General features: G+C 31.9%; 6 protein-coding genes and 1 pseudogene across 11 annotated transcripts in view; 3 read left to right on the top strand and 4 right to left on the bottom strand.

Moving 5' to 3' along the window:
- Positions 1 to 17,228: 17,228 nt before the first annotated feature.
- Positions 17,229 to 20,344, top strand: LOC145955613 (uncharacterized). 3 transcript variants are annotated; one of them, XM_083070581.1, is made up of 4 exons: positions 17,229 to 17,629; positions 18,217 to 18,320; positions 18,446 to 18,588; positions 18,736 to 20,344. In XM_083070581.1, the coding sequence occupies exons 2-4, from the start codon at positions 18,296 to 18,298 to the stop codon at positions 18,880 to 18,882; spliced, it is 315 nt and encodes a 104-aa protein (XP_082926707.1). In that variant the 5' UTR covers positions 17,229 to 17,629; positions 18,217 to 18,295; the 3' UTR covers positions 18,883 to 20,344. The 3 variants fall into 3 exon arrangements, 1 of the variants encoding a protein (XP_082926707.1); XR_014432280.1 differs by having other exon boundaries at positions 17,232 to 17,629; XR_014432279.1 differs by having other exon boundaries at positions 17,232 to 17,629; positions 18,446 to 20,344.
- Positions 20,345 to 21,692: 1,348 nt separating this feature from the next.
- LOC145955616 (multiple organellar RNA editing factor 8, chloroplastic/mitochondrial-like) lies at positions 21,693 to 24,586 on the top strand. Its single transcript, XM_083070583.1, has 3 exons — positions 21,693 to 22,277; positions 22,603 to 22,700; positions 22,789 to 24,586. The coding sequence occupies exons 1-3, from the start codon at positions 22,198 to 22,200 to the stop codon at positions 22,905 to 22,907; spliced, it is 297 nt and encodes a 98-aa protein (XP_082926709.1). The 5' UTR covers positions 21,693 to 22,197; the 3' UTR covers positions 22,908 to 24,586.
- Positions 24,584 to 25,686, top strand: LOC145955614 (protein RNA-directed DNA methylation 3). The gene is made up of 5 exons (XM_083070582.1): positions 24,584 to 24,593; positions 24,920 to 24,971; positions 25,070 to 25,225; positions 25,329 to 25,462; positions 25,555 to 25,686. The coding sequence occupies exons 2-5, from the start codon at positions 24,948 to 24,950 to the stop codon at positions 25,574 to 25,576; spliced, it is 336 nt and encodes a 111-aa protein (XP_082926708.1). The 5' UTR covers positions 24,584 to 24,593; positions 24,920 to 24,947; the 3' UTR covers positions 25,577 to 25,686.
- A 7,837-nt stretch (positions 25,687 to 33,523) lies between these two features.
- On the bottom strand, positions 33,524 to 38,351 carry LOC145955618 (uncharacterized). Its single transcript, XM_083070584.1, has 5 exons — positions 37,994 to 38,351; positions 37,798 to 37,879; positions 37,608 to 37,675; positions 36,616 to 36,757; positions 33,524 to 36,488 (listed from the first exon to the last, which is right to left on the bottom strand). The coding sequence occupies exons 1-4, from the start codon at positions 38,105 to 38,107 to the stop codon at positions 36,620 to 36,622; spliced, it is 402 nt and encodes a 133-aa protein (XP_082926710.1). The 5' UTR covers positions 38,108 to 38,351; the 3' UTR covers positions 33,524 to 36,488; positions 36,616 to 36,619.
- On the bottom strand, positions 38,348 to 43,293 carry LOC145955617 (uncharacterized; annotated as a pseudogene). Its single transcript, XR_014432281.1, has 6 exons — positions 40,604 to 43,293; positions 40,043 to 40,381; positions 39,830 to 39,943; positions 39,472 to 39,608; positions 38,957 to 39,148; positions 38,348 to 38,861 (listed from the first exon to the last, which is right to left on the bottom strand). The product of XR_014432281.1 is annotated as an uncharacterized LOC145955617 (transcript).
- Positions 43,294 to 65,180: 21,887 nt separating this feature from the next.
- LOC109791439 (uncharacterized) lies at positions 65,181 to 69,848 on the bottom strand. 3 transcript variants are annotated; one of them, XR_014432282.1, is made up of 7 exons: positions 69,363 to 69,845; positions 68,690 to 68,827; positions 68,494 to 68,575; positions 68,304 to 68,371; positions 67,312 to 67,453; positions 66,839 to 66,984; positions 65,181 to 66,755 (listed from the first exon to the last, which is right to left on the bottom strand). XR_014432282.1 is itself a non-coding variant. In XM_083070588.1 (6 exons), exons 1-5 carry the CDS (start codon positions 69,600 to 69,602, stop codon positions 67,316 to 67,318), a joined length of 666 nt encoding a protein of 221 aa, XP_082926714.1. In that variant the 5' UTR covers positions 69,603 to 69,847; the 3' UTR covers positions 67,001 to 67,184; positions 67,312 to 67,315. The 3 variants fall into 3 exon arrangements, 2 of the variants coding, with proteins under 2 accessions (XP_082926714.1, XP_082926713.1); XM_083070588.1 differs by lacking the exons at positions 65,181 to 66,755; positions 66,839 to 66,984 and adding an exon at positions 67,001 to 67,184 and having other exon boundaries at positions 69,363 to 69,847; XM_083070587.1 differs by lacking the exons at positions 65,181 to 66,755; positions 66,839 to 66,984 and having other exon boundaries at positions 67,001 to 67,453; positions 69,363 to 69,848.
- A 19-nt stretch (positions 69,849 to 69,867) lies between these two features.
- The window catches only part of LOC145955619 (uncharacterized), a 4,666-nt gene continuing 2,444 nt past the window's right edge, over positions 69,868 to 72,089 (bottom strand). The window contains exons 1-4 of the mRNA XM_083070586.1: positions 71,039 to 72,089; positions 70,480 to 70,816; positions 70,267 to 70,380; positions 69,868 to 70,045 (exon numbers count right to left, since the gene is read on the bottom strand). The exon at positions 71,039 to 72,089 is cut by the window's right edge and continues 2,444 nt beyond it. Of these exons, the coding sequence (XP_082926712.1) occupies positions 69,953 to 70,045; positions 70,267 to 70,380; positions 70,480 to 70,816; positions 71,039 to 71,214 (720 nt within the window). The 5' untranslated portion in view covers positions 71,215 to 72,089 and the 3' untranslated portion in view covers positions 69,868 to 69,952. The remainder of the gene's footprint in view (positions 70,046 to 70,266; positions 70,381 to 70,479; positions 70,817 to 71,038) is intronic.

Genomic DNA, 72,089 nt, shown 5'->3' on the forward strand with positions numbered 1-72,089 from the left:
TAATTAAAAATATGAAGATATAAGATAAAATATATAAGTGAAATAAGGGGAAAAAAATATGAGAAATTTCAAATTGTTACATTTTTGGGAGAATTTGAAATTTTACTACTTCAAAGAATTTCACAAATGCTCTGGTAATCGATTACAACACTTGGTAATCGATTACAACGGTTTATTTTCAAAATGATTGGAACGTTGTAAAGTTTAAATTCAAATTTTGAAATTTTCATCTTCTGGTAATCGATTACATGGAATGGTAATCGATTACCAGTCTCTTGAAAACAATAATTGCCTTATTAAAACTTAAAATATTGAAAACCTTATTAATATAAATCATATTTGGGTTTTCTTTGAAATTCTTTATTTTAAATGGCCAAGAACTTTATGCAATATTTCTCCCCCTTTTTGATGATGACAACATACTGTAGATGGAAAGAAACATAAAACAGTGTATATCGATCACTCCCCCTTAGTCTCCCCCTTAATAAATCATTGTTTGATGTTAATTTTTATATTGTAAAAATTTGACTTTAAATAGACAGTTGTAATGATCAGATTAAATTGTTCAATTCAAAATATCTAATATTTGATCAGGACCCTTCTTTCCTTTTCTCTCCCCCTTTGGCAACATCAAAAGGAATGAGACAATATATAAAAAAAATTGAATAAGATAAACAAACACCATTCAGAAACAAAAGTACAATATGTCCTATGAGCAAAATAGTCAAAGTCAAGCGAGCAGAATTAATCTAAAACATACTAATCAAAGATCCAGAAATTGACTAAAAAATAGTCCAAAACATAAGATAAACTAAAATAGCAAATAACAGAATCAGAGTCAACTAGCTACTCGGAAGGGCGTCTAAGAGATTTTACTTCCTCCTCAAGACGAGTCATGCGAGTGTCAAGAGAATCAAAACGTTCACCAACATAGAACCGGAGATCTCTAATTTCATTGAGAACATCCGAGAGAAGTGCTGATGAAGGATCTTGAGGAGGTGGTGACGGAGTTCGATCATCAGTGTCTACTGCTTGAAAATCCCGCTTCCTGACCCAGGTGTTGTCCAGTGTTTTCTTGTACCCAAAGGAAGCAATTGCATTTGCTCCAATCTCAAAGACCCTCTTAACTGGAACCCAGGTTTCATCTTCCAAAGGAACTTTAAAATGTTCCAAAATAGTAGTTACAAAATGTGGGTATGGAAGAGAAGCATTAACCCGCAAGGCCTTCTTCATTCGACTCCTAATCAGATGAGCCCAGCTAAATTCCCGGCCAGTGCTTAGAGCCCATATCAAAATTAAGTCCTCTTCTGAAGCCTGTGCAAGGTTAGTCGTGCGTGGAAGCAGTACCCGAACAATTATGTAATGCATGATTCTATAATCAAATTTCATTAAGCCAGCCAATAATCTTCCAGCCATGTCAACATTATCCACACAAATCATACTTCGGGCATTGGGATGGGAATATTCTGGTTTCCATGTATCCGGAATCGTTCCCTCAAACAGAGTACCTTGATCTTTTAATTTTGATAAATCCCGGAACAGAGACTGATTTATCACTATTGGAATCTTTTTAACCTCATTGTAAAGAACTTCATTCCTAATTTCCAAATTGCTGTAAAAGACCCTAACTAATTCTGGATAAACAGGGTTTTTCATAGCCATAAAATCTACTAACCCAGAATTCTTAAAAATCGTATAACACTCAAAAGATTCATCCTCAAAAAAATTAATACTGATATATTTGGGATCAACAATATTTCTCTCAGAAAATAACTGGTAGTACTTATCTCGTTGTTCGTCTGTGGAGAACAGAGCGAGAGCACGTCCAGCGTACGGAATGGGATTCGTAGGAGTAGGGGCATCGTCGGAGGGAGGCTCTTGGCGGCGCCTGGCGGTGGTTGAACGAGACGAAGAACCCTTATGACGTTTGGATGATTCTGCCATTTGAATGTTTGTTTTGAAAAATGCAATCGGTAGAGTTGAAGAGACTTGAAAACGATGAAGAATGGAACAAACGGGGCTCAATTTGGTTAAGATTTGAGGAAGATATGGGGATTTGAAGATCTAAGGGCGCGGAGGGTTTTGGGTTTTCTTTCGTGAGGAAGAAGACGAACTGCACTTTTTTAAGTGCAGAGGAGTCGTGTAATCGATTACATGACTATGGTAATCGATTACACCTTTTTGAGATTCTTTGCATTTTTGGAACTGGTAATCGATTACATTACATGGTAATCGATTACACTATACCCAGATAAGTGAATTAGCACTGGTAATCGATTACAATACTCTGTAATCGATTACATATAGCAGAACAAGCAAACATGCACTGGTAATCGATTACATGACCAATAGCTGATACTTTAAAACATTCTATAAAAGTCATTAAAATAACTATAAGAAGATAATGTCCACAAATATAAAATAAATAATAATTAACTAATTTAGTTATTTATTGAAAAATATCTTTCTAATTTTATATACCTGAACAAGAGCTGTCAAAACGGGCCAGCCCGACCCGTTTGGCCCTGCCCACCTCAACCCACTTTTTAAGTGGGCCAACCCGGCCCGGCCCACCAAGTTTATTATCTAAAATTTTCTAGCCCGGCCCGGTCCACGACAGGTTGGTGGGCTAAACGGGCAGCCCACGAAACCACCTTATTTATTTAAAAAAAATTATAATTTAAAATAAATTTCAATATAAAATAATATTTAATCTAAAGTAAAAATTTTTAAACTAAGTATCATGGGTACAACATTAAAATTAAATTAATAAGTGTGCAACTTTAAAAAATTAAAAAAAGAAAAAATAAAAAATCTTTCATGAGAGTGATTATTCATCAATATTAAATTTTATTAGAGGTTTGGATAGATAAATTTATAGTAATGTCATATTATTTAACATTGATTTTATCTTTATCTATAAAAAAAATGATATCTTATTAAAATAATGCATATATAATAATAAATAGTTAAGTGAGTTGTTAGTGGGTTTAGGGGATGGGTTGGTAAGTGGGTCAGGTGGGCCACCCCGCCCACCACGGGTTCAACCCGGGTGGGCCGGGTCGAAAGTGGGTCGGGTCACATTTTTTCAACGGTAGAATGAAACACAATCAAATTAGCCTCAAACAACTCTAACCTCTCGTTTGTACTCTCAAGTGATAATTTACAAAGCATGCACACTCATTATAAAGTATACAAATTTTTAGACTTATAAATTTCACTTTATTATATAAATGAACAAGTTTAATATTTAAAAAGATAAATAAAAGTATATATAATTTCAATATATTATTGTAAATTTAATATAATAATAATAATAATTATTATTATTATTATTATTATTCATTTTTATTGAAATAGATCAATCTTTTAATATATTATAGTATATATAATTTTAATATATTATATATAGTCATTAAATTTAATATAATAATAATAATAACTAATATTATTATTCATTTTTATTCAGGTAGATCAATCTTTTAAGTGTAATATAAGTTTTTTTTTTAAATAACTTGTAGCCTATGCTTTTAAACTAAATACATATTATAGTAAAACTTTAGTTTGACCTATTTAATTTTAAATATATTTGATTACTTTGTACGTTTATTAATTTTTGTATGTGAGCAGAGTAAATTACATTATTTTTAAAAAATATTGTGTTTTTTGTTATATATTTATGTTAAGATAATTCTATAAAATATAGTTTAGATATACTAGTTTATCCTCTCCTAATTTCTAGTTTAGTTTCCTTAGTACTTGAATCTGAATGATTTTCATGTTATTGAATTGATGGATACAATAAAATAAATAGGCATAAAATATAATCAATCCCTAAAGTTTAGGAATTTAGATAAAACTGACTAAGGAAACTAAACAATAAATTAAGAGAGTATAAACTAGTATATCTAAACTATATCTTATAGAATTATCTTAACAATTTATATTTTTTATAATATAAATATATTTAAACAAAGAATTTAATTGTTTCGGTAATAAAAAATTCATACGTAAAAATTAAATTCAATATATAATTTAAATAAAATTAGGTATATACATACTAAATCAATTATTCATCTTTCGATATAATACTTGATTTCTTTTGGTTATGATATTTTAATATATTTTATTTAAAATATCAATTAACATATTTTATTATTATTATTATTTAATTTATTGTAAAATAATTAAAATATTTAATTTAACATCATTAAAAAAATAACCATTATAAAATTTATTTTTTTTAGTTTAATTATTTATTATAATACTTTTTAGTTACCGTATTAACCAAAAAATTATTTTTAATTAAAATATATTTTTGAATTTTAGTTATTCATTATCATTCACTCACTTTATTAAAAAGTGATAAAATTTAATTAATTTAATAAAATAAAAACTTTAAAATAAATATCTAAAATCTTTAACAATTTCTTAAATACAAATATTTAATTAATTAATTTTAATATATACTAAATTTAATATTAGAAAATTTATAAATATTTTAGTTATAATTTTTATTATCTTTTGAATTAATATTGGATTTCTTTTGATTATGAAAGATAGTAAATAAAATTTAAAATCTGAATGAGTTTGTTTGATAAAAATATTTAATTAATTTTAATATAATAAATTTAATATCAAAATATTTACCTAGATTTGAGTTATGATTTTTATAATCTTTTGATTTAATATTGGATTTTATTTATTATAAAACATAATAAATAAAATCTAAAATCTGTTAAACGAATCCACACTCCCTCTTGCCCTAGCAGACCTCTTTCTCTTCTCTGTTAAACGAATCCACACTCCCTCGCCGGCCACCACAGCTCCTTCTCCGTTTAACCATTCTAATAGTCCCTCACCCGGCCACCACACCTCTTTTTGTGTTAAACCGTTCCAACAGTCTCTCACGGCCACCACACCTCCAGCTGTGTTAAATCATTTAGGGAGAATATTAATATGACAGGTATTACTCGATCTTGTGTTTTTGTTAGAAGATTTTATGTAGTTATTTGGAGAGAATATAATTTTTTTATATCCAAAGAAAAAGTGTTGCACATAATAAAACTTTAAAATTTTGTTAAAATTTCAAAATTGAACTATTATTATTGTTATTATAAATATATTATTATTTTAAATTTGAAATACTACTATTTTGCATTTAAATTAAATTATATTAATCATTATTTTCAAGTTTAAATTCAAAATATTATTTATATATTAATTTAATTAATAAAAATATAAGGTAGTAATTTTAAAAATAATTGTATTTTAAAGATATTTATTTCATATTATTTATAGGAGTTAAAATGGTAGTTTTTTTTTTCAAAATAAAAAATATATTTTTAAAACGCATAGAGAGGAGAGGAACGGGTTTAAACCCTAAAGAGAGGCACCACTCTTTCCTGAAATTGTTTTAATCATTTTCCCTCTTTTACTTTTCCCGCACATTTTTTCTTTTCACTCTGTACTAAACCCTTTGCATTTCCATTATCCAACGATGGCGACTCAGATCCTCTCTCGCGTCTTCCCCAAAACCGTAACCCTAACCCCCTTCCTCCACTACTAGAAAAATTAATATTTGTGACGAATTTTGTGACGGAAAAAATAGCATCGCTAATAGTGACGCATTTTGTGAGGGAATTTTAAGTTTTGTGACTGTGACACCCTCTACCCCATTATTAATATACAACAAATGTAACAATAAGATATTACTTTTCTTCTTTTTGGGTAAATAAAATCTTTCATAGTTGACAAATATTTCAAATATAACAAGGTAGAAGATTCACATTCGTAACTCATAAATCATAACTCCAGTGTAAAAATTATAAAAGAAAAGAAGTTAAGATTTTCAATACAATTTAGTATAAAACAAGAAATCATATATATACAAATAATAATAAAGGAAATATAAATTAACTCCAGTAAAGGTGGTAGTGCCTCCTGGTTAGGAATTAATTTATACTCCCAAATCATATAATAAAATATAACAAAAATGTACATCTTGGTCTTTTATCAAGAATGTTCAAATTACAATTCTTAACATATATTTTCCTTGAATTATACATGTTATCTACGTTATCTCTTCGTTAGAAATTACCAAAGAGAAACTAAAGTTATAAAAGCGATAACATATTAAACTAAAATAACTATGCCCCGATGTCACATCCTATCAGAGCATGCCCAAATTGAAGCCTTTAAGCCTCATCACCAACATCCTCATGATACTGATCATCTACAACACAATTTAAAACATATACAAAAACAACAAGGGAGTTTCAGGTGCAGAAATAAAGGTTAAATAGCCCAGACACACACAACAAATATAAGTCACATGTAAATAACATACATAAATAATCAAATATCACATATATATTCATTTATCATGCTATGATGTCATGGACTCAACTCATAAATGCATGCATGTGGCGCCATACGGAAGATTCACAATTCATCGTTGGTGATCCTAAGGTACACCTGGTTACATCACTGGTGACCCTAAGGTACACCTTGTTAGCATGTTACATCGTGGGTGACCCTAAGGTACACCTTGTTAGTCGTGGGTGACCCTAATTAAGGTACACCTTGTTAGTCGTGGGTGACCATAAGGTACACCTTGTTAGTCGTGGGTGTGCGGCCTCAGCGGCACACCTGGAGTAATATATGCATATGATGCATGTCATACATTCATAATCTCATGGACTCAACATTTAACTTATTACATAATTTCATTTAATACATCATGTCCTCATTTTTCATAGTCTCATAATCATAGTTTGTCTCAATAGTCCATTCTTAAGTCTCATGTCATTTGTCCATATTTCACTAGGTCATGTCATAAATACTCCTCATAAGGTCCGCACAGGAATTCACAGAGATCCAGAGAGCATTCTTGTTCATATTAAACCTCATTTATTATTAACATTAATTTCATATTCATTTATTACTTTCAACAAAGAACAAAGTAGAATAAATAGAAAATCGGACAGAACAACGGCACCTTTAACAAAAACAAAGTAGAGTAAATAGAAAATCAAACAGAACAACGGCACCTTCAACAAAGAACAAAGTAAAGTAAATAGAAAATCAAACAGAACAACGACATCTTCAACAAAGAACAAAATAGAGTAAATAGAAAATCAGACAGAACAACGGTAAGGGATTGGGGGTCAATCCGACAAATAACTATCCAACAATTATCCCCACACCCCTGAGCGAGGTTCTCACTCCCCCCCTTACCTGGATAGGCGGAGTTGGAACTTAGGCAGAGCCTCCTCCTCTGGATTCCCTCTTCCTTTCTCTCTCTCTTTCTTTCTCTCTCTCTCTCTCTCTCTCTCTCTCTCTCTAAAATTTCACTTTCTTCCTCTGTATAAAAATTTTCACCCCCTGCCCCTATTTATAGGCAAACTGGTGTACCCGAAACGACCCGTATTGAATTCGGAACGGCCCGTTCCGGATCCTTCAAACGTGGGCAAATTTCTCAATTGGAACGGCCCGTTCCGAGACTCAGCAGAACGGTCCGTTCTGTTTCTAGAACGGCCCGTTCTCCATACCAGAACGGCCCGTTCTCCATCCAGAACGGCCCGTTCCAGGCCCGTTCTGGAACTTGAAAAAAATAGCATATTCGCTCTTTTGGAACGGCCCGTTCTGCATTTGGAACGGCCCGTTCCGAAACCCAAAAATACCCTTGTCCCTTTATTAAAATTACGAAAATGTCATCAATAATTACGAAAATGCCATTACTAATAAAAATATCCTTTTAAGGAAATTGGGGTGTTACAGTGACGGACAAGAATTTATTGACTTTTGTGACGGATTTTGTGACGGAATATATTCCGTCTCTAAAAATCCGTCACAAATTTCGTCACTGAATCAAAAAAAAAATATTTGTGACGGAAAAATTTTCGTCTCTAAAAATCCGTCACAAATTTCATCACTAAATAAAAAAAAAATGTTTGTGACGGATTTTGTGACGTAATGAACTTCGTCTCTAAAAAATCCGTCACAAATTTCGTCACTAAAATGAAAAAATTTAGTGACGGATTTTTCCCTCTCAAAATTCCGTCACAAATAGGTTAAAATATTTTGTGACAAATTGTTCCCTCTCAAAATATTAAATTTTATTTATGAAACTTTTATATTTAAGAATTATGCATAATTAAAGAAAATATGTTAATTTTTTTTATAAAAAAAATTAAAAATATTTTATTTCATTAAAGGACTGAAAAAATTATGAAATTTATTTAATTAAATAAAAAATTGTCAATTTTGAACATAAGAAACTAAGACATTCATTAAAAATATTTAAAAAAAAAACTTGTGAAAATAAAAAAAAATATTAATTTAATTTTGGCTTAAGTACATTTTTGATCCCTCAAGTATTGTAATTTGCAATTTTGATCCCTAAGATTTTAATTGGATAATTTTAGTCCCTAAAGAATTGTAATTGTGCAATTTTAGTTCTTTAATTTTTAATTGAACAATTTTAGTCCCTCAAATATCATAATTTTACAATTTGAATGTCTCCCATTAAAAATTTAATAATTTTAAAATTTTAATATATATATATATATATATATATAAAATAATTTAATATTATATAATTATTTGCTTATTTAAGTTAGCATATACTATAATTTTTATTAATGTAACAAATGATATATATTTAATATTACTAAATAAATAAAATGTATATATTATTAATAATTTAATATTGCTAATAAATTAATATCAATAATATTTTTAGTATATTTATAGATAAACTCATAATTTGATAAATATAACTTAGTATATGTTAATATAATTTTACAAAAATATAAATATGATTATATATTTAAATTTTTAAAAATGAATTTAGAAATTATTGAAACGATAATTTATATTTATGTTATTTTATATAAAAAAAATGAATTTGATAAATAGAAATATCTTAAATTTAGATTTTTAATAAGTTGAATATGTAATAACTCAAAAGTGAAACGGGCCGTTCCGGAATAAGAAAAATGCCCAAAACTGGAGAAGCAGAACGGCCCGTTCTCATAACCAGCAGAATGGCCCGTTCTGCTTCTCCAATATAGGGCATTTTTGTTATTCCAGAACGGCCCGTTTCACTTTTGAAACGGCCCGTTCCGTCTACTGTTACGGAATAAATTTAAATTCAGTATAAAAATAATAATAAAATGATTATAAAAAGTAAAATTAAATAACTTAGTTAAAAAATGACTATAATTAATAATTTAATGTAAAATTTGTTTAAAATTTTTTGAAAATAAATAATAAAATAAATCCTCCCTTTCGTCTTCTTCACTTTTTAGAAATGTGTTGACAAGATAATGGATAATATATTTATTTTTAGATAAAACTTAAATGCAATATTAAATGCTAGAGGGAACCGGCCAAGTTAACTATATATAGAGTATCATACAAAGAAGGAGAGTGACACTTAAGTATTCTTAATTAAGATTTATATTAAAGTTTATATTAATATTTTATTGTTGAATTTATTGTATTACCCTTTATCAAAATTTTCTGGTATTAAGTGCATTTATATATTTAGAGTTTTATAAATGTTACACTCAAAATGTGAGGAAATGTATTAAAAATTTTATATTGAATAATGATATAACTAAAATAAAGTATATATAAATAATAAAAATTCGTACATTACAAATCACTTATATATATATATATATATATATATATATATATGATTAAGAAATAACTTATTTAAGATATATTATATAATAAGTTTTTATATAATAAGATCTTAATTATAATTAACATTAAACATTCAATGAATTCGAATAATAATATGTTTTAAGAAATAACTTCTTTAAGATCTTATATAATAATTTTTAGTTAACTTATTCATTATCATTCACTCACTTGATTAAAAAGTGATAAAATATAATTAATTTTTAATTAATTTAATAAAATAAAAACTTTAAAATATATATCTAAAATCTGTAACAATTTTTTAAATACAAATATTTAATTAATAATTATATATTATTAATAATTTATATATTATTTATATATTATTAATACAAATAATATATTATACAAATATTTATATATTATTAATAATTTAATATTGCTAATAAATTAATATCAATAATATTTTTAGTATATTTATAGATAAATTGATAATTTGATAAATATAACTTAGTATATATTAATATACTTTTACAAAAATATAAATATAGTAGATAAGATATGTATATTTATATTTTTGTGAAAGTATATTAATATATAATAAGTTATATTTATCAAATTATTAGTTTATGTATAAATATACTAATAATATTATTGATATTAATTTATGAATAATATTATAAAAATATAATATATTTATATATATATATATATTATGTATTTATTAATAATAAAAATATATCATTTGTGTGACACCCTCTACCCCACATACCATAACACAAATAACAAAAATTGAATAACATAATCTTTTTCATATTTGAAATACCAAAAATGTTTAATTCAAATCAAAACTCATGTATTTGTGGAGATATTCATACATCTCACGCAATAAGGAATACAACAGAACAATCAAAAAGCAAAATATAAACTTGCATAGTTTATTTGTTTCTTTCAGGGTTCTCTTAAGAACTCACAGAGTACTCTAATCCATACAATAAACATCTTACTCATATAATTGTCTCTTACAATTGCATTCCCTTATGGTGTGTTTGGATGAGTAATTTTACAAATTCAAGGAATTTGAAATTCTTGGTATTTGAATTACTTTGATTTCAATTTCTATCATTGTTAAAATATTTCGTTTGGCTAAGTCAATTCAATTTTTTTTAAATTTTAAATTGTTAATATGGATATGATAATTTGATTCTATCATGATAAAATTGCTTTTAAAAATATATTTATATGTTGAGATTTTTAAATAAAATTTTATAAAAAAAATGTTAACCAAATTTTAAATATTTAATAATTTTAAAAATTAATTCAGATAATATTTAATAATTTTTAAAGTATTTTTAAATATAATAATTTAATTATAATATAATAAATTTTAAAAAAACTTATAAATTAAAGTAAAGAAATCAGAAGTGTCAATTTATTTTTCTAAGTTATTGATTTGTTATTTTTTAGTTTAGTTGTTTATTGAAAAATGTCTTTCTAATGTCATAATTTTTTTTAATTAAAATATATTTTAAAATTTTAGTTAATTCATTATCATTCACTTATTTTATTAAAAAGTGATCAAATATAATTTATTTTCAATTAATTTAATAAAATAAAAACTTTAAAATATATATTTAAAATCTGTAACAATTTCTTAAATACTAATATTTAATTAATTTTAATATAGACTAAATTTAATATTAGAAAATTTATTGTGATTTTAGTTATAACAAAACCCTTTGGTTCAATTCAGTAATCGATGAATCTGACATGATTTGATCACCTGCATTTTAATTGGATCAATTAAGTATTAAACGCTATTTTACTTGGGTTGGTTTCGTTCGTGATGAATCAGAGTTCAGTCTCAAACTATATATTTAATAATTTTCATTCATATTTATGACACTAAAAGTCATAATGGATTAAAATAATAATTTTCATTCATATTTGGTGATAGGGTTTGAGTGCGCGATTGTGTCACTTTCGTCAAAATAAGTTTTGGTGCCAAAACTCTCCGCACACTAAAAATCCATTTTAGTTTTTTCCCTCTCATTTCAAACCCTTTCTCTCTCTCTCTCTCTTTAAACGCTTTTCACCTTCCCTCCGCTTCTTCCTTCTTTCAAAACCCTAACTCCCACACCAATTTATTTTCCCTAATTTAAAACCCCAACGCTTTCTGATACAGGTGGAAGGCCCAAACGAAACAAAACAAGCCCTCTCAAATTTAAAGATTACATGATTTAAGGAATTGGGCCTTAAAAAGGCCAATAGTTCAAATGGGAGTCCAACAAATTGTTCCAGTTGTTGTTTCTGTTTTCTTAACCTAGAATCAAGGTCCTACACGTGTAGGAACCAGAGTCTTTGAAATTTCCTTTTTATTGGATTGTAAGGACTTTTGAAAGCAAGGAATGAGTATCTTCTTAGCATTAACCTAGTGTAGAATTGTTCTCTAGCAATCCTCTATTATTTGGTGCTTTCATTTCCCTCATGCCTCCTCGTTCTTCGAAAGAAGATGACCCCATTACCCATCTCTCCACCAAATTCCAAGACCTCCAATCCCAGTTTGACTCCCAAGTGGCTTCCTTTGAGTCTCAATACTCTACCATGCAGGCAGCCATTGCCCAAAACCAAGAATCTTTGTCCACTATCATGGATACCCTACGAACCCATTTTAATAACCCCAACTCATCATCCGGACCTTCTGTTACCGTTTCTTCTTTCCCCACTAACGGCACCACTTTTGGATCACACAATTTTCCCCCTCCTTTTCCCAATATGGCCCTCCCACTTTTTCCACCTGGTGAACCTTCCTTCCCTCGACCACCCCCCATATTCACCGCGGCCCCACACTCCTTTGGTTATGGTCCCTCCAGTTTTCCCATTTCTACCACAGTACCTCCGTCATTACCTTTTTTGTCATCTTCTGTCATACCCCCCGTTTCTTCATCCTTGGCCCCACCAATCCCACCTTTGAATGCCATCCCACACTCCCAAATCCGACCCCCTAAACTCAATTTGCTCCCTTTTGATGGATCGGACCCTTTAGATTGGCTTTTTCAGGTAGACCAATACTTTATGTTTTATCAGGTACCATGGGATCAAAGGGTTCCTATTGTGGCTTTTTATATGCAAGGTGCTGCCTTGAGCTGGTTTAAATGGATGTTTCACAACAACCAATTAGGGGATTGGACTTCTTTTGCTCGAGCCTTAGAAATTCGTTTTGGCCCTTCATCTTATGAAAATCATTAGGGGGAATTACTGAAGTTACGTCAAACAGGTTCAGTTACTGATTTTCAGGTTAATTTTGAGAAATTGAGCAATCGAGTTTTTGGTATACCTCCTGAAGTGCTTAAGAACTGTTTTATTTCGGGGTTACTTCCAGAAATTCAAAATGAAATTGCCTTATTTCAACCCCAAACCATATCTCAGGCCATTGGGCTGGCTAAACTAATTGAGGCCAAACTAAAGGATGCCAAACCTAAATTCAACCGCTCCTCTTCCTCCTTTCAGTACCCCCCATCCCCACCCCCTAAATCGGCCAACCCTATTCCTAAACCCACCACTACAAAAGAACCCCAATACTTACCCGTTAAAAGGATGACATCCCAACAGTTACAAGAACGTCGGGCCGCGGGCCTCTGTTATAATTGTGATGAAAAGTTCCACCCGGGCCATAAGTGTTCCACCCCCAAATTCTTGTTGTTACTTTCTCAGGATGATTCGGAGTTGGAGTTACCAGCCACAAATGCGGTATTGGATGCACCTAATTTAGCAGATTTCGAGCCCAACCCAGCTGTTCACTTTCAACTCTCAGCTCAAGCACTCACTGGTGTTCCCTCACCCAAAACCCTGCGATTTAACGGCTATATTAATGGGTGCTCGATAACGATCCTCGTTGATTCGGGTAGCACTCACAATATCATCCAACCCCGTCTAGCTCGTCATTTACGGTTGGTTACGACTCCCACTTCTCCGTTCAAAGTTCTAGTGGGCAATGGTGACTCTATTACTTGTGATCAAGTATGCTCTTATGTGCCTATTACTCTTCCAAAAGCTACCTTATGTGTTCCGCTTTATGTCATTCCCATTGAAGGTGCTGATGTGGTTCTAGGGGTTGCTTGGCTTCGCACATTAGGTCCGATTCAAGCAGACTTTTCGGTGCCTACACTTACCTTTCAACATCACGATACTTTAGTCACTCTTACGGGTGACTCGGCCTCCCCTATTTTTTCCTCTTTTCACCAATTGTGCCACTATGTGCACCAAGATTCCGTGGCTTCTCTTCACCTACTCCAAGTCTCACATCCCGAACCTCCCTCATATTTAACCTTTTCTGATTCCATACCTGTTTCATACCCCATTGAGATTCGCAACCTCCTAACCACATTCCAACAAGTTTTTCAAAAACCTAAAGGTCTTCCTCCACATCGTCCCCAAGATCACCATATTCCCCTCATGCCAAATTTCCCCCCAGTTAATATTAAGCCGTACCGTTACCCTCATTCCCAAAAGACTCTCATGACCACCCTCATTACAGAAATGTTAACTGATGAAATTATTAAGCCTAGTACTAGTCCATTTTCATCACCAGTTTTACTAGTTAAAAAGAAAGATGGCACTTGGCGTTTTTGTGTGGATTACCGGGCCCTGAATGTCATAACCATTCGCGACCGTTTCCCTATGCCAACAATTGAGGAATTGCTAGACGAACTCGGTTCTGCTCAGGTTTTTTCTAAGATTGATCTGCGTTCCGGTTATCATCAAATTAGAGTAAATTCTTCCGATACTTATAAAACTGCTTTTCGCACGTTTGATGGTCATTATGAATTTTTAGTGATGCCATTCGGTTTATCTAATGCTCCTTCTACGTTTCAAGCGACCATGAATGACTTACTAAGACCATTTTTGCGAAAATGTGTGCTTGTGTTTTTTGATGATATATTGGTCTATAGTAATTCATTTCAAGATCACTTGTCCCACTTGACTTCTGTTCTACAACTCCTATTGTCTAACCAGTTTTATGCCAAATTCTCCAAGTGTGTATTTGCAATGCAATCAGTGGCCTATTTGGGCCACATCATTTCAGGCAAGGGCATTCTGCCTGACCCAGAGAAGATTCAGGCTATTGTGGCCTGGCCCCCTCCGCGCTCATTCACGGCTCTACGCGGGTTCTTAGGCCTAACGGGGTTTTACCGCAAATTCGTGCGTAATTACGCGACTCTTGCCACTCCCCTCACCGATTTGTTACGTTCTCCCTCATTTCAATGGAATTCTCAGGCACAACAAGCATTCACAAAATTAAAAAATACGATTACAACAGTCCCTGTTTTGGCTCTTCCCGACTTCACCGTCCCATTCGTCATTGACACCGATGCTTCAGGCACTGCAATTGGGGCCGTTTTATCTCAGCATGGTCACCCCATAGCATTCTTCAGCAAGCGCCTATGCCCAAAACTTCAAGCTGCGTCCGTCTATGTGCGCGAGATGTTTGCTATCACAGAAGCCATAAAGAAATGGCGTCAATATTTAATTGGTCACTATTTCCAAATCATTACAGATCAAAAGAGTTTGAAGAATCTACTTACCCAAGTCGTGCACACACCAGAGCAACAGAAATGGGCCATTAAGTTCTTGGGCTACCACTTTGATATCCTATACCGGCCAGGCAAACAGAATATTGTGGCTGATTCGTTGTCACGTCCGGAACCAGCCCCACCCATTTTATTTCACATTTCCTCACCCGTTCCAACATTTATTCAACCTTGGCAAGAATATTTCAAGTCGGAGGGTCAGATGTTAGTTACGAAATTGCTCCAACAAAATCCGGAACAAGAAGTGTTTACCTTTCACAATGGGCTGTTATATTTTAAATCACGCCTCTTTGTTCCTGACATTCAAGACTTTCGCCTCCAGTTACTCAAGGAATTTCATTGCACCCCGGTGGCCGGTCATTCTGGATTGAAACCCACAGTCTGTCGTCTTGCTGCCGCTTTTTATTGGCCTGGCCTTTACTCTGATGCTCGTAAGTTCATCCGTGCGTGCCCGGAATGTCAACACAATAAGTACCTGCCCACAAAAAAATTTGGATTATTGCAACCACTCAAGCAAGCCAACAGAGTCTGGGAAGACATTTCAATGGACTTTATCACTCACTTACCTCAATCTTTTGGGCATTCTACCATCTGGGTTATCTGTGATCGATTAACCAAGTTCGCTCATTTTCTTGCACTGCCGGCCAAGTTCACCGCTCCTCAACTAGCTCGCCGCTTTATGGTGGAAATTTTCAAAATTCATGGCTGCCCGAAATCCATTGTCTCGGATCGGGATCCCCTGTTTGTCAGTTCTTTTTGGCGCGAATTATTTCGAGCTCAAGGCACCACTCTAGCCTTTAGTTCGGCGTATCATCCCCAATCGGATGGTCAATCAGAGGTCTTGAATCGTTGCTTGGAGGCTTATCTCCGTTGTTTTGTGAGTGATCATCCCCGTGCCTGGTATCAGTACCTTCATCTCGCCGAATACTGGCACAACACATCGTTCCACACCAGCATTGGAACCACCCCTTTTCACGCCTTGTATGGTCGTTCCCCGCCTACCCCGGTGGATGTTCTCCACAGCCCGTCTTCCACAACTGTTCAACTTCTCCTACAAGAACATAGAGAAATTTTACAGGAGGTCAAACTACACCTCTCTCGAGCACGGCAGCGCATGAAAATTTTCACAGATCAGCACCGTCAGGATATTACCTTCCAACCGGGGGATTGGGTCTTGCTCAAGCTTCAACCATACCGTCAAACGTCGTTGTTGCGCCGAACGTCGCAGAAACTCGCCAAGCGATACTATGGGCCTTTCTGCGTTCACCGTCGCATCGGTTTGGTGGCTTATGAGTTGCTGTTGCCAGAAACTGCCCGCATTCACCCGGTGTTTCATGTCTCCCTACTCCGCCCATACAAGGGTGCTGACCCTGTTAGTAATTTCCGCCCACTCCCACCGACTCCGGATCCGCTTCGTCCAGCTACACCTTTGACGCTCTCATCCTCTCACCACAACGCGGAAGAAGTCCCACCTCTTACACATACCAAGGCTGTTGCGTGTTTTGATGAAGCAGACACCACTTCGTTTGCCCCAACACGTGCCCATGTCATTAAGGAGTCAATTAACGCCAACGTTCCACTTTCCACCGCTTCATCTCAGCCATCCACACAAAACACAAATGCATCCCAGGTGTCCACCTCAGCCTCGATCCGTGACTTCATCCCCATGGCCAATGACATTGAGGACAATGTCAAAGGTGATCGGGCCGGTATTGATACAGGTGGAAGGCCCAAACGAAACAAAACAAGCCCTCTCAAATTTAAAGATTACATGATTTAAGGAATTGGGCCTTAAAAAGGCCAATAGTTCAAATGGGAGTCCAACAAATTGTTCCAGTTGTTGTTTCTGTTTTCTTAACCTAGAATCAAGGTCCTACACGTGTAGGAACCAGAGTCTTTGAAATTTCCTTTTTATTGGATTGTAAGGACTTTTGAAAGCAAGGAATGAGTATCTTCTTAGCATTAACCTAGTGTAGAATTGTTCTCTAGCAATCCTCTATTACTTTCTCATTCTCCCAATTCAACGCGCTTTCCTCACCAAAATCGTGCCTAATCGTTGTGTTCTGAGCGAGAGGGAGAGGGAGCCATGAGAGGCCTTGTGTGGAGCACGAAAGCGTTTGCTCGGAAGTTGCTGTTCCATGGAATTGGAAGGAACGCTCGTTCATACAGTCTTGTCCCAATGGTGATCGAACACTCTTCCCGAGGAGAGAGGGCTTACGACATCTTCTCGCGCCTTATGAAGGAGCGCATTATCTGCATCAACGGACCCATCTCCGACGACACCGCTCACGTCGTTGTTGCGCACCTCCTCTTCCTCGAATCCGAAAACCCTTCCAAACCCATCCACATGTACCTCAACTCCCCCAGTGGCGCCGTCACCGCAGGTACCCCATTTCACACCCTTCTTCAAAATTCCATTTTTAGGGGATCCCATTTTGCAAAACCCTAATTGTCTAAAAAAATGAGAAGGGACACTTCTGTGATGTGTAAAAACTGTGCCTTTTCTTTTTCTAATATGTAATTGATGTTAATTGTTCAATGGGTAAAAGCTACATTTTTCTAATATATAATTGTTTTAAATTAATTGCTCACATTCTCTTTATTTTATAAAACAATAAAAAATGCAGACACTCAGGTAAATTGGTCTCTGATTCTGTCTATTTGCTAGTATGAACATGTTTGGGTGAAAGAATCATTTATAGCGTGAAAAACAAGAGAAAAAAAAATGAAATAAGTTAGTCCATAAATTAAGCTTTTTGTGTTAACTTATCTAAAATGTTATTTTTAACTTGTGAATAAGTTAATTTTTAGTTTATGGAGAAACTTATTTTGATTTTCTTTTCTATATATATTTGATTGTTAATTTGTGTGTGAAAAGTAAAATCTTGATATCATTTGAGTATCAATGTATGTGAAAAGTAATTATTACACACACATTTTGTGTCATTGACTTGCTGTGTAATAATTCCAGAGCTTATGATAGGGCTGCTATCAAGTGCAATGGAAGGGAAGTAGTTACAAACTTCGAGCCCAGCTTGTATGAAGGGGATATGATTTCTCAGTCTGATAATGAAGGTACCACTTGTTTATCCTTGATAATCTTCTTTTTTATTAATTTATTTGTTTTAGTTGCCTCCTAATCTGCTTAATGATTGAAATATGAAGTCTTGCACTGACATGTTGATTCTGACACTATTCAGATAGCAAGCAAAATCTTGATCTTAACTTGGGCATAGCTCCCCCTTCTTACACTGACGGTCAAATCAAGAACACACCCAACAATGGGAGTGGTTTGAAGGTTTCGCACGGCTGGGACCAAATACCTGTCGATAAGAGAGTTATGGTAAGGTGGAGAGTGTTATATGGCCATATATGGTTTGATTTAATTCTTGAGTCTCGAATTTCCCTAGCCCCTCTGTTTTTTCACGTGTTTCTGAATTTGTAGTTTGTATTCTCAGCTTTCATTGTATATTTTCACTTTGCTTAATAGCTTGAGCACTCTGGATCAAGATCACTGCCTGTTCAGCCACCTCTTGGCTTCTCCATGGCATCCGAGCGTCATTCTTCCGTCTGGAGTGGTAGCAATTTCTTTCCCATCTGTGAGGTGATTTTCACATATTCTGGCAAACATGATTAATTTTGCCTTACTTTGTTCTGCGTTACATACTAATTATGGTTTTATATTCACAGGAAACAACAATAGAGAAGAGGATGGAAGCTGGTCCCATGCCAAATTGGGCATGGCAAGTCCAAGGTCCTTACGGCGGGGCAACTCTTACTCCACCGTTCTCTACTGCAGCATCATCAGGATTCCCTTCAACAATAATACCATCAGCTGCGGATAGTCAAATTCATTTTCCAAACATGACATTCCTCCACCCACATTTTCCACCATCAATCACTAACTCCAGCACCGTATCCACTTTCTACTGCGGTACCTAAAAGTATTACCAGGTAGAGCAATGTTACAATTGCAAATCTTCTTCACTTCAGCGTATGGTTGATAAACTAGTAGGACTATAAGTAGCAATAAAATTAGATATTTCTGCAGAGCTTAAGAAATGGAAGATTAGAAATAGGAGCCCCAAGACGTGCAATTAGATATTTTATAATAAAATGAAAAGATAGGCACATTGCACATTCGCACTCTGTACCAGGTCAGTTTCAAAAACATACATGAAAACAAGTGAATAATATGCTAGTATTCAAGGTATTAGCTTTCAGTTGCTTTGATATTAGAGAAAGGAAAATATGGCAACTAATAGGCACTACTGTCTTGGCCTTCGTGTTCTGATTGTACTAATGGTTACCGGTGTTAGACAACCTTTTACTTGTAGAGATGTGAGTTTTCTTTGTTTTCATTTTCAAAATATCACATTTTATAAAATAAAAAATATATGGTACAATAACTTGATTAAACAATAGTTAAATCTTTAGTTGCCTGATTGTTTTCTTAGATTCTGTGGAAGTATAATTTTAGAGTAGCTTGGTTGTGGTGGAGTGTCATTTTTGAAAATCATTGAGGGGATTATTGTCATCAACTCACATTCGGGTCTTTTTAAATAAGATATATTGGCATATGTAAATTTGATAATCAATTGATGCAGGCATGTTCAAGGCATGTTAATTTTTTTGGTGTGTTGATAGTTTTAATGACTATTTTACTATAAGGCTTAATTGTATGTGCATGTTCGTAACTTTTTTGGTGTCTTGATATGTTCAATGATGATGTCAAGTTCAATTTTTTTAACATCTAGCAATTGAATTGGTACTTTTGTTGTGTTGGAAGCTCACCTATTAACTCTAATTTGAACTCCAAGTTATTCTCTGGTTTGCTTTCAAGTACTATTGTCATTTCAAATGATTATTTATGCAAGAATTTAGAATGTTATAGCACTGCTAGCAGTTATTTAACAAGATGGTGGCAGGATCAAGCAAATTCCTCGTCTCTTGGGACCTGGTCTCAACAAGGCAGGCACGTTTTATTGTTTTGGGTTTACGATTTTGATCCTCTTGGATGTTCTAGAGTGTACTTGGTGATTTGCTTGTTCTGATCAGTTCACATAATACATTGCTGTGTTCTTGTTAATTTCTGGTCACATTGCGCTATATTGTATTTACTTGGATGTTTTTAAACACTAACTACATAATTTTTTTAAGTGGCTTTGGTTATCCTTTTGAATTGGCTCTACTATCCCTTGCTTTTAATTTGATTCCCTGCTTTTTAGAATTGTTATATTTTGGGTTTTCTGATTTCAATATTGCTTTAGCTGAACCTTATTTTGATATTTTGCACCACTTTGCAGGGAAGTTCCCAACACTTGTGACTCACCAAGAAACTCTCGAGTCAAAGGTTAATGAGAGTAAGGCTATTCCAGCTTAAGAAGGTGCTCTGCATGGGAGTAGCTGTGGGGAATGTTCGCATGGAGGAAAAAAAAATCTTCCAAAATGTACAACTGAGTGTTGACTTCCTTGTCTCATTGAGTAAAAAACTCTATCTTAGATTAGCATACAGTTTTTTTAATGTGATAATGTACATAAATTTAAAAATTAGTTTATTATAATTTTGTATTATGTATTACTAAAAACTTTATTCTGCACTGTATTCGAATGAAAAAAAAAATATTTTAGTCAACAATTGTTCATGAATAGTCTTAGAATAAAATATAATATGTTGGACAATAGTAATGAGTTATTATATACAGTTGATTAATTGTACAAATTAAATACGCAAGTTCTTGAATCAATAATTGTTCCATTAACATACTATAAACGCATTTTTCAATGATTGTTTGCATCTGATAGGATTATATAGCACACTTAGTTACTTGTTATTAAATTTCAGAAGACAAATGTTATTGTTTAGTCCAGAATAATAGGCTCTGGTAATCGATTACAAGACTTGGTAATCGATTACATCGGTTTAGTTTCAAGTTGTAAAGTTTAAATTCAAATTTGGAATTTTCATCTTCTGGTAATCGATTACAAGAAATGGGTAATCGATTACCAGAGAACCTTTTAATAAGTAAATTTCGAACATATGATTTTCATTGTCTGGTAATCGATTACATGTATAGGTAATCGATTACCAAACTCTTAAAAACAATGGTTTCCTCAGATTTAGTCATCAACAGTTAGTGAGGGATTCATCCCAGTTAGTGACGGATAAAATCCGTCGCAAATTTTGACGGATTCTACTTAATTAAAGTCATCACAGTTTGTGACGGATTTAATCCCTCACAAATTGCGAGGGATTTAAACCCTCGCAAATTGTGACGGATTCTACTTAATTAAAGTCATCACAGTTTGTGACGGATTTAATCCCTCACAAATTGCGAGGGATTTAAACCCTCGCAAATTGTGACGGATTCTACTTAATTAAAGTCATCACAGTTTGTGACGGATTTAATCCCTCACAAATTCTGAGGGATTTAATCCCTCACAAATTGCGACGGATTTTTATTAATTTCTAAACATTTATTATTAGAAATTAGTGACGGAAGTTATACTGTTTGTGATGCCTTAATTCCCTCACTAATTGTGACGGAGAAAATAATCCGTCACTAAATATTTTGTGACGCCAAATTTTGTGACGGAATCATTTCCGTCACAAATTCCGTCACTAATTGATTTGTGACGGATTTTATCAAATTTAGTGACGGATTTGTTCCCTCTCGAATTTTAATTTTTCTAGTAGTGCTCTCCCGCTCCCTCTCCCTCTCCGCCACTGCTCCTCCCTCCCTCTCCGCCCTCTCCTTCCTCCGCCGCATCTCCCTTGCGGCCTCCCCCTCCCTCCGCTGCCTCCTCCTCCCCGCCACCCCCCTCCCTCCGCGCCCTCTCCACACGCGCCACCACCTCCTCCCTCAACGACCCCAACCCCAACTGGTCCAACCGCCCCCCCAAGGAAACCATCCTCCTCGACGGCTACGACTTCGAACACTGGCTCGTCGTCATGGAGAAGCCCGAAGGTGACCCCACCCGCGACGAAATCATCGATTCCTACATCAAAACTTTGGCCAAGGTTATCGGAAGGTAACAAAATAACATTAAAAAAACCCTTTTTTTTATCCATCATACCTAGCCTCTTCAGGACAATAAATTAACAAGTAAAAATGAAATAATTTGCCTTGTGTATAAGCTAATTCTCCTATTAGTTTTTTCAAGAATTTTATTTTTAACATAAATTAGTTTTAGTTCTTTATTTTTATTTGCTCTAGTGGCTTAATTAAAATTAAGCTCTTATTGTATGATAAGGTGAACCTAAATGGGCTATGTAGAAGCTATTGGAGGTGCATCCCTTAGGTGGTTGTGGGTTTTGGATTTTGATTATTTAGTGTGGTTGGTTTGGTTTTTGCAGTGAAGAGGAAGCCCGGATGAAGATATATTCTGTTTGGACTAGGCACTACTTTGCGTTTGGTGCGCTTGTGTCTGAAGAGATTTCTTACAAGATTAAAGGTATATGTTGTTTTTGAGCTTTAAGTGTTTTGCATGTGTTTTGTGCTAGTGAGGGTTTATTCGGTTTGTGGTTTTTTTGGAAATGCAGAATTGCCGGGAGTTCGGTGGGTGCTTCCTGATTCTTATTTGAATGTCAAGGAGAAGGATTATGGAGGTAAAATTTCTTGTTATGTCACCGTGCTTTATTGTAGTTACCTTAGGGCCTAGTGGTGCCTCATATTTTGAAATTGACTTGTCTAAGATATTGAACCGCCAAGCTTATGATACTGCAGTAAACTATACATCTATGTATGAGAGACATCAATGATATTTTTTTGTGTGTGATTGACAGGAACAGGTATTGGCCATTAAATCTTTATCATGAGTGATTAAGTTTAAATTATAAAAATCATGTACTTTTTGGGATGATCATGTGACCTATTAATTTCAATCATCCATTTGTAGTTGTATGGTTAAAATTGGTTTCCCTCACTAGTCAAAATAACTTTTTCATTAGATACATCCTCACACAGTTTTCCTTTTTTCTATAGCTTCGAGTTGAGTATCATTGTAGTTTATTCTACAACTAGCAGTTGCATTATGTGCTTGTTTGTGATAGCATAAATTTAGAAAATTGCTTATTTTTCAAAGGTAACTTTAGGTACTTGGATGATTAATTCTTGGCCTTTATGCATATCAATTATCTAACGATCGAGTAACTATATTTGCAACATCTCTAAAAGTGAAACGTACACATAGTTAACTGTCAAGTTCAATTTTTTAACATCTAGCAATTGGATTGGTACTTTTGTTGTGTTGGAAGCTCACCTATTAACTCTAATTTGAACTCCAAGTTATTCTCTGGTTTGCTTTCAAGTACTATTGTCATTTCAAATGATTATTTATGCAAGAATTTAGAATGTTATAGCACTGCTAGCAGCTGTTTAACAAGATGGTGGCAGGATCAAGCAAATTCCTCGTCTCTTGGGACCTGGTCTCAACAAGGCAGGCACGTTTTATTGTTTTGGGTTTAGGATTTTGATCCTCTTGGATGTTCTAGAGTGTACTTGGTGATTTGCTTGTTCTGATCAGTTCACATAATACATTGCTGTGTTCTTGTTAATTTCTGGTCACATTGCGCTATATTGTATTTACTTGGATGTTTTTAAACACTAACTACATAATTTTTTTAAGTGGCTTTGGTTATCCTTTTGAATTGGCTCTACTATCCCTTGCTTTTAATTTGATTCCCTGCTTTTTAGAATTGTTATATTTTGGGTTTCTGATTTCAATATTGCTTTAGCTGAACCTTATTTTGATATTTTGCACCACTTTGCAGGGAAGTTCCCAACACTTGTATTAAGACTTATGCCCACATGATTTTTTCTTATATATATTTTTTAATTTGTCAGTTCATATATTTGCTTTGATGATGCTGGTTTTCCTTTAGTTTCCATTTGGTATCTGCTTGTACTATATTTGTTTTGCCATGGAATGTTGTTAAAAATTAAAGTTGCAATCTAGTGATCTTACGATCCTGCTGCCGTGTGATAGAGAATAGTGCTTTGGATTTAATTTATTAGTCTCCCATTCTTTGGAGAGGAACCACTTTATTAGTCTCCCATTCTTTGGGTTTAATTTGCAACAGTTTGTTTCAACATTTCATTTATTCAACAGTATGACGATTGTCATCTTTTTTCCAGTTGTTCTGGAACTGTGATTCAATTTTAACGTTGCAATATGATATATTGTGAAATCGTGAAGTCAATGTAAACTTATGGTTGTAAGTCACCATGAAGTGAAAATGGACTTGTGTAACTGGTTGTGATTGTCTGTTGTCTCTATTCTGGAGTGAAGCATAAAAAGTACTCATACACTGTTTGTTTGAGTGAATGTAAATTTAGTATGTTTTGGGTAAGTCCATGTTTTACGTAGCTAGAATTAATGGTAACATGAATTATTTCTCTCATGCATGCGTGCACACCCACACCCACACAAGCATGCACAAAAATGGATACACATGATTCATCTACTGCACGCACATCTACGTCCATGCACATATGTACTTGCTGAAATCTTTACCATTGCAGTACACTCATGGTATTGTGTATATTATTTCTCTTGTGTGCGCATGCACCTGTACACGCTCAAACACGGGCAAACATACAGATGCATTCACATGTGTGGGCCTGTATGTTCCTACACTTTTTTTCCTTCCTGACAAATCTTTGTCATTGCAGTAAGAAGGATTTCGGTGTAATAGTAGGCATGGATAAAGATGATATTTACAAGGTACAGGATTCAGCTTATACAATGTCATTTGTTCCAAGCTTTTTGATTGAGTACCTATTGTTTAATGGAAGTTCTGTTCTAATTTCCCTGTCTAATAGATTCTTAAAGATAGTTCAGATGGACCTGTTGCTGTAACTATTGAACGCCAAGAAATAAAGAGTGGGCTATTTGATTTGAAACTTACTGCCCTAGATCAACACTGTAAGACTATATTGGTTAATGATACTGTCAAGGTTCTGGAGGGTCCATCTAAGGTCTGTTATCTCTGAATGAGTAGGTTTTTCTTTGTGGTATATTTGGAATCTTCATGCTTCACATGATATCTTATCTATTATGTCATTTTGCATGGTAAACAAGGAATTGTCAAGCACATTTATAGAGGGATTGTCTTTTTATATGATGGAAATGAGGAAGAACATGGAGGTTATTTCACTTGTAAATCTAATGTGTGTGAGAAGGTCAAGCTTGCTGTTGGTGATTGTAGTGGAAAGGTTTGAAATCCTTTATAATATCCTGCTCTGTTATAAACTGTTTGATGACTTCAGTTGATTTTTTGATGTTTTTCATTCTGCTCCATGGCCAGGATAGTGAACCGGGTCCTTTAATCTTCGAAGACCAACCATCATCACCAAGATCTCCCCTGTCACCCAAAAAACCATGGCAAGCAAGAGAAAATAATCGTGAATGTCTGTAAACATACACGATTCCTATATTAGAGAGTAAGGTTTTATTATTTATATATGAAGGAGCATTATTTGTGAATTGTGATACTTTTTTAACATACATGTTCATATATGCATACGGAATTGCTGTTTTGTTTATTTATTTATTTTTAATATTTTTGGATTATAGCTTATAGAGTTTGTTTTATGTGTGTGTACAGACAAACTGGAAATGTGTACAAGAACGTGAAGAGGAAGATTGAGAGAGGTGTTACTTTCCCAACTTGCTTATCTGTAAACAATGTGGTCTGCCATTTCTCTCCACTAGCCAGTGACGAGACAGTGTTGGAAGAAGGTGATATATTGAAAATGTAAGATTTTTGAGCATGGTTTTTTTTTTTCTCAGTAGGAATTTTGTTATGAGTGATGGGGGAATGAAATTTGTGTTTTTCGCTATTACTGGGAAGTTGATGGTAGTTTCTTTGGTTGTTTGTAGTGATTTGGCTTGTCATATAAATGGTTTCATCGCGGCTGTGGCTCACACTCATGTTCTTCAGGAAGGTCCTGTCACAGGAAGGGCAACTGATGTTATTGCTACTGCAAATACTGCTGCTGAGGTGGACTTGAGGCTTATTAGGCCGGGAAAAGAGGTAATCAATTTTAAGAATTCTTTCCCCTGTATTTGAATTTTTGTATGATTTGATTTGGAACATGTTGCCTCTATTAATTGTATGTTTGGTAGATAGGTAGAAGGTCATCACTATATAAGCAATCTAGCTTAGTAAAATTAGGTTGCTTCATGTGTATTGTTTGAAGGGGTTTCTTTGCCTAAATGTGTGCCTTGTGGATTTTGATCTCTAAATGATGAAAAGTATCATGGCTATGGATATACTCCAATGAAGCTTTATTGTCATAGTTACACTGATAGAGGTCATTCATTATTTTTCATGTGTTGTCTTGCCGATTAAGCACGTCATTAAACTTGGGAACTCCTCTTGATGTCTGTATTGTTCTTTTATCTTCATTTTAAATGATATCATGCATTTTCATAAAAAAGACTTGATATTTTTGTTTTAATTGAAATTGTTTCAATAATAGGCTCTGGTAATCGATTACAATAAATGGGTAATCGATTACCAGAGAACCTTTTAATAAGTAAATTTCGAACATATGATTTTCATTGTCTGGTAATCGATTACATGTATAGGTAATCGATTACCAGACTCTTAAAACAATAGTTTCCTCAAATTTAGTCATCAAACAGTTAGCGAGGGATTCATCTCAGTTAGTGACGGATAAAATCCGTCGCAAATTGTGACGGATTCTAGTCAATTATAGGCATCACAGTTTGTGACCGATTTTGTGTCATCACAATTTGTGAGGGATTTTGTGTCATCACAATTTGTGACGGACTCACATACCTCTCAGTCCCTCTCAAATAGCGAGGGAATAGCGAGGGATTCTTTCATCACAATTTGTAAGGGATTTTGTGTCATCACAATTTGTGACGGACTCACATACCTCTCAATCCCTCTCAAATAGCGAGGGATTTAATCCCTCACAAATTGCGAGGGATTTAATCCCTCACAAATTGCGACGGATTTTTATTAATTTCTAAACATTTATTGTTACAAATTAGTGACGGAAATTATATTGTTTGTGACACCTTAATTCCGTCACTAATTGTGACGGAGAAAATAATCCGTCACTAAATATTTTGTGACGCCAAATTTTGTGACGGAATCATTTCCGTCACAAATTCCGTCACTAACTTATTTGTGACGGATTTTATGAAGTTTAGTGACGGATTTTTTCCCTCTCTAATTTTAATTTTTCTAGTAGTGATTCACACACACATGTTAATCAAGAATTATCTTCTTTAATGTTCAACCAAGATATTACTCAAAGTAAAAGATAAAGGTAGAAGAAGATTGCACAAGTCTTTCACTACAAGAATTTTGCGGATTAGCGAGGGAATTTAGCGAGGGATATAATTCCTCTCTAATCCCTCGCTAATTAGCGAGCAAATAGCTTGGATTTATATCCCTAGCTAAATTCCCTCGCTATTTTGCGACCAACCTTTGTCTCCTCGCAAATCCTTCGCTAAAGTTAGTGCTTCTTTAGCGAGAAACTTAGTCCTTCGCAAATGCCTTGCAAATCCCTCTCCAAATTATGAGCCAAAATAAAAAAAAAAATTTCATCTTGCGAGGGAGTTTTCTTGTCGCAAATTCCTCGCTAATGAGTTATAAGTATATCCCTCGCAAATTCCTCGTAAATCCTTCGCAAATTAGGGAGGGAAACTTTTTTTCGCTAATCCCTCGCAAATTACTACAAGAATTTTGCGGATTAGCGAGGGAATTTAACGACGAAATAGCTTGGATTTATATCCCTCGCTAAATTCCCTCGCTAAATAGGAACATTTTGCGACCAACCTTTATCTCCTCGCAAATCCCTTGCTAATGAGTTATAAGTATATTCCTCGTAAATCCCTCGCAAATCCTTCGCAAATTAGTGAGGGAAAAATATTGTCTCTAATCCCTCGCAAATTTAGAGAACAAAAGCCTTGCAAATTAATTAATATTATCTAATATTTTTTAATTATTGAATATTTAAAAATATTTTTAGAATTATTAAATATTATCTAATATTAATTTTAAAAATTATTAAATATTATCTAATATTTAATAAATTATGATATAAAGAATAAGATTTACATTATTTTTTAAATTATACTAAAATTTTGTTAATAATAAATATTATATTTAAAAGTGAATTATTAACATTTTTATTAATTTAAATCTTGTTTTAAAAACTTGTTCCAAAGCTTACGTCTTATGACGATTAGTCTTCCACTGAACCACTGGTTACTGAAGTGGTGAGTCGTGACCACAAGATAAAACCCATGAAATTTAATTGTAATAAGTTAGTATTTTAAAATTAATTAAGTACGGCAACAAGAATTTCTTAAAAAAAATTCTTTTTATATTATTTAAGGAATTGAAAATGAAAAAAAAAATGGGTTCGAATTCTCGTGATTTTATTGAGTCCAAAAGGCCAATTGTTGGTGATAGTGGACAAAAAGCCATCCATCCCTTTACTGTTCCCGAGTCCATCCATACTTTCTCTCGCTGTTTACTTTCTCTCGCTGTTTCACTTTTTTTAAAGTGAATTCACATGAAAAAGTTATGTTTAAAAAAGAAATGAAAAAAATACAAACAAATGATTATTTTTACTTTTTTACATAAGACAATTGATTAAAAAACACCATAATCAATTACTTTTGTCCACAAATGCGGTTAAAGTGTATTTCTCTCCAATTTTACAAAAATAAAAATTTGTTCCCTAATAATCTGTCTTTCACACCTAATTTTTTATTTATTACCTATTTCTACTCTCATTAAACAAAATTGTTCACTTTTTAAATATTCTAAATTATTTTTAAATCACAATATTTTAAGTAAGGTTGTGCAAAACTTCAAAGACCCGATTCATTTCTTTAACATTATAGAGTTAAAACCCATTTCCAATCATCAATAGTTTCAATTAAAAAAAATCATAAAAAGCTTAATAAACCTAACCATTCACACTAAATTTGTATTTGTGCGAATCCAATCACGAACTTGTTGACTAATGTACCATTTTGTTTTGTTTTAAAATTCATTCATAATCATCTACACTACAAAACCAATCGCAACCGTCCAACGCAAGTTCCCGAGTCCATCCATATGATTAACAAAACGACACTGCCTGAGGCATTTATTTTCCTTTCTCTCTGTTCCACTTTCTCGCTTTTGCATTTTCTCCTCTAAACCAAAAACCTTGCGTTCTTCAAATTCTTCTTCTCCCTTTTTCAAACATTTCTTCTGTGACTCTGTGTTTCTCTTTCTCCACACTTTCAGGTAGCATTGTATTTGTTGTTTAAGATTTATTTCCTTACTTTCATTTCTACAATCTTGTTTCTTTGCTTCTTCTACTAAATACTAATCGTGAATGTCTCCACCTTTGAGTTTCGTCCGCCACTACCGTGCTTGCCTAGGGTTTGCTCTCCGTCAATGTGCGTTTGAGTTTCTCCTTAACTCATTTCCTGCGATTCTTCTTTTTTCGGAAGTACTAAATACTCGCCTAATGGTGCGTTTGAGTTTTATTTTTGTTTATTGTCTTTTGTTTCGTGCTTATTAATCTTCCATGTAAGACTTGGATCTGTCAGCAACAATGCTTAGTAGCGTTTGAGATACTAACTTTTTTTTCCCAAATAGTATTGTGAAAGACATTGAGAACATGGTTCGCTCCTACATTGAGAAGGTAGAGTTTCAATGATTATTGTAAAATTTTATACTGGTTCAACCACTCCACATGTGACCTACATCCAGTCCTCAATCAGCACCTGATCAAGATTTGTTCCACTATCTTAATGAAGAAGGTTTACAAGCATACCACACATGCATATACTTCAACACTAAAGATAACCACTTTCTTGACCCCAAGAAAGCACCCCTTGTAGAAACCCACTACAAGAATCCTTACCACTTGAGAAACCCTTCTCAAGATTTTTACAAATATTCACAAAGAATCAAGGAACGAATTCACCTGGAATTCAGAAGCAAGTCTTAATCTTCCCCTTTCAAGAATGTGATGATGATGATGATCTCTTTCAAGGTTTTTCACAAAAGTTTTTCTTCTTGAATTCACAAAGAAATCTCTCCAAGATTGTCACAAAGACTCCACAAAAACGCTTTTCTAAATTTGATTATCAATTCTAACTCTTATCTGAAGTTTCTAAAAGTTCAAACTATTTATAAAAGTTTCAGAACCAGATAATTGATTATTTTAAAGAATAATCGATTATTTTGTTCTTCAGGTTTTATGGAAACCAACCAAGAACAATATAATTGATTATTTTTCTGGATAATCGATTATTCCATAGAGTTATTTCTGGGATAATCGATTATTTGGAAAATAATCGATTATTGCAGCAAGGCATCCCATTCTTCCTGTTGCTGGAATAATCGATTATATTTAATGATAATCGATTATTTTGAGTTAGTTTTCAAAACTTCGTTTTAAGTCTCAAAATAACTTTTTAGTCTTTTTAACTCATCATCATACACTCTCTAATTAGTTTAGATATAGATTTTGCTTATGCACACAGCACACATAACATATAAACTCATTCAAAACAATTTATATACTAATCCCTATTACATAGCACTTTCTTTGACTTTGTTTTTGTCTTCTAAGTTGTTGTTTGTTGTTGTCCTTGACACACATTTTGTGATCATCAAAACTCCTTTAAGTTTTAGAGATAATCTTGACCTCATCAAGTTCAGGCTCCTCTAAGCTCAACAATTTTGTCATCAAATCTCTTTCCAAAAACGTCTCTCGAAAGAATGGCAAGAAGAAACAAAGGTAATCGGTCAACAAACAAATCAACTACGATACAATCAATTGCTCGAAAGGAGATGAAGAAAATAACAAAACGGTTTCAAGAAATCGTTTATATTTCTTCTAGGTTTTTTCATTTAAAACCCATTATTTAATTTCATTATTTTATGTAATTTTTAATTAAATTCTCTAATATATTTTTTTTATAATTACAGTACAAGTGCTCATCAAATATCTCAACCAAAAAATGACAGAGAAAAATACTATAATATCTCGGATGCGTCATCACCCATAAAAGTTGTTGAAAGTAGGATTGATAAGGATGTGGAACAAGCTAGTGGGATGGATCCATAATAGTCACTTTCAATAGCTTAGCCAGAATGATAGTGGATAAATATCCTAAATTGAAGTTCGCACTTTCTCCATTAGGAGTATCATCATCCTCGTAACCAAGGAGCACTAAGTATTTGCTTTGACAATGATGATTGAGTCCAAATTTTTTATCGCAGTTGTAACAGAGACCGCTCTCTCTTATCACGCAACTCTGCTGGTGTTAAACGCCGAATCGGGGAGGTCGGTGAGGGTAAGAGAGGTGGAAGTTTGGTTGTATGTGCGGTTTGAGAATTAATTCATTATCATTCACTCACTTTATTAAAAAGTGATAAAATATAATTAATTTTCAATTAATTTAATAAAATAAAATCTTTAAAATATATGTCTAAAATCTGTAATAATTTCTTAAATACAAATATTTCATTAATTTTAATATATACTAAATTTAATATTATAAAATTTATTATGATTTAATATCAATAATAACATGTTTTATTCAAATTAAATTTTAAAATAAATGTTTATTTATTTATTTATTTTAAATAAACTGAGCAGAAACTAAAATTAAAAATAATGCTCATAAAGAATTAATTTATTTTTATTTTTATAACTTAGTCTTGTGATACACAAAATTTGTTTTGAACCTTCCTCTTGCCCTAGCAGACCTCCTTCTCTTCTCTGTTAAACGGTTCAAACACTCCCTCGCCGGCCACCACACCTCCTTCTCCATTAAACCTTTCCAACAGTCCCTTGCCGGCCACCACACCTCCTTTTGTGTTAAACCATTCCAACAGTCCCTCGCCGGCCACCACACCTCCAGCTGTGTTAAATCATTCCAACAGTCCCTCGCCGGCCACCAACCTCCTTCTATTAGGTATTTTATGGCTTCTCTGCTCTGTTTCTCGCTTTCATTCTTGCAATTCCTCAGTTTTTATACTTTTATTTATTTAAGCTTTCATTATGCTCTGTAAAAATAAGCTTCGTTCAACATTTGTAAAAATACCAGTTGCAGTGACCTTGCTATTCTCTCGTAGATCACCGATTATTTTGACATTTATTACTTTAGGGGGTGCTGAAAATGAAACAAGCATCATAGCCGAACATTTCTTGGTTACGGGAAAACAGGGATTCCGCGTCTGTCTTCTCTTTTTTGCACTTTACTAAAGGTCATGGAAGCATCAATTTAAAATATAAATTCCTTTATTCTAGACTTTTGATTTGTGCTTTTGCAAATTAGAATTGCATTTTTTACAGTGCTTTGGGGATGCTTCCTGCTTTTGTTTTGTTTAAAAATTTAATTTTTTTCCATCCCTCATTGCACTTACTAAGCTCTTTACTCTTGTTTCATTGTGGAAAATCTATGCAGAAGCTTTTTGTTAGTGTCAGCAGGTACATTTGAGTATACCTTGACCAAAGAGGACGTTGGTTGTTGTTTGGCTTTTGTGTACATTCCCATTAATTTTGAAGGATTAGCATCCAGACTTCCATCAGTGTATCTTTTCCAAATACTTGTGACTTGTTTCTATAATATATTCATTTGTATCTTTCAGGTCAGGAAGGAAAATCTATGTCAGTAATGTCTCCTGTTGTGAAACAAGGTACCTTGATGAGTATTAGCAATATCTTCTGTTCTTTGGTTCTGTTTTCTGTCAGTTCCATTATATAATATTTTACTAGTATCTAGTGCCATTTTTTTGTATGTGGCACCGGCATATTTTTATCATTATAATCTTTGAATGGTATTTGTTTTTGTCACATACCAATTTCTCATTCTTAGAGGTATAAGCCCATTCCTAGGCCTCCACCAAACAACCAAAGCTTTAAAGATAATTGACCTTTGACATTGTATGAAAGCTTGTCTACAGTTGTCAGGAGTTTGATCTTTGTTGATATTTAAGATTGAGTCAACATTATCATATCAAGCACAAATAACTTTCACATGAAGGTGCATGTGTATTGAATTTATAAAACCATCCTGAGACTCTACATAATATTTCAAGCCACTGGGAGAGTTTGAGTTATTCATCTTGCTTTGATCTCAGAGTATTGATACGCTTAATCATTCTATTATAAGGGATTTTATGAAGTTTAGTGACGGATTTTTTCCCTCTCTAATTTTAATTTTTCTAGTAGTGATTCACACACACATGTTAATCAAGAATTATCTTCTTTAATGTTCAACCAAGATATTACTCAAAGTAAAAGATAAAGGTAGAAGAAGATTGCACAAGTCTTTTATACTAGTTCAGCCACTCCACATGTGACCTACATCCAGTCCTCAATCAGCACCTGATCAAGATTTGTTCCACTATCTTAAGGAAGAAGGTTTACAAGCATACCACACATGCATATACTTCAACACTAAAGATAACCACTTTCTTGACCCTAAGAAAGCACCGCTTGTAGAAACCCACTACAAGAATCCTTACCACTTGAGAAACCCTTCTCAAGATTTTTACAAATATTCACAAAGAATCAAGGAACGAATTCACCTGGAATTCAGAAGCAAGTCTTAATCTTCCCATTTCAAGAATATGATGATGATGATGATCTCTTTCAAGGTTTTTCACAAACGTTTTTCTTCTTGAATTCACAAAGAAATCTCTCCAAGATTGTCACAAAGACTCCACAAAAACGCTTTTCTAAATTTGATTATCAATTCTAACTCTTATCTGAAGTTTCTAAAAGTTCAAACTATTTATAAAAGTTTCAAAACCAGATAATTGATTATTTTAAAGAATAATCGATTATTTTGTTCTTCAGGTTTTCTGGAAACCAACCAAGAACAATATAATCGATTATTTTTCTGGATAATCGATTATTCCAGAGAGTTATTTCTGGGATAATCGATTATTTGGAAAATAATCGATTATTGCAGCAAGGCATCCCATTCTGCCTGTTGCTGGAATAATCGATTATATTTAATGATAATCGATTATTTTGAGTTAGTTTTCAAAACTTCATTTTAAGTCTCAAAATAACTTTTTAGTCTTTTTAACTCATCATCATACACTCTCTAATTAGTTTAGATATAGATTTTGCTTATGCACACAGCACACATAACATATAAACTCATTCAAAACAATTTATATACTAATCCCTATTACATAGCACTTTCTTTGACTTTGTTTTTGTCTTCTAAGTTGTTGTTTGTTGTTGTCCTTGACACACATTTTGTGATCATCAAAACTCCTTTAAGTTTTAGAGATAATCTTGACCTCATCAAGTTCAGGCTCCTCTAAGCTCAACAATTTTGTCATCAAATCTCTTTCCAAAAACGTCTCTCGAAAGAATGGCAAGAAGAAACAAAGGTAATCGGTCAACAAACAAATCAACTAAGATACAATCAATTGCTCGAAAGGAGATGAAGAAAATAACAAAACGGTTTCAAGAAATCGTTTATATTTCTTCTAGGTTTTTTCATTTAAAACCCATTATTTAATTTCATTATTTTATGTAATTTTTAATTAAATTCTCTAATATATTTTTTTTATAATTACAGTACAAGTGCTCATCAAATATCTCAACCAAAAAATGACAGAGAAAAATACTATAATATCTCGGATGCGTCATCACCCATAAAAGTTGTTGAAAGTAGGATTGATAAGGATGTGGAACAAGCTAGTGGGATGGATCCATAATAGTCACTTTCAATAGCTTAGCCAGAATGATAGTGGATAAATATCCTAAATTGAAGTTCACACTTTCTCCATCAGGACTTTCAATACTTATTGATAATAACCAACAAACTTCTTCAACTAATTCACATCAAATTCCTTCAAGGGTGGACAGTCAAAGTGAAAGTAGAAGGATATTGCTTGATCATTATGAAGCAGATAATAAATATTATGTAAATTATCAACCCATGTCTCCGTATATAATTGATGGAACTTACTTTTGGTATTTGAACATAGACAATTCTTCCATCAATTATATATATACTGAGACATGGGTTGATAATTTATATAATATTTATTATCTGCTTCATAATGATCAAGCATTATCCTTCTACTTTTACTTTGACTGTCCACTCTTGAAGGAATTTGATGCGAATTAGTTGAACAAGTTTGTTGGTTATTATCAATAAGTATTGGAAGTCCTGATGGAAAAAGTGCGAACTTCAATTTAGGATATTTATCCACTATCATTCTGGATAAACTATTGAAAGTGACTATTAATGGATTCATCCCACTAGCTTGTTCCACATCCTTATCAATCCTACTTTCAACAACTTTTATGGGAGATGATGCACTCGAGATATTATAGTATTTTTCTCTGTCATTTTTTGGCTGAGATATTTGATGAACACTTATACTGTAATTAAAAAAAATATTAGAGAATTTAATTAAAAATCACATAAAATAATGAAATTAAATAATGGGTTTTAAATGAAAGAACCTAGAAGAAATATAAACGATTTCTTGAAACCATTTTTTTATTTTCTTCATCTCCTTCCGAGCAATTGGTTGTATCCTAGCTAGTTGATTTATTTGTTGACTAATTACCTTTGTTTCTTCTTGCCATTCTTTTGAGAGATGTTTTTTGAAAGGGATTTGACGACAAAATGTGTTTTATATAGAAACATAAGATAGTTATAATTAGAGTCAGCACACATAATTAAATGATAAATATTGAACCAGATAATTACAATCATAAATTATACCTTTGATGTAAATGGAATAATAACGAACATTAGCCCCTTCTCATATGCCTACAACATGGAAAACAATTTGATAAGAAAATGACCAATTTAAGGGCCATCTGCTCCTGAAATATATTCAATTTGGAAATTACCTCTATAATCAAAGACTTTGGGTCTATTTCACGAGCCATCAAAACCTTATTACGACCAATTGTTAACTTCCCAAGCCAGCTCCCCAAATTTTTAAGCAAAGAGCGTTCTTCTAAACTTGATTTTAAGAGCTCTGATCCTAAAAGAGCCTGAAGAATATTCAAACACCAAGTATGATTTCATATTATCAACACAACTTGTCAATTCAATCAAGCAGGGAACAGAAACAAGGCTCAAACCTTGCAATTTTCATAAATTGCCTGCACAATCTCTTTGTTTAAAACCTTTGAATTAACCTTATCCATGAATTTCAAGTACAAGTCATGGAAATTTGGCTCAATGCTTGCTCTAGAAATAAATAACAAATGGTATAAATGAAGGTACCAATATATATAGCATGCCCCATATCTCTACATGGATGCAATTGTTTTAAGCAATTACATGATACATGACTTGACTTATGAATCATGCTAACCTTTTCATAACCATATACTGTGCAAACCATAGTACTGCTCTTTCAAAATTTCAGCAAACACTTTTGCTTTGTCTTCAATATTAGCACCAGAAACATTATTAATTATAAATGATATCTTTTCTTGAACATCTGAGTCCGGAGCCTGTTAACATAATATAAAATTAGGGTTAAATTACTCCAAGTAAAGGAAATCAAAATTTAGATTTGTATAAGATACTAAATTAAAACTAGTATTTTAGTTCATGCATTGTACCAGTTAAATAATTTTAGGATCACAATTATTTATTTTGAAAAGTGAAAAATTATTAATATCATATAATTAGAGTAAATATCTATCATATGACCTTGACAAAATTTAATAAATTTGTATACAGAATAATATCAAATATACTTAATAAAATCATTGTCAACATAATAAATAAAATTCAATAATAATTTCATTTATCGATGACAATAAAGTGTAAGAAAATTAAATAGGGAGAATACTTTGTTATCCTCATAATTAGGAGAAAGAATAATCATAAGCCATTTTAAATCAAAGAAATTTAAATCGGTATGAAAGTTAAAAGAAATAAGGATAGTCTATCCCCAAGAAATCAAAGAAAATCTCCATGAAATAATAGATGAGGGACCTGTTACTTTAAATAAGGACAGAGATGAAAGAATCAGGAGATAAGGGATAAAGAACACATTTATAGGAGAGAGATTTTTGAAACCACGAATACTTGAATATAGAGAGTGTGTGTAGTTCATCTCTACTTAATTAGAAAATTTAAACAAAATCAAATGTGAGGGAAAGTGCAGCTCTCACAAGCTAGATGTTTTTTTTTGGTAAACAAAGATATCCCTTAGGTGAAACATGAAACTCTTCAAAATTATTTATAAGCAGATAAGTAAAATCATTGATAATATAAACAACTGAACGAATCAATTATCAAAACTGAAGAAAAGTAGCCAGTCTGATTAATCTTTTGTACAAGGCTAGAGAGTACCTCAATAGGACTTTCTATTTTCGTAGCAGCAGCAACCAAAGTTTCAGTGTTCAAGGCAGATCCAAACCCTACACCAGATGCACATATCAAAGGAGCACAACATATTTTCAGAAATAGAAAGCATAAATTTATGTCTTTATGCAAAGCAACAGGCTATGTAACTGTAGAAACACAAGTGATAGAAATATACCAGTAGAAATAGATCCACGGGAAGGACCAACAAAACAAGGATTAGAAGAAAGCCTTGACGAGGTTCTGTCTGTACTATGTAACTGCAATTGTAGCAACAAAAAGTTAGTTTGTAAAAAAAATTAGACTCTAAATCTGTGAAGTTAGTTTGTAAAAAAAATTAGGATCCAAAGAACGAGGAAAGGTATTATTGTTACCACAAAAAGGATGTCCTTGCTTCTAGTTAAGTTTCTATTCAACCACCTCTCGAGGTTAATGAATTTTTTTCTTGATGCCACTGCTGCTAACCTTATACTATAATAAGAGGGCATAATTTCCACCACGGATGATAGAATCTATAAACCACCAAGAAGCATGAGTTAAAAATGGCAAAAGATTGTAAAAAAGAAAAGAGATTGGCATTTGTGAATCGTGAAGACAAACTTGAAGGCTTCTTGCAACTAAGGGCTCAATGAAAGTGAGATTCGCTTATTATTAAAACATATTAAGAAAGCAAACTGAGTCTAGATCAATATATAAGGTGAGGATTGCTATCTCTTTATATGCTTTGCTAATGCCTTATTTCTATTTTGGCCACATCCACTAGTGATATATCTATATATAAGTGAGAAACAATTCTTATCTTACAAGGAGATTTTTTATTATGAACCTAACTTAATCTTATAAAACTGGTTTATAAGATAAAAATTACTCTTTACTTATATATTTTATTAATGCATTATTTCTATTTTAATCATATCAATAGTCAATTGTAATCCTCAAATATAACAAAATCAAGAAAACCATAACAACTTAGTGCAATCTATCTATGTATCAGGAAAATGATTGAAATGAATAAAAGTAAAAAAACACACTTAAAAAGAGAACAACCTTTAACTCCCGACAGATGTCCACAATTCTTATAATGCTGCCCGCATCATTGTTTTGAGAATCCATAAACCCTCTCAAGAACAGATTGGGATTAACATGCCAAAGGTGTAGAATCATCCCACTGCCTACAGCACTTTTTACTATCTTGGGAAAAACAATCAGAGATACTTCCCGTTGCAAGAGATAATAGGCAGTCTGCAAGAACAACAAATGTAAACTACATGAATCAAGAAAAGACATAGAATAGGTAATTGTTGAGAACCAACAAATATGAATCCATTAGATTGTACATTAATATGTGCCATCCCAAGAAGCAACACTTCAGGACAGTGTTTAAGAGGGTAATCAAGGATTGATCGAACATTATTGGCATGAGCCTTCTCGGCTAGCTGGCAGAGGACGTCTAAAAGGTCAAGACACAACCATGCATGATTTGCATGGCCATTTTGAAGCTTGTGGCCATTAATTGCATCAACATATGCCTGCACAGCAATTTGTTGTCATAAGAATTTGGCGATAGGAACAAGAAACAATAATGGTCAACATAGATAAACTTCTCTAGAAATACTTTTAAGAGAGAAAAATATAAAATAAAAAAAAAGTTTTTCATGAGTTAAAATTAGCTTAAATATAAGTTAATTTGTAGAAATTTTCTTTTTTATCAATTTTTCAAAAATCTTATTTTTAACTCATGTATAATTTAGTTTTAGTTCATTAATAAGTTTATTTTAATTTTTTTCTTCCTATAAGTGCTTTTGGAATAATTTATCCAAACAGGTCTAAATGTACAAACAGATCATCATACCAGCAATCTTCCCGAGTGTGCAAAGGTAAATATTTCTGGTGGTGCTAATACAGCGTATTTAAGGAAAGACAGCTGACCCTCAATATTCTACTATTCTTCCATACAGATCCACATATGGCATGGAGAGGAAATGGTTCCTGCTAGGTATATTTTCATACATTCAGAATTTTATGCCAAAGTTTGCATATAAAAGCCTATTTAGATACAAGATTAAAAATGGATTTGATAACTTTTCTTCTAGAAAAAATTCTTTATTTTTCAGCAAAGAAGCTCTAAAAATTATTTCTAACTTGTATCAAAACTGATTTTAAATCAGCTAAGCTACGGGAAAAGCATATCTAAGGTTCTGATATCATACCTTAGAGGCATGTTTATACACACACATGAGAAAAAGGAATGCTTCTTCACAAGGAAGGAAAAACCCTTCATGATCAAGATTTTCCATGACACATATCCAGTTGGTTTGAGGTGCCTGTATCAGAAAACACATAAAAATGAAATGATTTACTTTCTTATTCAAAAGGCAATAAAAAAATGAGAGGAACTTTAAGTCCTATTGAATAAAACTCACAAGATGGTTAACTGTATCTACCAAGACATCAATATTCCAAGAGTTAAGAGGTGGCAACTCAGACACGTTGGATCCATTGGCTGCAGGGAATGTTAAGTATGTGTTCTGGTTTTCCTCCACCCCAGTACGACTATAAGCAATTGCACCAAGTAATTTAGATAGCATATTATCAGTTAGAGATGAGAATGGAGAAAATATCTCCTTGCACTTTGAGACATCAACAGTGCATCCATAGCCTTGTTCCTTCACAATATCTCCCATTTTTATTTCCTTCTGCATGTCTTCCAAAATATATCATCAAAATCATTTTCTCCACACTTGTGGAACAACTCCATCTTCCTGTAAAATGATGGATAACTAATTAAACATCATAACTGAATTAATTACTATTGATAACTAATATTATACAACAAATATATGATTGTATTGAAAAATGGTTGCCAGTTTTATGTTAACCACTTATTTCAGTAATTAAATCAAATAAGTTTTCAATATCATTGACCCAATGATGAGTAGTTAACTTAATAAAATGGTAGTAAGGATTACTAAATACATTACCACCTTAAATCAGCCTCATGCATCTCTTCAGGAAGCAATGGAGTCAAGGCAAAAGTTGGCTTGTCTTTGAACTTCACAAGTGATAATATCTGCATAAAGGAAACCATGATAATTTTGTGAATTTGCTCATTGCAACTCCAAGAACCAGGATTGGCAAACAATTCCTCAATCCGAGCCATGCAAAAAGATTTGCCTATACACCAGCAATATTTCAGGTCAAATATACTATATATAAACGGAAAAATAATATTGACACAGTATAGATGATATAGAAATGACCATGAACATTATTAGTCAAGTAAAATGTAACTTCATACTTACCACTCAGCCTGGCATCAGGATTCTCAGAATCAGATAAAACAAGACTGATAATAATTTTTTCCAATAAAGATAGCTTTAATCCGTTGCTTAAACTTTCTAAAATAAATCATCAATAAATAATTATTTTGTGTTATATATAAATTATTTATTATAAATCTAAAATACAATCTATATATTTAAACATATTTATTTATTTATTTAAATTTTAAATATAATTTATATATTAAATATAATATTTATTTATATATTATAAACATTTACCACATGTATTTGAAAATACTAATATACAAGTCATTAAATAATTTTTGTATATAATTTGAATCTGTATACACACAGTTTTAGTCTGATTAAAGAGAAAATCTTAATCTGTAACAACAACAAACAGTAAAGTCTCTAAAGTATTGTTCATTGTTACAACTTTTAAAAAAAAAATTATGTTTTTTTTTTCCTATAATTTGTATGTTGTGTGTGAGATAAAGAGGCGGTAGGGTTAAAATACTAAGTATCTTGAATTCAAAATATATAATTATAATATTATATGCATAATTTTAATAATATATTATACATTAGGGTTGAATTGAATTAAGTTAAATTTAAAAATCAAAATTTATTATCCAACATCCGTTTGAACAAGTTGATTTAGATTTAATCCAAATACTAAAAGTAATCGAGACAAAATGATTAAGTCAGTTAGATTAATTTGGATTCACGCCTAATTAACATTTTATTCAAAAGAAAATCAACAGATAAAAAGTGAATTTGAGAAAACAAGACCAACAAAAACCCTAAAAGCATTCAACTACACAAATCCACAAAATATCCCGCATGGTAGCAAAATTAAAGCATTGAAAGCACAGAAACAAACAAGAATGTCGAATGCATTTAAACTCAACTCCAATATCCTATTAAAAAATTGAATCAAACAAAAACTCTGATCATCTCCCCAAACACGGAGAGTTGATGGAAAACGGAGTGAAAGTTGAATTCATTAAAGAAAGCTAATCTGGTTGGATGAGAATAAGTGGGTCATGGCGTGCAAAGAAGAAGAGAAAAAGATGAAATTGGTGGAGAAGATGATGCATAAAAAAGCACGTGCATGTGGCGTAACTCCCATGTAGCATGTTGAAGGTATGAATTGCTCACCAGTCAGAGCAGGTCTCAGAGTAAGGCTCTCACGCAATCCAATTCACTTCTTTCTTTGTATCATATGAGCCTACTCCTTACAGCCAATTTATAGATATCAAATTCTATAACATATAATATATTATATATTATATTATACGAATGTGTATTCAATATTTTATTAAAGATTGTGCACAAAATTATATTGATTTAAGAATCTATCTAATGACGCTGAATTATAATATTTTTACATCATATCAATTTAATTTATCTTACAATCAACCTTTATACATTTAGGGGGGTGTATTGGATTAGGATTTTAAAGGACTTTTTTAGTTAAAAAAAATCCTGCGGATTTTAAAAGACTTTGCAGGATTTTCATGACTTTTAAGATTTTGCAAGATTCTACAAGACTTAAAATCAGGATTTTAATGGATTCTGCAAGACTTTTAAATTAGGATTTTAATGGATTCTGTGGGATTTTGTGAAATTTTGACATTTGATAAGATTTAAAAAAAATTATACATTCAAATTTAAAAAGAGTCAAAGATAAAAATAATAAATAAAAAAAATAATGTCTAGATAAATAATAATAATAATTCTCTATAATATTCTATCCTCTTTTTATAGCATCCACTATCAATTGTAACAATTCATCGGAATCATCCTTAATCCAAGCTTCATAGTTTTCTTTCTCTTTTCATTTTTCTTTATTATTTCCTTGTGAATCTCCCATTTGAATTACTAAAACAATATATGTTAAAAAATAGTTATATAAATAATTACGGATAATAGACAAAATCAATAAAATTATATTATTATTTTTAGAAGCACACCATCATACAGGATCGAATATATTTTTGCTATCCAAATGGATCAAATACCTCAGTTATTATAAAAAAAAAATGTAAAAACGAAAATATAGAAACATAAAATAATTTTTTATATAAAAAAATTAGTATATTCGATACTGAAAAAATATTTAGATATATAATTTTTTTTATATAAACAGAAGTATTTAGATATAGAGAATATATATATATATATATATGATAATTTTTAACAATATTTATAAATATAAATTATTCTAACAAATATTTTAACAATATTTTCTTTTTAAAAAAATAAGTTAATGAAGGCATAAATCCTAAACCCTAAAAAATTAGATATTGCAATGTCTTATGTTAATTTTCTTTTTTTAAAATATAAAAAATCTTAATTTCATAATATAAAAATAAAAAAGAAAAATTCATAGTAAAAAAAATAAAATAATTGTTGAGTTATAAAAGGAGGAGGGATAAGAGTAACAAATTCAAGGGAAAGAGAGAATTCGCAATTTTTATGCTAAGAGGGTTCTTCCCCCTACTAAGATCCATTTTTATCTCATTCTACTCACAAAAACCCTAACAAATTCATCTTTTATATATATATATATATATATATATATATATATATATATATATATATATTGTTGAGATTATGATATCAATTTCATCTTTCACCTTTTTCTTTTCTTAACGTGTGTCATAAAAAAAATTACCACTTAAAAGTTAAAATTTCAAGTATTTTTTTTGTGTTATATAAAGGAACAAATTAAACTACATAGAATAAAATAAAGTAAGTCAATTAAAGAGAACGAACAGAAAAATAAAACAAGTCAATGACACTATCATTTACATATTAGAGTTTCACAAAATAGGAGAATGGTATGAGAATAGTATTATATATGAGTAATGAACAATAGTGTAGTATTATTAGTAGAGAAAAAATGGAGAAGACAGGAGCATAGAAAAAAAAGATGAAAAACTCACTTGAAAATTCTTAAAACACTTGAAAAATCATTTCAAACAATCCTTCAAAATACGATGGGTTTGGATGGGATTGTTTTATGAATCTGGTATTTATAGATAACACTAGAAAGTCTTTCAAAATCCCTCTCACACAACAATCCTTTAAAATCCTTAAATTTTTGAATACCAATGGATTGTTTTTAAGTTGTAAAAAATCTCAAATGAATACTAGTGGATTTTAATGGACTCTTTAAAAAATCCTGAAAATCCAGATTGAATACCACTGGATTGTTTTTAAGTGACATAAAATCCTGATTGAATACTAATGGACTTTTTTACTCAAAAAAAGTCTTTTAAAATCCTACGAAATCCTAAACCAATACACCCCCCTTAAATACAAACCAGTATCATTTATCTTTTATCTATTTATTTATTCTCTTTTTTCTATTTCAATGACATTTAGTTTTCAAACCTCTTATATTTTAAATAACTACCCACTATTGTTTTTTTTTTTTTTAAATACAGAGGCACAGAAGTGCCTATTTTTCCTAATTAGAAATTAGGTTAGTTCTTTTGATCGAGTATCTTACTAAATTAAAGATTAAATTATATTTAGTCTTTTATCTTATTGTTTTTATATTTATTTTGGACTTTTATCTTTTAAAATATTCATTTTAGTTTTTTATCTCCTAAATTTGGATCTATTTGATCCTTTTGAAACGATAATTATATTAATACTGAGAGACAATTTTGAATATTTGATTAACAAATTCAAAATTTAAAACTTGTCTAATTAGATACACTTATATGAAAATTATTAAACACACTTGAAGTTTAAAAAAATAAAAAAGTGTTTTAAACATGATGAAAGTTCTATATAAATAAATCCAAAAAGTGACGAAAACAATTCTAAAACTTTAATTTCATGTTATTTTGTAATTGCTCATAAAACATAATTTTTCACATGATTTTCTCTATGTTTATAATTTTTTTTATTCAAATGTTAATTGAATTTCATAGTTTTCATATAGGTGAATCTAATTAGATAAGTTTTAAGTTTTGAATTTGTCAATTAAATATTTAAAATTGTCTCTCACAATTAAAAATAATCATTTCAAAAGGATCAAATAAATCCAAATTTATAAGATAGAAGACTAAAATGAACATTTTAAAAGATAAAAGATTAAAATGAATCTAAAAAACTAAGATAAAGGACCAAAATTATAATTTAACCAAATTAAAATTAGTATGTGTAATTTATAAATAATTTTTTTATATAACTAAATTTTAAATATACAAATTAAATTTTAGATTAGTGAGAAATAATCTATTATTTAACATTTGTCAATCTTTATACATTAAATACGAGAGATTCTGAGAATATCTTTAAGAAGTTTTCTTTCAAGAGAGTTTGTAGAAATTTTTTTAACTTCTTATTTAATTTAGTTTTTATTTTTCATAATTATTATGAATTTAATATTAATCTTTAAAAATAAATTATTAATAAATAAAAATATTTTTTTATTATAATATAAATCATTTATCATAACTCTAAAATATAATTTATATGTTTAAAAATATTTATTTATATAAATTTTCATATAATTTATATACTCAAACATAGTACTTATATATATAATTTATTATAAATTTTAAATATATATATATATATATATATATTAAACCTCACTCCTTTTTTACTTTATAAAACTATTTTATTAAGGAGGATCGAGATAACATGCACAAAATCTTAAGTTTAAACCTTGTTATGATTTGATTATGGATAAAAAATAGTAATTAAGTTATCTACAAGAAATATATATTATAATTATTAAATTCTTCAATTAAATCTTTAGTTGATTTTGTTTTTACATAAAAAGATAGACGATATATTTTTTTTGGTAAAGTTCCTTTTTTTGATAAAGAGATAGACGATATTTTAAAATTTATAGAATGTTATTTATAATTTAAAATTGCTATTTTTTTTTATAAATAACGTTTTTGCTATAACTCGTTTTATTATTCTAAAAATACTATTGATTTCGTGTTAATAGTTTCATTTATAATAATTATGGTAATTTTATCATTGTAAAAATACTATTGTAGTGAAAGACAATCAATATTACCGTAAATACCAATCTATTACTATACCAAAAATACCAATCTATTACGTGTTTCTGTAAAAAAACAAAAAAAAAAATGATCACGTGTTAATTGATTACATATTCATTTTTTTTTTTATCCGCCAATAAATATTTATATAGATATATATAAAGGTACAAGGGGTATCAAAACCCATATACATAAAATAACTAGGAGATTGTATTACCCTTGATTAAAACTAATTTGAATTTATGTAATATCAAATTATATATGTTGTAATTAGAGATTCCAAAAAATAGATACCAGTTTAGATGCAAGTAATCACCCAATACCATCTAATAATCCACTGTTTATGTAACACCCCAATGCCCAATAAAGGTGATTTAGTAGTCCAGAACGGATCGTTCCGAAACTGGAACGAGCTATTCCAAACTACTAAAAAGACCTATTTTTGATAGCCCAGAACGGGCCATTCTGGTTTGAGAATGGACCGTTCTAGATGCGAATTTTACTAGTAAAAACAAAAGAGTATTCCCATCAGTATTATTTGTATATTAAGATTTATTTATAGCAAACAAAATCATTCAATTTAGTGGGCTTCTTGATGGTGCATTTGGGCCTCCCACTTTCCACCAATTGTTCCTCTATCATCCCTTCAGCAGGAGCTTGCACAGATGTATGACCCAACTCAATAGGAAGAGATTGCTTATGAATTGTATAATTTTCCTCTCCTTCAAAATTCACCTTGTCCTCAAGGTGAAGGGCTGGATAAGCAGAACAGAATTCTGCAAATGGCTCCCAAGTGGCTTCCTTTGGCGTATGTCCTTCCCACTGAACCAACACTTGTTTTTGGGGAACACCATGGTTCAACACATTGCGAGCTGAACAAATTGCTACAGGAATTTCCGCAGGCTTGCTGTCAAAACTATTAGCTGGCAAGTCGCGCGTTTGTGAAACCAACTGACCGCGAAACAACTTAAGGACAGAAATATGAAAAACAGGATGAATATGACTTCCCGCGAGTAAGCCCACACGATATGCAACCTGGCCCACACGCTCCAAAACAGGAAATGGTCCATAAAAGAGTTTGCAAAGCTTGTGATGACGACCTTGTGAAACCGACGATTGTCTATAGGGCTGTAAATGAACCAACACCATGTCGCCAACCTCAAGGATCACTTCACGACGATGACAATTAGCTTTCATTTGCATGCGGTTCTGTGCAGCCAGCAAATTGGTTTTCAAGGTGCGCAACAGTTCATCTCGAGTAGTAAGGCTTTCATCTAGAGCCTGAATTACAGTCATGCCTCTAGTGTATTATGGAATCGTGGGAGGAATGCGGCCATATAGAGCTTGAAATGGCTACATGTTGAGACTTATATGGAAGCTAGTATTGTAATGAAATTCTGCCCAACTCAGAAGGGAGACCGAGTCTGTTGGTTTATCTTGTGTAAAAGCACGCAAATACTGCTCTAATCCCCTGTTGACAACTTCACTTTGGCTGTCAGTTTGTGGATGATAGGCACTACTCATGGCCAACTTTGTACCACTTAGTGCAAATAGTTGCTACCAAAAGGAACTCATAAAAATTGGGTCACGATCAGAGACAATCGAGCGAGGAAACCCATGATGACGAACAATTAGATCAACGAAAAGAGTGGCTACTTTGCTGGTTGTAAAATGAGAAGGTAAAGGACCAAAATGAGCAGATTTCGAGAGACAATCTACCACCACCATAATGACAGAAAATCCTTTTGATGGAGGAAGCCCAGTAATAAAATCCATAGTAATATCCTCCCACACAACTTTAGGAATAGGCAGAGGTTGCAATAAACCTGTCGGTGCTTGAGTGGAATACTTCACCTGTTGACATAAAAGACACTGAGCAATATGGTTAGCAACAGCTTGCCGCATTTTGGGCCAATAAAAATTAGCAGATAACCGAGCAAGAGTATGTTTGATGCCTGCATGTCCGCCACTAGGAGTATCATGAAATTCATTGATGAGCACTTTGCATAAGGATGAGGTAGGACTAATTACATATCGACCCTGGAACATCAACAACCCCTGCCTTACGGAATAAGGAAAAAATAGATTTCCATGTTGATGTTTGAAATGGAATGATTGGAGAAAAGGGTCAGTGAGATTATCTTGCTTCAACTGGTTAATAAGTTGGAAGACGGGCCCGGAAACTAAAGCAAGAAAAACTGAAGGTAGAGTAGTGGCATTATCGTCCTGGGTAGTAGGGACCCTCGAAAGAGCATCTGCAACACAATTAGAGCTACCTGATTTGTACTCAATGCGAAAAGTGAAACCCATAAGTTTTCTCACATAAGATTATTGATCCGGGGTTTGAATCACTTGTTGCAAAAGTTCTTTTATACTTTTGTGATCAGTGCGAATCACAAATAAGGAACCTAACAAATATTGTCGCCACTTAAGCACAGCTTCGACGATTGCATGTAATTCCTTGACGTAAACAGAGGAGGCTTGAAGACGAGGACTCAATTTCTTGTTAAAATAAGCAATGGGATGACCTTTTTGCATTAAAACAGCCCCAACTCCAGCATTAGAAGCATCAGTCTCAACAATAAATTCTTGAGAAAAATCAGGAAGTTGTAAAATAGGGGCTTCGACCATGGCTTGTTTGAGAGCTGCAAAAGCAGAATCCGCAGCAGCACTCCATTCAAAGGCATCCTTACGCAAAAGGTCTGTGAGAGGAGAAACAATTAAAGCATATTTAGCCACAAATCGACGATAATATCTTGTGAGTCCTGAAAAACCACGTAGCTGTTTAATGTTTTTGGGAGGAGGCCACTACACCATGGCTTCAATCTTCTTAGGATCAACATGAACACCTATAGAAGAGACAATGTGGCCCAAGTATTCGATGGAATGCTTGCAAAACAAACACTTAGAGAGCTTATCATAGAATTTATGTGAGTATAAACGATGCACAACCAGCTCTAAATGTTGAAGATGATCATCCAAAGAAGAACTATATATCAAAATATTGTCGAAGAAAACAATGAAGAACCTTTGAAGATAAGATGAAAATAGTTGGTTCATGGTTGCCTGAAATGTCGATGGGGCATTTGTTAAGCCGAAAGGCATAAACAGAAACTCAAAGTGGCCATCATGAGTACGAAATGCAGTCTTGTATACATCTTTAGAGTGTACACGAATCTGGTGATATCTGGCACGCAAATCCAGCTTGCTGAAAATTGAGGCACCTCCCAACTCATCCAAGAGTTCATCAATAGTAGGAATGGGGAACTTATCCTTCATAGTGGCAACATTAAGGGCCCTATAATCAACGCAAAATCGCCACGACCCATCTTTCTTGCGGACAAGCAAACCAGGAGATGAGAAAAGGCTATGGCTTGGTTGAATGATCCCTTGCTCAAGCATTTCGCGAATTAACTTTTCTATCTCCGATTTCTGAAAGTGTGGGTATCTATATGGACGAACATTGATAGGTTTGGTTCCAGCGATCAAATGAATGCGATGCTCAATAACACGATGAGGTGGTAGGCCTAAAGGGTGTTGAAAAAGATCCTTGTATTTAAGCAATAATGGTTGAACTGCAGGGAAAATGTCCAATGGTAAGGAAAACTCTGATGAAACGGTAACCGTATCAACCTCTGAACTAGAAAGCTCAAAAAGAAAAGGAGAATCCTTATGGTGAACAAGAGCTTGTAAGTGATGGATAGAAATTGGACTCAGCAGAGATTTGGTTTCACCTTTAAGAGTTACCTGTTGACCCTTCCAATTAAAATCCATAGTGAGAGTTGAGTAATCATGTGATACTCGACCAAGCGATTGGAGCCAAGGGAACCCGAAAACAACATCAGGACCTTCAATCTCCAACACAAAGAGATCGACAGTGAATTCAATTCCTTGCAGAATCAAAGATGTTGAAGGACAACTATATTGACAACTCAAGAAAGCACCACTGCCCGTAGAAACTCGAAAACGAGGAATAGGTGTTACTGGAAGAGCCAATTGTGCCACCAACAAGGGTTTGATGAAATTGTGAGTGTTGTCGCTATCAATTAAGACTTGAAATTGTTTTGAGCCAAAAGATCCAAACACCCGTAAAGAGCAACCCTGAAGTTGACAAGAAAGATTGTGAAGGGTGGAAATATCACCAGAAACCTCCTCGGGTATTGTATCATGATCTCCCACTTCCTCGTTGGTAGGAGTATCATCATCCTCGTAACCAAGGAGCAATAAGTATTTGCTTTGACAATGATGATTGAGTCCAAATTTTTTATCGTAGTTGTAACAGAGACCGCTCTCTCTTATCACGCAACTCTGCTGGTGTTAAACACCGAATCGGGGAGGTCGGTGAGGGTAAGAGAGGTGGAAGTTTGGTTGTATGTGCGGTTTGAGAATTGGGCTTGGTTCTTGGAAAATGAGAAACCTCGTTTGGGCTGATTACACTTGACAGTTGGGCTCGGCCTGTTACATGTCCAGAACCAAAGGAAGAAGGCCCACGAGGACTTCCTTTTACCGTCACAGCTGCATCATCCATTCGAGCTTCATAAGCACTAGCCATGGCAAAGGCTTCCATCAATGTTGCTGGACGGTGGAATTGTAACTCACGACGAATGTCCGCTTGAAGACCGGTGATGAAAAAACTAATGAGAAGAGGTTCCGATATACCTGTAACTTTATTCAAAAAATTCCTCGAATTGAGTTTGGAATTCGGCAACCGATGACGTCTGTGTGAGCTTCGAAAGATTGCCCTCATAATCCTCATAAACATTAGGACCGAATTGGTTTTTAACCGAGGTAATGAAAGAAGCCCAATTAAAGAATAAATCATTTCTCTTGGCCCATTGAAACCAAGCCACTACACGTCCCTCCAAATGAAAGGAGACAATCTACAATCGTGTGTCGGGTGGGGTTCCATAATAATCAAAATAAGCTTCAATACGAAACAACCAATCAGCAAGATCAGAACCATTAAAACGAGAAACATCGAGTTTCATTGAGCGAGGTGTCAATGTGTGTGGACGATGATTCAAAGAATCCGCGTGAGTCTGCTGAAACTCGGTACGAAGGTTAGCCATCTTGGTCTCCACCAAAATCATGAACTGCTGCAAGGAAGCATGGATTGAATCGGAGAGAGTATCCATCTATTTTTGAGAAATAGCAGAAGAAGCGGAAGAAGACATGGCAGCCAATCTACAAAATGGAGAAGAAGAATCAATGAAAGCACCAATGTTACGGTAGGAATAGAAAGGCACCTTTCGAGCTGGTGTTTACTCCAAAAAGAAAGTTGAAGAAAGAGAGAAGCAAGAGACAATAATTCTATTATAATTTCTATTCACCTCTTTTCCAATTCCACTACAATCTTTATATGGACAACCACCTTGTGCTAACAGTACGATAATACTAGTAAAAACAAAAAGAGTATTCCCATTCAGTATTATTTGTATATTAAGATTTATTTATAGAAAACTGTGGAAGAAAATATGCACAAAGTTTTGATGATGCCAAAGCATTGAAGAAAATAAAGGTCAAGTTAAAGCAAGCTGATCAAGAAGCAAGATCTCAAGTAATAACTAGATAAGTCTTGATTGCTTAGCTTAGTATGTAAAATAAACTTTTAGAATTTGCAAATTTCACTTGGCCATTAAAATAAGAATTTCAAGAAAACCTAAACTTAATATTTTTGAATATAAGAATAAGTTGTTTGAAAAGAAAGCAAAAACAGTATTTAAAAGATTAAAAAAAAATATTTTTAACTGGAAAATAGAAGCTCTCTATATCTTAAGTTTTCATAAGCCAAAACAAGTGATATGTGTCTGGTAATCGATTACCACTTGCTGTAATCGATTACCAAAGAAAGAAGACCTCTTATCAAAAGTTCAAATGTTAAAATGCTCTCTGGTAATCGATTACCAGTGATTGTAATCGATTACCAGAAGAGAAAATTTCAAAATTCGAATTTGAATTATACAACGTTTCAATCATTTTGAACTTTAATTGTTGTAATCGATTACCAAGTCTTGTAATCGATTACCAGAAGAGAAAATTTCAAAATTCGAATTTGAATTATACAACGTTTCAATCATTTTGAACTTTAATTATTGTAATCGATTACCAAGTCTTGTAATCGATTACCAGAGCCTATTTTTTGAAAAATTATAGAGAGTTACAACTCTTCATGAAAAGACATAACCCAAGAAATAATTGTCTATAAATACCTATAATTTTTCAGAGAAAGGTGACGAACTCTATTGTGAAAATAATTTACAAAAACTACTTGGCCAAAATCATTTGCATAAATCTCTAAAGAGTTCATCAAGTTCTTAGAAAATGTAATATCTACTCTTCAAAGAGAGTCATTCTGTAATACCCTATTGATCTGTTGATCTGTAAAGGAGAAAGGGTTTTTCTCCTTGTTGGTTTTTGAATCACAACACAAGGAAAGGGAGTTCCGAGGTGTTGGTGGATTCAAGTCTTGTAAGGTTTACAAGAGTAGTGGAAATCTCAAGTGGGAGACTTAAGGACTGGATGTAGGCAGGATTGGCCGAACCAGTATAAAATCAAGTTTGCAATTCTTCTTCCTATACTTTTAATTTCTTGTTATTAATTGTAATTGTGTAGTTTGCATCATCATTCGTTCTTTACATACAAATTTGTCTAAGGAATTAAATTTGATAAGAAAATAATTGGAAAAGTTTTTATAAGAGGAAAATTTAGAAAACTTAATTCACCCCCCTCTTAAGTTAATTGAGGCTAAGGGACTAACACAAACAAAATCATTCAATTTAGTGGGCTTCTTGATGGTGCGTTTGGGCCTCCCACTTTCCACCAATTGTTCCTCTATCATCCCTTTAGCAGGAGCTTGCACAGATGTATGACCCAACTCAATATGAAGAGCTTGCTTATGAATTGCATCATTTACACATGATGAAAGGATCCAGAACAAGACATTCTAGCCACTCCTAAAATTTATAAATAGCTAACTCTTGCAGTGCTTCTAGACACACTCTCTAAAGACCAAGGAGAACCAAGAAAAGAAGATCAAGCAGATTCTGCTTTAGCTTCGTCTTCTGCTTATCCAGGTAAGGGGAAGTGAGAAACATTGCTCTAGGTGTGGGAATGTATGTTGGGAAGTGGGATTGACCCAATCCTATGTTTGCTGTATGCTCATTTATGAGGAGGTTTTTCCAATTATATATGTTTCTTCTATTTGCTCTCACTACAAGAAAAATGCTAATTTCCGACGGAATTTTTCGACCGAAAATTCTGTCAGAAATTTCCGACGGAATTTTTCGACCGAAAATTCTGTCAGAAATTTCCGACGGAAAAATCTGTCAGAAATTGCTGTCAAAATTTCTGACAAAAAAATCTGTCGGAAATTGCTGTCAAATTTTCCGACAAAAAAATCCGTTAGAAATTATAATTTTTTTTTAATTTTAATAAATTTATTAGTGTAACAATATTTGGCCTCTCAAGGGTTCTATTTCACAATATTTCACTGCTTAACTGTGAAGTTCTGATGAGTAAGCTACTGAAATGTCTACGTATGTTGTCAGTATAACTTGTACAAATTAATTCATTTAAGTCATCCTTAAATATACAATCTCATATTTGTACTATAATAATAATATATAATAATTTTATATTACGAATAATAATAATAATAATAATAATAATAATATATTTAATTATTCTTTATTTATATGTACTTACTTTTATAATTAACATCTACTTATTTTTATTTAAAATTATAATTTAAATTATTTAATTTTATAATTTATAATGATAATATAATTTATAAAATTATAAATATTTATTTATTACATTCTTATAAATTAAATTTTAATATTTTAAATAAATTATTAATTAATTTAATATATTTATCACCTTAAATCAAACATATAAAATTTAAAAAACGTATTTATCCTTATTTTTTTTTCTAATTATCAACTATTAATAAAATACTAACTTAAAATCTTATCTAATTATATATAATATTTTCATATCAAATTTAAAACCAGATATTAGTTATACAAAAATATTAAGATCATATAGTAAATTGTCAATAAGATTTTAGTTAAATAATTTAAAATAATTAATATTTCAATTATATTGTTAATTAGCAAATAATTTATTCCAAAACTAATTAATTTTTTATATTAATTATTAGTAAAATTTAATAACTTTTAATTTAACAATTAATTGGATCGATGAAATTCAACACACCATGAGTTATTGAGCGGAATAACTTTACCAAGAATTATTTTGTAAGTTATCTTAAATCAAACATATAAAATTCAAATAATGTATTTATCCATGTTTTATTTTTTAATTATCAACCATTAATAAAATACTAACTTAAAATCTTATCTAATTATATCATAATATTTTTATATCAAATTTAAAACCAGTTCTTACATTTTCGACAAATATAAATTTGTCTGAAATATTCTATCAATAATATAACTTTTCTTACAAAAATTTTCTCATCAAAAATATAAATTTTTCGACAGATTTAATTTTGTTTTATAAAAAATCATCTTCGATTAATATAACATTTTGTATATATGATTTAAGAGTAAAAGATTTTCAATTTAACGGTTGAATTTACAAAATTCACATTTAATATAAAGTTATTAAGCGGTGTAACACTTAGTAAAATTTATACCATTGTAATTATAACCCCCCTCATATATATATATATATATATATATATATATATATTAAATGCGACTTTTACAATGTATTACACCGCTCAATAACTTTATATTAAATGTGAATTTGGTAAATCCAACTATTAGATTGAAAGTTCATATCTCTTATAGATTATATATACAAAACTTTATATTAATCCAAGATGATTTGATACTTCATTTTTATAAAAAAAAAATTGATGTAATATATTCATTTCAAAATACACTAAAATATGAACACTTGGATTATCTTCTAGTTGTTGTTCAATTTTAACAAAATTTGATATACACGTATAAAGTGATATGAACTTTCAATTTAACGGTTGGATTTACAAAATTCACATTTAATATAAAGTTATAGAGCGGCATAATACTTAGTAAAAGTTACACCGGTATAATTATAACCCCTTATATTATATATATATATATATATATATATATATATATATATATACACACATACATATATATACAGCGACAACTGCACGTTTGGAATAGTGAGGCACTTGCCCTCACTACTATTTGACATATACATAATTTTTTATTTAAAAAATAATATATTTTAAAAAATAAAAATTATATTCTAATAAAATAAATATATAGATTTAGAAAAAATGTTTATTTATTTGATATCCGAATTTTTTAAGGAAATTAATTCTCATGTGATAAAAAAAATTTCTTAATAATGAATTAATTTTTAAAAAAAGTTTAATTATAATATATATATGTATATAGATATATATATATATATATGTCTTAATATTCACATATATAATGTAATATATTAAAAAAAATAATTTTTTGATAAAATAAAATTTGTAGCATGCATGTTTTTCTTTTGTGTTTTTTATTTATTGTATACGTTGATTAAAAAAATCAAAATAGTAAAATTGTATACATTGATTAAAAAAATCAAAATAAGAAAAATCATAAGATTTATATTCCATTTAGAATTGTTATTATAAGATATATTTTAAAATAAGTTATCATCTAAAAATATATATTAGATATTAAAAACATATTTATATCATAAATAAATTAAACTTTATTTTTATAAATTTAACATATAGGTTTTTATATTTTTAATAGTGTTAAATTATTATAAAATAAGTCTATATGATTGTAGTTCTACTCAAATATTTAAAAATTATCTATGATAGATAAATAAGTCACACTTAAAATATATATTTTTAAAGAAAGTTAGGTTCAAACCAAGTAAATTATAATAAAATATAGTATAACCTAATTTATTTTCATCTTTAATACTAATCGTAGATATAAAAAACTTGTAATAAATAATTATAATATATATTTATACCTTTAAAAGATATATAAAATTTTTAATACTACAAATATATATAAGAAATTAAAAATAATAAATTAAAAATAAGAAATTAAAAATATAAATTAAAAATAAGATTTCCGACGGAAAATTCCGTCAGAAATTTCTGACGGAATAATTCTGTCAAAAATTTCTGACGGAATAATTCTGTCAGAAATTTCTGACGGAATATTCTGTTGGAAATTTTCCGGCAGAAATTTCTGACGGATTTATTTTTTTGTCAGAAATTTCTGACGGAAAATTTCTGACGAAAATATAAATCCGTCGGAAATTACCGACGGATCCATATCCTTCGGAAATTTTCCGTCGAAAATTTACATTTTTCTTGTAGTGTCTTCTTATATGTAAATAACTATATGATCTGAGATCTCTATGGGTTCCTATGGGAAACCCTAAGGGAATGCGTTGGTAATTATAAAAGGAGATTATTTGAAGAGGTAATTGTATGAGTAAATTGTACTGTTTTGAATGATTAATATTGTATGAATTAGAGTGCTCTGTGGGTTCCTGTGTGATGGAAAAGACTAGGAGGAGTGGTAGATGACTTCTCCTTAGCTTCTCCTTTGCTCGGATCTTCTTCAAGGAGATGGAAACCACAAAGATGAACACTAGATGGAGGAAGTATCACGAATGGAAGAGGCTTAAGCCTTGGATGGAAGCATCCAAGCTTAAGGTGCAAGGGAAAGCTGACTTCAAAGAGGAGGAAAACCTAGTAGGGTTCCTAAGGTGAAGCTTTCTCTCATGGTGACTCTTAAACGAAATTTGGCTGAATAAGCTCTCAAATTTCATTATTCTCAAAAGTGAATACAAAAATGTGAAGGGAGGACTTAAGTATGCACGGAAATGAAGCACATAGGCACCTAAACCAAAGCTACACAAATTGGCGCCTAAAGTTTGAATTCAAATTTGAAATTTGAATTCAAACTTTGGTGCACATGTGTAAGTCCGAAAATTTAGGTACCAAGGTGCATTTAGGTCTGATTTGAGAGTCATTTAGGGTTAATTTGAGTGTCACATGTTCAGCCACCAATGGTGCAAAACATGTGACTCAAATGTAACTTAAATGGCTTCTAAATTAAACCTAGTTTAACCTAATTAGCATACTTTAGTATTCCTTGTATTTTCCTATTCTAATGACCTAATTACATTGGTCAAACAATTACAATGGAAAGGAAAAATTACAAGAATGAAAATGAGCCCAATATTGGGTACCAAAAGCCCAAAGGCCCATGAAGCCCAAAACTAGGCCCAACTAGCCTAAAACCTAAAATGCTATTCTATGTGGTCCAAAATACAAGACCAAAATATATGATACCTATACTAACATCATGTATACAAAACATATGAAATTAGCTATAAAAAATATGACCCATGAAAAGTTCAACTTGGGCCTTCCCAGGCCCATCAGGCCCATTGGGCCCTGACTGGCCCAAACCTTCATGTCTAGCCAACTCCTCTTGGCTCCTTCAATATGTCACCTCTTGCCTTCCTAGGCATGATTCCATCATCCCCTCCCTCTTGAAAAGGATTTGTCCTCAAATCACGAGGATGCATGGAATAAGAATCATCACCTACATACAGAACAAACCATGTATAAGAGGTGACATGTTTATGATGAGAAAATGGATTATGGATCCTAAGAGGAGTCCTTATATCTAGCCTAAGAAAAAATAAACTATCAAAATTAGACTCCCTAAAAGTAGAAATTGGATCTTCTTCTAAGTACAACCTAGAATGAAATCCTAAAAATGTAATGACACTATGACTAAGACAATGAAAAGAATGCTTCTTAAAAATTACAACATCTTGCCTAAAGTACCCTAAATGGTAACCTAGGATTTTCCTAGAATATAAAGAAAATACCATTAGAAAACGCCCTAAATAATTTTGGATTTGATTGTTTACTAGATACTCACAATCATATAAGCTATATTTGTCTTGTAGGGAAGGAAACGTATTAAGTTCAAAAGAGTAAGAACTTCCCATAAGATCAAACATAGAATATAGATTATTACAAGTTGTATCTACTAAACAATGTAAACCGAAAATTGGGTTCTTTATTAGAACAACTAAGGTAGAAGGAGTCCTAAAGAGGGGAAGGCTTTCTTCCTTGGGCACCTCCAAGGAAGTAGCACAAGAAGTGGAACTAAATGTAGTCCACTCCTTCTTCACTGCATCTTGAAGTTGAGATTCATTTTTCTTTAGAATAATTTGTTCTTGAATCTCTACTTTATGACTAGTGATAAGATTAGGGTAAGAGTTAAGGTCTTTATTTATGAAGAGAGTATTTTGTAAATGATTTTTAGTGGTAGAACAACTCTCTTCACTCACAAGTCCTTTAGAGGAATTATTTTCCTCCTTACTCTTCCCTAAGAGCAATGCCTTTTTTCTTTCTTTTTCTCTTGTTTTTCTCAATTTTTCTTTTGCTAAAAATTTTTCTTTCTTTTGTTTAAGAATGTGAATTTCTTCCTCTAAAATTGCAAGTCGTGCTTTTCTTTCAAGTTTTTCTTTTTCTCTTTTTAACACTTCTTGCTTTGTCCAAGGTGTTAGTGATTTAAGCCTTTGAGTAGGATGTGAAAAACTTTTTGAAGAGCTTAAATCACTACCACTTGAGGAATATTTTCTCATGATTAAACAAAAGAATTTTGTTTTTATATGCTATGCAAAAAGAAAATATTTTTGTAATTTTCTAGGAACAAAAAAATAGCACTTGGAAGTCTAAGTGTACAAATTGCACTATCAAGGGAGGTGAGCTACTAAGAGCCACTTAATAACCAAGCCTTTTCAAGTGGAAATCACTAAACTCCCTTGTGGTATTTTCAATTCCACAAAAATTTTCACAAAGATTTTTATGTTGTATGCTTTTCACAATTGTTTTTGAAGCTATCTAAAACGTGAACAATTAAATGCTACACAAAGCTAGTCGAAACAAGGCAGCAAAAGTAAACAAATTAAAGATCAAACACTTAAAGGAAGCAAGATTAAGCAACTAGTCGGTTCGCCCTAAGTGGAAGCTTGAAACATATGAAATTTCCAAGCCACTTCCACTAGTACTACACGTGAGTGAGCTACCAAGGTTTAGATATACCTGACCAGCTTCTTAATACTCCCTCCAAGCTTTACAAATTGGTTTAAAAATACAAAAGAGATTGCAAAATTTAAACTAGCCTAGAAAACAATTAATGACGGCTTTTGTGACCTAATTAGTGACGGATTGGTTGATCAACTTTTCTAACACTTGTTCAAGTGTTTTAATCCGCCACTAATCCTTGAAATAAGATGCTCCTGGACCTGCACAATGAACAAAACAAAAGTGGTTAATGGAGGCTCCTCACAAGGTGAAAGGAATGGTCACTCAAGTGAAGGAAGTTTAGGAAAAGCTAGGTCACTAAATTAGGTCAAAATTTTGTAGTCTTAGTGTCCAAACTTTTCCTACTCTTTGTTGAGCAATGCTTGATCCTTAAGCAAGGATTTGAGGCCACTTCCAGCACAGGGAATTTAATGAAAGAAAACAAGACAAGCAATAAAAGCACAATTTGAAAAGCTTATACCAAAAATGAAGAGTAATATGTATATATGATAAGACTCAAAGAGGTTCAACAAGTAAAACTGAAAATTAAGACTCCAAATAAAGCTAGCACACAGTTAGGAAGGTTCCTAGATAGGTACTAGAGTAGATGAACAAAACAAAAAAAATTTGAGAACAATTGGATAAGTATAGAACAAATAGTAGTCAAAACAATATCAAGGAATCAAGTAGATTTTTCAGCTTGTACACCTCTCGGCTTTTTCCTTTTAATTTGTTTTCTATATTTTTTTTTTATTATTTATTTTTATATATTCAAATTAAGATTCTAGAGAAGGTATTTGCCTTTTGTTTCAAATTTTTTTATGATTCCAAGCTATAGAAACCGAGACTACAAGTTAGGTCAAAATTCAAGTGAAAACAAAGAAACTAGTGCACTAGTTTTTAGGTTTTGTTTTGGATTCCTTTTGTATTCTTTCTTTTTTTGAACTTTTTGAACCTTAGGCTCTGTTTTTGCCTCTGTTTTTCAGTCTCTTAACTCTCTTTTTTTTTTTATAAAATTTGAATCCACAAGAAAAGTGCACTAGAAGTAGGTTAAACACTTGAAATTTTAGGTAACAAAATTGTTTCTTAAGATTTTTCAATGGAAAGTGATTTGAAAACTTAAGTACACAATGGAAACCTAACTCTAAAGAAATTTGCTAGGACTAATAGCAAATTATGAACACAATAAGGTAAAAGAAAAAGCACATTTAGGTAGGCACAATGAATACAAACCGAGAGCAACAAATTGATGAACAATGCACAAAAGAAAATTAGGTCAACATGCTATTCAAGGAATTTTTGAACATATAATGACTAAACAAACATCCTAAGACAAAACATGGATTAAAAACCAAAATCTAATGCAATGCATGGAGTCCAATCACGGACACATACAAGGAATGGAGAGACTCAAAGAGAAACAAAAATAAGCACAAGCTAATAGGTCCTAAACAAGTTGATTGTGGAAGAAATCAAGAACAACCAAACAATGGATCTATGGAACAAATTTGATTCAAAACAATTAGATCCGAATAGAAACTCAAAGAAGACATACAAGAGTACACAAACAGCAAAACAATCGGACAAAACAAAAGAGAACTTATCTCCAAGAAGAACCTTGCTCTTGATACCAAAAATGATGGAAAAGACTAGGAGGAGTGGTAGATGACTTCTCCTTAGCTTCTCCTTTGCTCGGATCTTCTTCAAGGAGATGGAAACCACAAAGATGAACACTAGATGGAGGAAGTATCACGGATGGAAGAGGCTTAAGCCTTGGATGGAAGCATCCAAGCTTAAGGTGCAAGGGAAAGCTGACTTCAAAGAGGAGGAAAACCTAGTAGGGTTCCTAAGGTGAAGCTTTCTCTCTTGGTGACTCTTGAACGAAATTTGGCTGAATAAGCTCTCAAATTTCATTATTCTCAAAAGTGAATACAAAAATGTGAAGGGAGGACTTAAGTATGCACGGAAATGAAGCACATAGGCACCTAAACCAAAGCTACACAAATTGGCGCCTAAAGTTTGAATTCAAATTTGAAATTTGAATTCAAACTTTGGTGCACATGTGTAAGTCCGAAAATTTAGGTACCAAGGTGCATTTAGGTCTGATTTGAGAGTCATTTAGGGTTAATTTGAGTGTCACATGTTCAGCCACCAATGGTGCAAAACATGTGACTCAAATGTAACTTAAATGGCTTCTAAATTAAACCTAGTTTAACCTAATTAGCATACTTTAGTATTCCTTGTATTTTCCTATTCTAATGACCTAATTACATTGGTCAAACAATTACAATGGAAAGGAAAAATTACAAGAATGAAAATGAGCCCAATATTGGGTACCAAAAGCCCAAAGGCCCATGAAGCCCAAAACTAGGCCCAACTAGCCTAAAACCTAAAATGCTATTCTATGTGGTCCAAAATACAAGACCAAAATATATGATACCTATACTAACATCATGTATACAAAACATATGAAATTAGCTATAAAAAAATATGGCCCATGAAAAGTTCAACTTATTGGGCCTTCCCAGGCCCATCAGGCCCATTGGGCCCTGACTGGCCCAAACCTTCATGTCTAGCCAACTCCTCTTGGCTCCTTCAATATGTCACCTCTTGCCTTCCTAGGCATGATTCCATCACTGTGGGAACCTTATGAGAAACAGGAAAAAATTTCTAATATTTTTTGTTTTACCTTCTGATTATTCTGTTGTATCTCTTGTTGAATGAGATGTACGAATATGTGTTTACTTTCACAAATAGACAAGTTTTGATATGAATTAAAGTGCTCTGTGGAGACTATGTGAATATGATGAGATAATGTGAAAAGTGAATATGAGACATGAGATATGATGTTTTATGATAATGAGACATGACAATGTGATATGATAATGAGACATGATAATGTGATATGAGAATGCATAGAGTCTTGATTGACATGCATCATTTGCATAAATGTTTTTAAGGGTACGATATGGAATACACTGCTAGGGAAGGCCCTTTATGTAAAAGCTTAGGGATTAGTCCTTGGGGATAAATCGGTTTGTAAGTTCTAGTCTCGCCCATTGTGTGCATGAGATGTATCTTGTGCGGCTTAACTATCTCAACGAGACCCTGGTAGTATGTCCTTCTAGTGAGAGTGCACAGAGGGTGTGACCCGGCATGTACTCCTAGACTATTCTCGTGTATTGCTACCGACAATATATATGCCATGTGACATGTGTTACTATCGCCACATGTATGATAATATGTAGTCCGTGTCCATTACATGTGCATTTTAATGTTATATGTTAACTTGATATTTTTATGTCTTTGATGAGTGGAATGTAATATTGTTGTTAATCCATCTATGTTATGTACATATACATGTCTTATTTGTGTTTGACTATCTGGTGTGTATTCCTACACTATGAACCAGAGTGAGATGTTTCTCACTCCCTTTTCCTTTTTGTTGTTTTCCTTTGATCGTTATACAAGTGATTATCAGCATGAGGCTGAGGATGTTGGTGATGAAGCTTAGGCTTCTATGTTGGGCTTTGCTCTGATAGGACATGTGACATCGGGACGTAGATAAGATTAGATTAGGATGTTATTTCTATTAAATTATTTTGAAAACCTTAACCTTATTTCGTTGTAATTTTCGCTGATTATGTTATTTGTTTAAGTTATAGATGTGGTGCTCTCTATCTGAACATATTTGATATTTTAATAATGAAAGATTATGTTATTCAAATTTTATTATTTATGTGTTAGAATATGCAGGGTAGAGGGTGTCATAATTTATAATAAAACAAATACAATGATATACATGATCAACCCCCACTACCCAACTTAAAACATTTTAGAATTAATTACAGCATCTTCTAACATCTTCATGGGTTGCTGGCATCTTCATACTTTCTGTTTTAGTGTAAGATAAGTGTGCCTTCCATGATTACATATTCATAAAATCATTATCAAACATTCTATCATTTTTGTATTATTACCTTAATTTAAGGCATTTATAAGAAATATATTGCCCTAATAAAACTCGCATGATTTAAGTTTCATCAAGTAAAAAGTCATGCATGTGATCAACTCATCTATAAATACTTAGGAGTTAGGAATACACGCTGGTTTTTCACTTTCATCATTATTCCTGTATAGAATATATGGTCAATTGCTAATTTTTTTTATTCGATTTCAATAAATATATATATATATATATATATATATATATATATAGAGAGGCGTGTAAAAAAAGTTGAACTAGTAATAACTAACTATAATATAAAAAATGAATTATTCTTATAAAAATTAAATCGAATTATTTTCAAAGTTATTACCCCATTAAAATAATAATAATAATAATAATTTTACATATATTAAGAAAATCACTTATTTATATTAAATTTTATTAATTCTATAATATTAATTCTTTCTAAATTATCTTTATTATAAATATTAAAAGAAGTAATACAATTACTAAACATCATATATTAAAGAAAAAATATTTTTCTGAGAAAAAATAGTTAAAATTTATTTATATTTAAAAATAAAAATATTTTTTTTCTTATAATAAAAAATAAAAATAATGTGAACGATTATAATAACAGTATTCAACATCAAGTCTAAGATCATAAATCTTCCACCATTAGACTTATCTAGACATCCTGTAGTTATCATTTTAATTTGCTCCTTTCTTATTGTGAAAAACCTTTGCTATGTATGTAGTCCATTAATTTTGAAATGCTTTATGTATTAATTTTCGTTATTAAATAACACAATTATATATCTCACATCCCGAGAATTTCGTAAGAGGATACAGCTACAAACATGCATGAAGATAAAATCACTTATTAATTAAGTGCTTTCATAGAAAATTTCTTCCTTTTGGGACCGAAACAAATGTATATATCAATATATGTATAGCCAAGTTCGTTTATCTAAAAATTCACTATACCAAAACTCTTGAATTTTTTTTAGTACTTTAACAATTATCTAAAATATTTAGGATCTTTATTTCACTTAAACTTTTCTAAGACTGAATTTTAAAATGAAGCTTCTTTAAAGACTTGTTATGGAAGAATGAATTCTATATGCTTTCTTGATTACAAAAACTAATGAGGTTCAAATGTAATGCTTTAATTCAGATTAAACCATCAATATTCACACACACATGTTAATCAAGAATTATCTTCTTTAATGTTCAACCAAGATATTACTCAAAGTAAAAGATAAAGGTAGAAGAAGATTGCACAAGTCTTTTATACTGGTTCAGCCACTCCACATGTGACCTACATCTAGTCCTCAATCAGCACCTGATCAAGATTTGTTCCACTATCTTAATGAAGAAGGTTTACAAGCATACCACACATGCATATACTTCAACACTAAAGATAACCACTTTCTTGACCCCAAGAAAGCACCCCTTGTAGAAACCCACTACAAGAATCCTTACCACTTGAGAAACCCTTCTCAAGATTTTTACAAATATTCACAAAGAATCAAGGAACGAATTCACCTGGAATTCAGAAGCAAGTCTTAATCTTCCCCTTTCAAGAATGTGATGATGATGATGATCTCTTTCAAGGTTTTTCACAAACGTTTTTCTTCTTGAATTCACAAAGAAATCTCTCCAAGATTGTCACAAAGACTCCACAAAAACGCTTTTCTAAATTTGATTATCAATTCTAACTCTTATCTGAAGTTTCTAAAAGTTCAAACTATTTATAAAAGTTTCAGAACCAGATAATTGATTATTTTAAAGAATAATCGATTATTTTGTTCTTCAGGTTTTCTGGAAACCAACCAAGAACAATATAATCGATTATTTTTCTGGATAATCGATTATTCCAGAGAGTTATTTCTGGGATAATCGATTATTTGGCAAATAATCGATTATTGCAGCAAGGCATCCCATTCTGCCTGTTGCTGGAATAATCGATTATATTTAATGATAATCGATTATTTTGAGTTAGTTTTCAAAACATCGTTTTAAGTCTCAAAATAACTTTAGTCTTTTTAACTCATCATCATACACTCTCTAATTAGTTTAGATATAGATTTTGCTTATGCACACAGCACACATAACATATAAACTCATTCAAAACAATTTATATACTAATCCCTATTACATAGCACTTTCTTTGACTTTGTTTTTGTCTTCTAAGTTGTTGTTTGTTGTTGTCCTTGACACACATTTTGTGATCATCAAAACTCCTTTAAGTTTTAGAGATAATCTTGACCTCATCAAGTTCAGGCTCCTCTAAGCTCAACAATTTTGTCATCAAATCTCTTTCCAAAAACGTCTCTCGAAAGAATGGCAAGAAGAAACAAAGGTAATCGGTCAACAAACAAATCAACTAAGATACAATCAATTGCTCGAAAGGAGATGAAGAAAATAACAAAACGGTTTCAAGAAATCGTTTATATTTCTTCTAGGTTTTTTCATTTAAAACCCATTATTTAATTTCATTATTTTATGTAATTTTTAATTAAATTCTCTAATATATTTTTTTTATAATTACAGTACAAGTGCTCATCAAATATCTCAACCAAAAAATGACAGAGAAAAATACTATAATATCTCGGATGCGTCATCACCCATAAAAGTTGTTGAAAGTAGGATTGATAAGGATGTGGAACAAGCTAGTGGGATGGATCCATAATAGTCACTTTCAATAGCTTAGCCAGAATGATAGTGGATAAATATCCTAAATTGAAGTTCACACTTTCTCCATCAGGACTTTCAATACTTATTGATAATAACCAACAAACTTCTTCAACTAATTCACATCAAATTCCTTCAAGGGTGGACAGTCAAAGTGAAAGTAGAAGGATATTGCTTGATCATTATGAAGCAGATAATAAATATTATATAAATTATCAACCCATGTCAAAGTATATAATTGATGGAACTTACTTTTGGTATTTGAACATAGACAATTCTTCCATCAATTATATATATACTAAGACATGGGTTGATAATTTATATAATATTTATTATCTGCTTCATAATGATCAAGCATTATCCTTCTACTTTTACTTTGACTGTCCACTCTTGAAGGAATTTGATGCGAATTAGTTGAACAAGTTTGTTGGTTATTATCAATAAGTATTGGAAGTCCTGATGGAAAAAGTGCGAACTTCAATTTAGGATATTTATCCACTATCATTTTGGATAAACTATTGAAAGTGACTATTAATGGATTCATCCCACTAGCTAGTTCCACATCCTTATCAATCCTACTTTCAACAACTTTTATGGGAGATGATGCACTCGAGATATTATAGTATTTTTCTCTGTCATTTTTTGGCTGAGATATTTGATGAACACTTATACTGTAATTAAAAAAAATATTAGAGAATTTAATTAAAAATCACATAAAATAATGAAATTAAATAATGGGTTTTAAATGAAAGAACCTAGAAGAAATATAAACGATTTCTTGAAACCATTTTGTTATTTTCTTCATCTCCTTCCGAGCAATTGGTTGTATCCTAGCTAGTTGATTTATTTGTTGACTAATTACCTTTGTTTCTTCTTGCCATTCTTTTGAGAGATGTTTTTTGAAAGGGATTTGACGACAAAATGTGTTTTATATAGAAACATAAGATAGTTATAATTAGAGTCAGAACACATAATTAAATGATAAACATTGAACCAGATAATTACAATCATAAATTATACCTTTGATGTAAATGGAATAATAACGAACATTAGCCCCTTCTCAGATGCCTACAACATGGAAAACAATTTGATAAGAAAATGACCAATTTAAGGGCCATCTGCTCCTGAAATATATTCAATTTGGAAATTACCTCTATAATCAAAGACTTTGGGTCTATTTCACGAGCCATCAAAACCTTATTACGGCCAATTGTTAACTTCCCAAGCCAGCTCCCCAAATTTTTAAGCAAAGAGCGTTCTTCTAAACTTGATTTTAAGAGCTCTGATCCTAAAAGAGCTTGAAGAATATTCAAACACCAAGTATGATTTCATATTATCAACACAACTTGTCAATTCAATCAAGCAGGGAACAGAAACAAGGCTCAAATCTTGCAATTTTCATAAATTGCCTGCACAATCTCTTTGTTTAAAGCCTTTGAATTAACCTTATCCATGAATTTCAAGTACAAGTCATGGAAATTTGGCTCAATGCTTGCTCTAGAAATAAATAACAAATGGTATAAATGAAGGTACCAATATATATAGCATGCCCCATATCTCTACATGGATGCAACTGTTTTAAGCAATTACATGATACATGACTTGACTTATGAATCATGCTAACCTTTTCATAACCATATACTGTGCAAACCATAGTACTGCTCTTTCAAAATTTCAGCAAACACTTTTGCTTTGTCTTCAATATTAGCACCAGAAACATTATTAATTATAAATGATATCTTTTCTTGAACATCTGAGTCCGGAGCCTGTTAACATAATATAAAATTAGGGTTAAATTACTCCAAGTAAAGGAAATCAAAATTTAGATTTGTATAAGATACTAAATTAAAACTAGTATTTTAGTTCATGCATTGTACCAGTTAAATAATTTTACGATCACAATTATTTATTTTGAAAAGTGAAAAATTATTAATATCATATAATTAGAGTAAATATCTATCATATGACCTTGACAAAATTTAATAAATTTGTATACAGAATAATATCAAATATACTTAATAAAATCATTGTCAACATAATAATTAAAATTCAATAATAATTTCATTTATCGATGACAATAAAGTGTAAGAAAATTAAATAGAGAGAATACTTTGTTATCCTCATAATTAGGAGAAAGAATAATCATAAGCCATTTTAAATCAAAGAAATTTAAATCGGTATGAAAGTTAAAAGAAATAAGGATAGTCTATCCCCAAGAAATCAGAGAAAATCTCCATGAAATAATAGATGAGGGACCTGTTACTTTAAATAAGGACAGAGATGAAAGAATCAGGAGATAAGGGATAAAGAAGACATTTATAGGAGAGAGATTTTTGAAACCACGAATACTTGCATATAGAGAGTGTGTGTAGTTCATCTCTACTTAATTTGAAAATTTAAACAAAATCAAATGTGAGGGAAAGTGTAGCTCTCACAAGCTAGATGTTTTTTTTTGGTAAACAAAGATATCCCTTAGGTGAAACATGAAACTCTTCAAAATTATTTATAAGTAGATAAGTAAAATCATTGATAATATAAACAACTGAACGAATCAATTATCAAAACTGAAGAAAAGTAGCCAGTCTGATTAATCTTTTGTACAAGGCTAGAGAGTACCTCAATAGGACTTTCTATTTTCGTAGCAGCAGCAACCAAAGTTTTAGTGTTCAAGGCAGATCCAAACCCTACACCAGATGCACATATCAAAGGAGCACAACATATTTTCAGAAATAGAAAGCATAAATTTATGTCTTTATGCAAAGCAACAGGCTATGTAACTGTAGAAACACAAGTGATAGAAATATACCAGTAGAAATAGATCCACGGGAAGGACCAACAAAACCAGGATTAGAAGAAAGCCTTGACGAGGTTCTGTCTGTACTATGTAACTGCAATTGTAGCAACAAAAAGTTAGTTTGTAAAAAAAATTAGACTCTAAATCTGTGAAGTTAGTTTGTAAAAAAAATTAGGATCCAAAGAACGAGGAAAGGTATTATTGTTACCACAAAAAGGATGTCCTTGCTTCTAGTTAAGTTTCTATTCAACCACCTCTCGAGGTTAATGAATTTTTTTCTTGATGCCACTGCTGCTAACCTTATACTATAATAAGAGGGAATAATTTCCACCACGGATGATAGAATCTATAAACCACCAAGAAGCATGAGTTAAAAATGGCAAAAGATTGTAAAAAAGAAAAGAGATTGGCATTTGTGAATCGTGAAGACAAACTTGAAGGCTTCTTGCAACTAAGGGCTCAATGAAAGTGAGATTCGCATATTATTAAAACATATTAAGAAAGCAAATTGAGTCTAGATCAATATATAAGGTGAGGATTGCTATCTCTTTATATACTTTGCTAATGCCTTATTTCTATTTTGGCCACATCCACTAGTGATATATCTATATATAAGTGAGAAACAATTCTTATCTTACAAGGAGATTTTTTATTATGAACCTAACTTAATCTTATAAAACTGGTTTATAAGATAAAAATTACTCTTTACTTATATATTCTATTAATGCATTATTTCTATTTTAATCATATCAATAGTCAATTGTAATCCTCAAATATAACAAAATCAAGAAAACCATAACAACTTAGTGCAATCTATCTATGTATCAGGAAAATGATTGAAATGAATAAAAGTAAAAAAACACACTTAAAAAGAGAACAACCTTTAACTCCCGACAGATGTCCACAATTCTTATAATGCTGCCCGCATCATTGTTTTGAGAATCCATAAACCCTCTCAAGAACAGATTGGGATTAACATGCCAAAGGTGTAGAATCATCCCACTGCCTACAGCACTCTTTACTATCTTGGGAAAAACAATCAGAGATACTTCCCGTTGCAAGAGATAATAGGCAGTCTGCAAGAACAACAAATGTAAACTACATGAATCAAGAAAAGACATAGAATAGGTAATTGTTGAGAACCAACAAATATGAATCCATTAGATTGTACATTAATATGTGCCATCCCAAGAAGCAACACTTCAGGACAGTGTTTAAGAGGGTAATGAAGGATTGATCGAACATTATTGGCATGAGCCTTCTCGGCTAGCTGGCAGAGGACGTCTAAAAGGTCAAGACACAACCATGCATGATTTGCATGGCCATTTTGAAGCTTGTGGCCATTAATTGCATCAACATATGCCTGCACAGCAATTTGTTGTCATAAGAATTTGGCGATAGGAACAAGAAACAATAATGGTCAACATAGATAAACTTCCCGAGTGTGCAAAGGTAAATATTTCTGGTGGTGCTAATACAGCGTATTTAAGGAAAGACAGCTGACCCTCAATATTCTACTATTCTTCCATACAGATCCACATATGGCATGGAGAGGAAATGGTTCCTGCTAGGTATATTTTCATACATTCAGAATTTTATGCCAGAGTTTGCATATAAAAGCCTATTTAGATACAAGATTAAAAATGGCTTTGATAACTTTTCTTCTAGAAAAAATTCTTTATTTTTCAGCAAAGAAGCTCTAAAAATTATTTCTAACTTGTATCAAAACTGATTTTAAATCAGCTAAGCTACGGGAAAAGCATATCTAAGGTTCTGATATCATACCTTAGAGGCATGTTTATACACACACATGAGAAAAAGGAATGCTTCTTCACAAGGAAGGAAAAACCCTTCATGATCAAGATTTTCCATGACACATATCCAGTTGGTTTGAGGTGCCTGTATCAGAAAACACATAAAAATGAAATGATTTACTTTCTTATTCAAAAGGAAATAAAAAAATGAGAGGAACTTTAAGTCCTATTGAATAAAACTCACAAGATGGTTAACTGTATCTACCAAGACATCAATATTCCAAGAGTTAAGAGGTGGCAACTCAGACACGTTGGATCCATTGGCTGCAGGGAATGTTAAGTATGTGTTCTGGTTTTCCTCCACCCCAGTACGACTATAAGCAATTGCACCAAGTAATTTAGATAGCATATTATCAGTTAGAGATGAGAATGGAGAAAATATCTCCTTGCACTTTGAGACATCAACCGTGCATCCATAGCCTTGTTCCTTCACAATATCTCCCATTTTTATTTCCTTCTGCATGTCTTCCAAAATATCATCAAAATCATTTTCTCCACACTTGTGGAACAACTCCATCTTCCTGTAAAATGATGGATAACTAATTAAACATCATAACTGAATTAATTACTATTGATAACTAATAATATACAACAAATATATGATTGTATTGAAAAATGGTTGCCAGTTTTATGTTAACCACTTATTTCAGTAGTTAAATCAAATAAGTTTTCAATATCATTGACCCAATGATGAGTAGTTAACTTAATAAAATGGTAGTAAGGATTACTCAATACATTACCACCTTAAATCAGCCTCATGCATCTCTTCAGGAAGCAATGGAGTCAAGGCAAAAGTTGGCTTGTCTTTGAACTTCACAAGTGATAATATCTGCATAAAGGAAACCATGATAATTTTGTGAATTTGCTCATTGCAACTCCAAGAACCAGGATTGGCAAACAATTCCTCAATCCGAGCCATGCAAAAAGATTTGCCTATACACCAGCAATATTTCAGGTCAAATATACTATATATAAACGGCAAAATAATATTGACACAGTATAGATGATATAGAAATGACCATGAACATTATTAGTCAAGTAAAATGTAACTTCATACTTACCACTCAGCCTGGCATCAGGATTCTCAGAATCAGATAAAACAAGACTGGTGATAATTTTTTCCAATAAAGATAGCTTCAATCCGTTGCTTAAACTTTCTAAAATAAATCATCAATAAATAATTATTGTGTTATATATAAATTATTTATTATAAATCTAAAATACAATCTATATATTTAAACATATTTATTTATTTATTTAAATTTTAAATATAATTTATATATTAAATATAATATTTATTTATATATTATAAACATGTACCACATGTATTTGAAAATACTAATATACAAGTCATTAAATAATTTTTGTATATAATTTGAATCTGTATACACACAGTTTTAGTCTGATTAAAGAGAAAATCTTAATCTGTAACAACAACAAACAGTAAAGTCTCTAAAGTATTGTTCATTGTTACAACTTTTAAAAAAAAAAATTATGTTTTTTTTTTCCTATAATTTGTATGTTGTGTGTGAGATAAAGAGGCGGTAGGGTTAAAATACTAAGTATCTTGAATTCAAAATATATAATTATAATATTATATGTATAATTTTAATAATATATTATACATTAGGGTTGAATTGAATTAAGTTAAATTTAAAAATCAAAATTTATTATCCAACATCCGTTTGAACAAGTTGATTTAGATTTAATCCAAATACTAAAAGTAATCGAGACAAAATGATTAAGTCAGTTAGATTAATTTGGATTCACGCCTAATTAACATTTTATTCAAAA

The sequence above is a fragment of the Cajanus cajan genome, chromosome 3 (genome assembly GCF_000230855.2).
Source record: "Cajanus cajan strain Asha chromosome 3, NIPB_CcT2T_4, whole genome shotgun sequence".
Taxonomy (NCBI): Eukaryota; Viridiplantae; Streptophyta; class Magnoliopsida; order Fabales; family Fabaceae; genus Cajanus; species Cajanus cajan.

Coding starts and splice junctions, on each gene's coding strand:
- LOC145955613 (XM_083070581.1), top strand. CDS start 18,296: ATGATTTCTCAGTCTGATAATGAAG. Junction 18,321..18,445: donor TTCTCAGTCTGATAATGAAG/GTACCACTTGTT, acceptor GACACTATTCAG/ATAGCAAGCAAAATCTTGAT. Junction 18,589..18,735: donor CTGTCGATAAGAGAGTTATG/GTAAGGTGGAGA, acceptor TTTGCTTAATAG/CTTGAGCACTCTGGATCAAG.
- LOC145955616 (XM_083070583.1), top strand. CDS start 22,198: ATGGAGAAGCCCGAAGGTGACCCCACCCGCGACGAAATCATCGATTCC. Junction 22,278..22,602: donor TTGGCCAAGGTTATCGGAAG/GTAACAAAATAA, acceptor TGGTTTTTGCAG/TGAAGAGGAAGCCCGGATGA. Junction 22,701..22,788: donor GATTTCTTACAAGATTAAAG/GTATATGTTGTT, acceptor TTGGAAATGCAG/AATTGCCGGGAGTTCGGTGG.
- LOC145955614 (XM_083070582.1), top strand. CDS start 24,948: ATGGATAAAGATGATATTTACAAG. Junction 25,226..25,328: donor TTCTGGAGGGTCCATCTAAG/GTCTGTTATCTC, acceptor ATGGTAAACAAG/GAATTGTCAAGCACATTTAT. Junction 25,463..25,554: donor TTGGTGATTGTAGTGGAAAG/GTTTGAAATCCT, acceptor CTCCATGGCCAG/GATAGTGAACCGGGTCCTTT.
- LOC145955618 (XM_083070584.1), bottom strand. CDS start 38,107: ATGCCCTCTTATTATAGTATAAGGTTAGCAGCAGTGGCATCAAGAAAA. Junction 37,676..37,797: donor CCGTGGATCTATTTCTACTG/GTATATTTCTAT, acceptor CATCTGGTGTAG/GGTTTGGATCTGCCTTGAAC. Junction 36,758..37,607: donor AAATAGAAAGTCCTATTGAG/GTACTCTCTAGC, acceptor TTATGTTAACAG/GCTCCGGACTCAGATGTTCA.
- LOC109791439 (XM_083070587.1), bottom strand. CDS start 69,602: ATGTCTTTTCTTGATTCATGTAGTTTACATTTGTTGTTCTTGCAGACT. Junction 68,828..69,362: donor ACATCTGTCGGGAGTTAAAG/GTTGTTCTCTTT, acceptor GGTGGTTTATAG/ATTCTATCATCCGTGGTGGA. Junction 68,372..68,493: donor CCGTGGATCTATTTCTACTG/GTATATTTCTAT, acceptor CATCTGGTGTAG/GGTTTGGATCTGCCTTGAAC.